Source organism: Myodes glareolus, chromosome 7, assembly GCF_982192425.1.
Source record: "Myodes glareolus chromosome 7, mMyoGla1.1, whole genome shotgun sequence".
Classification (NCBI taxonomy): domain Eukaryota; kingdom Metazoa; phylum Chordata; class Mammalia; order Rodentia; family Cricetidae; genus Myodes; species Myodes glareolus.
Genome location: NC_142032.1, coordinates 99871566 through 99943654, shown reverse-complemented (window position 1 = coordinate 99943654; position 72089 = coordinate 99871566). Strand labels below are relative to the sequence as shown.

The 72089-nt window shown below is 39.0% G+C and overlaps 5 protein-coding genes and 1 pseudogene across 5 annotated transcripts; 2 read left to right on the top strand and 4 right to left on the bottom strand.

Moving 5' to 3' along the window:
• Positions 1-2877: 2877 nt before the first annotated feature.
• LOC125395937 (olfactory receptor 52N2) lies at positions 2878-3834 on the bottom strand. Its single transcript, XM_048427693.3, has one exon. The coding sequence runs from the start codon at positions 3832-3834 to the stop codon at positions 2878-2880; it is 957 nt and encodes a 318-aa protein (XP_048283650.1).
• An 11936-nt stretch (positions 3835-15770) lies between these two features.
• LOC125395935 (olfactory receptor 52N2-like) lies at positions 15771-16751 on the bottom strand. The gene has a single exon (XM_048427691.3). The coding sequence runs from the start codon at positions 16749-16751 to the stop codon at positions 15771-15773; it is 981 nt and encodes a 326-aa protein (XP_048283648.2).
• Positions 16752-30249: 13498 nt separating this feature from the next.
• LOC125395938 (olfactory receptor 52N5) lies at positions 30250-31203 on the top strand. Its single transcript, XM_048427694.3, has one exon. The coding sequence runs from the start codon at positions 30250-30252 to the stop codon at positions 31201-31203; it is 954 nt and encodes a 317-aa protein (XP_048283651.3).
• Positions 31204-40516: 9313 nt separating this feature from the next.
• On the top strand, positions 40517-41455 carry LOC125395928 (olfactory receptor 52E4-like). Its single transcript, XM_048427685.3, has one exon. It carries the CDS (start codon positions 40517-40519, stop codon positions 41453-41455), a length of 939 nt encoding a protein of 312 aa, XP_048283642.1.
• Positions 41456-62007: 20552 nt separating this feature from the next.
• LOC125395949 (ubiquitin carboxyl-terminal hydrolase 17-like protein B) lies at positions 62008-63618 on the bottom strand. Its single transcript, XM_087908710.1, has one exon. It carries the CDS (start codon positions 63562-63564, stop codon positions 62008-62010), a length of 1557 nt encoding a protein of 518 aa, XP_087764836.1. The 5' UTR covers positions 63565-63618.
• A 3112-nt stretch (positions 63619-66730) lies between these two features.
• LOC148121545 (putative E3 ubiquitin-protein ligase IRF2BPL) lies at positions 66731-68158 on the bottom strand (annotated as a pseudogene).
• Positions 68159-72089: the final 3931 nt, after the last annotated feature.

The following is a 72089-nucleotide window of genomic DNA, read 5'->3' as shown; positions in this document are numbered from 1 at the left end:
AATGTGCTAATTTTACTCCTTTGTCATACATTGGCAACCTCTTTAACATCTAGAGATGAGAAGCTGAAAATTTTAGGCATGTGTCCATTATATACAGAATACACACAGTAAAACAAACACACTAGTGCATGACCACACTGCTTCCCATTACTTCCTCCAGACCACTGAGCAAGTACAGACCGTACGGCTCACAGGGGGCTCCAGAATTCTACTCCCAAAAGACAGCATTTCATGAATTTTAGCAAAAAGATAGTTACAAAGTGATATTTTACTACCTCTACATTTAACATACGCTGGGCACTTCTAAACATCTAGATAGACCAGATGTTTCAAGTAAGGACTTGTCCACTATGTACACAGCAGTCCAGTTAACGGCACACATAACAAGAGTAGTAATTAAAAAAATTTAACACAAAAAGAAAAAATTTTAACATAAAAAATACAAAATGTATTCTACTACCCCTACTTTGTCATACACTGGTGACCTCTTTGACATCTAGAGTGACTAGATGTCATAAATTAGGACTCCTTGTCCTTTATATATGCCATGTACACAGCAAAGCCAAACACAATGGGACAGGGGTCTCTTTTCCATCCACAGAGCCCAGTGGCTCAGAGCTCTGCATTTCCTTCCCCTGGGAACCAGGGCACAAACACAATGTGATCAACTCAGGAGGGGTTTGGCTATTCTTCCCCAAACAATATTTCAAATGAATCCTAACAAAAACGTATTTACATAATGTGTTGTTTATCTACCACTACTTATAAAATACGTCAGGCACTTTAGAGCACCTAGAAAGATAGTTCCAAAAAACACTTAGCATTGACACACACACACACACACACACACACACACACACACACACACACACAATGGAGGGGGGAGGAGAAATGAACAAAATATGTATACAATACAACAGAACACACACACACACACACACACACACACACACACACACTCTCACGCACACACAAAGACGTCTTCTTCACAGGACCAATCTGGCTCCGGACCTCTTCTTCCTCCTGCTGGGTCCTCTAACCTATTAAATAAACAAAGATGAGTGTCGCTCCTGGGGTCTTTCTAGAGGCGGCCTAAACAATCCCATTTCAAAGTCACCTCTAGAAGATACATCTACAATGCTTTTAAAGACTACTGGGTTTGCACATGTGATTTCCTACCTCTACCCTGCGTCGGCAATCTCTACAGCTGTATGTCCAGATTTAGCCAAGGTCTCTCTAAAAGGGTCGGGGGTGGGGAGGAAGGTTGAGAGCAGCTTTTTTATATTATATACAAGGTCAATCTTGGCCTTCAGGTGGCCGCCATTCTTTCCGCCTTGCCATGATTGCCGACACCTGGAGATATCCTCGAAGGCCTGTCTGGGGCTTCTCTATGGGCCCGGCCCTGGAGAGCAGGAGGCAGGTGGATGGAGAAGGCCGTGAGCAGAGGCTGCAGCCATGAAGGCCTTTTGTTGACAGGGGAAGGGTCACTGCAAGTGCTGTGAGGGCTCGGGCTCCTGGGGTCCACAGGATGGAGACCAAGGCTTCACCTAGCCAGAGGCCGTGGGGGCCCAGAGGAAGGAGGCCGCACACCCTAGTTTACCAGGCTCTCTCTTACATCTTGAACTAATCCATGTCTATTAATCTGTGTATTGCCACAAGGCTCGTTGTTTACCAGTAAGGTTCTCTGGAGTCTGTCTCCTTTGGTAGCTACATGGCTTCTCTCTGACTCTGCTTACTCTCTCTCTATATTTCTGTTCAGATTCTCTACCTGGCTATATTTTGCCCTACAATAGGCTCAAAGCAGATTCTTTATTAACCAATGGTAAAAAGCATATTCACATCATATAGAAGGGAATCCCACATCATAGTATATTCAGTTATTCAGATAAATTTTATTGGTGAGCTTTTGTCATATTTGAAAAAAGTGTAGGCAAGGAGGAATTCATTAAGATGGCAATGACTAATCCTTAAAAATCAAAGATTTTAATCCTCCGGCTAACCAAATCCAAAACCAATGAAATATTTTTTTCTTATAATTGTCCACTAAACTGTCCTTCTTCAAGCTTACATCTCTTCTTTTTTCATACATGTTTCATCTCGTGTTTCCCTGGCTGTACTCAATGTCCTGAAATTGGGGATTATCTGACATTCATCTGTGCATCCCTCAAATTAGATCCAGTTTACAACTGATAGTGTTAGTTAACAGTACTTAGGTCTCAAAAAATGAGTGAAAGAATGAAATAACATCAAATACGATAGCAATTTGATGATTTTACCTCCTTAATAACACAACTAAATCTCATATATACATTTTCCATGAAGCTTAAATAATGAATGTTCAGAGAAGAATAGAACTCTTGGTCATTCAAGAAAACTAGAGAGTATTTAAAAAATTAACAAATAATTAGAATTGGGCTACTCCACAAAAAATATCAAAATATAGTTTGTCTTATATACACTTCAACATTGACCCCATGTTTTCTACATCAGCAATGTACTTGATCTAACTAGAGCTTGCCCTTAGTGGAGAGGTCAAGATTTTCCCAAATTACTGCAAGCTTATATTTTAAATACAGAACATGAATTGATATTTAGCCTCTATCTATCATTTCATTATATTTCTATACATCATTTCTATTTATGTGGAATTTTGTAAACATAAAAAATATAATGAAAGAGTACATTGTGTGTTAATTTCTACATTCTATACTTTGGCAGAACTTTCCTTACAAAGAATATTTAATAATGTACAATTTCAAAGTCTTCAGAACATTTACATATTGGATGACTTAATACTATTTCATTCATCTTTTATGACCTTTTCTCACTATCTTCCTCATCACAAGCAGGCATAACTAGTCTTAAAATGCATTTGTTTTAGGTAGTGTCCATTTTGTCTCCGAGTAAAAATTTGATTACACTTTCCCGAATCTGCTTGGTCTTGACTCCATAAACAATTGGGTTCATTGTAGGGGGCAGTAGTAGGTAGAGGTTGGCCACTATGATGTGGATGTGGTGGGGAATAGTGTGTCCCCCAAAACGATGAGTGAAGAAAGTAAAAAAGGCAGGCACGTAAGTGATCACAATGGCACAGATGTGAGATGTGCAGGTGCTGAAGGCTTTGTGACGAGCATCTGCAGAGGACAGACTCACCACTGCTCGCAGGATCATAGTGTAAGACACAGAGATACAGCAAATGTCAAACACGCCAATCAGGAGAGCAACCATAAGGCCATAGATTGCATTGACCTTGGCATTGTCACAGGATACCTTGGCCACAGACATGTGGTCACAGTAGGTGTGGGGAATAAGTGTACCTCGGCAATAGGGCAAGCGCTTGGTGAGGACAGTGAAAGGAAAGATGAGCATCACACTCCTCAAGAAAGTAGCAAGACCAGCTTTGGCGATCACAGGGTTGGTAAGGATGGTGGTATAACGCAGAGGATAGCAAATGGCCACATATCGGTCCAGGGCCATGAGCATGAGCACCCCAGATTCCATTCCAGTCAACATGTGGACAAAGAACATCTGAACCAGGCAAGAATTAAAACCAATCTCTTTGAAGTTGAACCAGAATATACACAGCATATTGGGCACAGTGGTAGTGCACAAGGTGACATCAGTGAAGGAGAGTAAGGCCAGGAAGTAGTACATGGGCCGGTGCAGAGCCTCCTCATGGCCAATGAGGTAGATAAGCCCACAGTTCCCCACAACAGCAATCATGTACATGAAGCAGAATGGCAGAGATATCCAGACATGCGCATCTTCCAGCCCAGGAACACCATTCAGGATAAAGAAGTCTGGGGTCAGGCTGGAGCTGTTGGCTCCAGACATAATGGCTCGCAGGATGATCGCATTTTATACCCAATAATAATGTCAGTGCTCTGGGGGAAGTGTATAAATAAAAGGAAAGTGGACGGCTTAGAAAACAGACAGTAGCATTAACATGAGAAATACTTTAAAATGTTTGCAGCATTCTATGTAACTTCATAGTCTATTGCCACATTTCACTTGACATGGAATATGATGCTAAGTAGTTGATTAGCCAATTTATGATTCAGGTTTCATGCTCCATAACGATGTAGCAATGCATAAAGCTCAGAGTGTTGACAAGATTATGGAAAATGTTAATTTTATACAATGTGCTAAAACTATAAATTAGGAATATTCCATTAATATAAGCAGTAATTATTATTGTTATTATTGAGCACCCTATTACAAAAGGAAATGCTAGTTTCTATGGCCTCCAAGCAATTAAAATTTGTCCCCATGTGTCAGATAGGGAAGAAAAAAACATATCTTTAAATCTGGAGTGGAATCCAGGAAGTCTTATCAGATTTCCTGAAAGGCTGCTGTTGCTAAGAGGATGCTAAGATATTGGCCACTGAAAAGTCTGTAATAGGACTAGTCTTTGTGTTTGGAATATACCTTAAATACCTTTATCCTAACATATAGCCAGAGGCTACAGAAGCGACATCAGGAAAAAGGGGGGCAGGACATTTGGAGAGTTCTAAACTGTTGGGTCTGCAATCTGGTCACAATTTAAAGAACAAGCACAGCAACCCACAGTCCTTCAAGCATAATGAGTAACCAAAGTCTACCCACAATGCCCAGCACCTCCCAGACAGACAAATCAAACCCAACTCTTCCTTTGCCTTTCTCAGTACAGAGAATTTTGTCTTGAAATTCCCATGTCTGGTTTCTGGGTCCACAGTGCTCTTCAGTTAGTTTGCACTATTAATGCATTAAAATATATTCCAAAGAAGAAAGAAATAGTTTTCTGAAAGTCTATTCCCTAAAAATATGAACTTATTTTTATAACATACTTAAGTAGAGATGTAGGGGTCCTAACCTGGAATTAAAGCAACAAAAAATAACAGGATAGATCTGAATTTGAAGAAGCAAATGATTCTTTAAACAATTTTTAGAACCTTTAAAGGAAAGAACTCCATAGTACTACAAACCATAGATGTATTCATATAGCAAGATAAGAATTTACTCAGTGCCTGGAATTTAGTAATAGATGTATATTAGCTCTTACATTGATTTTAAGATATAGGATAAAACAGATACTATCCATTGATTGATATTTTGCCTTAGACATTCCTGACACCATTCTAATCTGTGGAAGCATATTAATTATCAAATAGGCAACATTCCATACATTTATGTTACTAATACTGCAGGGCAGGTTAATCCTTGTACTCAGATCTAAATAACACAGATATATGTCTTCATTGTGTAGATTAGAAAATATAGGTCAGGGTGACATCATTTAAAGTGGCAAGGCAATGATCAAACAGAAGCTTAGGTTCTCAGTCACAATTCGGTATTTGTGTCTGTGGTCTCGAGTGTCAGATCCTAACACTGATGGGCAGTTTAGTAAAGTATGAGAACATAAGAACATGATTTTTAAATTCAGGACAGAGGAACCCGGCCCTTGGCTGTAATTTAGGGCAGAGACAGAGCAGATATGAGGAGCCAAGGAGAGATGGTCTCTCACTGGGGAATCTCTCCACACATCAAATATCTCCAAGAAAGCTGCAGTCTTGTCTGGGGCTCCTTTTCAAAGATGATGTGGCCTCTGGTTGTGTGTGTGATTTTACTTAGGAGAATTTCTGCAGAGGAACCTCCTTCAGCCAAGTCCTCTCAGTATCTTTCAGTATTAAGTCTTGCTTTGTATTACTACCCTCTTCCCCTACAAAGGTTGTTTCTGCTGGAAGCAAATCTGAGCATAACTGTTCACTAGTCAAGGTACAGAAAATACATTTCCTTCCAGCTGCAGCCCATGACTGCCCAAATGTCACTGTTTCCAGTGAATTGTAAAGTCAAGTTTCCTATTGCTTCCCAGTTTTGGGAGCCTCTCTTCCCTTCTTTACTAGATGGATGGTTATGTACTCTAGGAGTAGGTAGAACTTTTGCTGTCTTACATCTCTTGGATTTCTTGAACTTAAAGTTTTAATTTTTTAATTTTATTTTCTGAGAGTAAGAGTTATTGGAAGTCACTCAGACTTACCTCAGTGCTAGGAAAGACCAGAACAGTGTACATGCCTGAGAGTTTGCACATAAACGGTTCTCCCCCTACATGGCATTGCTGTATCATTTTGAGTGTTCTCCAGTACGGAGAGTAAGCATTTGATTGGGTCTTTGTAGTTCAGTATCTCAGAAGACTGTGGTTGGAGAGATAAGGTCCTTTGGGATTTTTGAGATAATTTTAACATTTATTTCATCTTCAAGCACAAGTGAAACTAGGGAAAAATTATACCAAACTTGCATATCCTTTCCGAGGTGTAGATTCTGAAAACAATCTGAGAGACAACAATATTTGTCTTTCCTTTTATTGATGTTTTTTACAATTTGGTCTCATGACATCTCAGTACCTACTATATATGTGCATATGTGTATGTTTGTACATTTTTATTTATACATATATATTCACATGTATATAGTTTTATAGTTTTGAAAAAGAGAGATGTGATAAAGACATAATCTAAGAGTAATGTAGAAAGTTTTCAGTTTACTGATTAGATTAATGAATATGTGTATCTACATCTACATGAATAAACACACACAAATATTTGTTTTGTGTGTATTTGTATATCATACACCTATATGTTTTAGTGGTTGGGTTTCCCTCTTACTATTTTATTGTAAAGAAAATGCTTTGTGTCATGGTGAATTATAAATTCTTTTTAAAACTACTTTTGTTTGAGAGTTTCATGCATGCATATAATGTATTTTGATCAAATCACACCCCCACTTCCTTCTATATAGTTCTTCCCCATGTAGCTATACCAATTCCCTCCCAATTCATGTGCTCTTTTAAAAAACCCATTTAGACAATTTAGTTGTGCCAGTATGTACATGGATAGCCTGTCAGGGACTGCATTTCTGTTAAAAACAAAAACAAGAGAGAACAAAATACCAAACTCTTCTTTTCCCACATGCCATCAATTGTAAATGGCTCCTCAGTACTTTGTGACCTCCCCCACCTCCCCATCCCTGCCTCAATCTTACACAGGTCAAGAACTCACCAAAATACAGAACAATGTAAAAAGTCTTCTTTCAACCTGCACTGAGAGTGTATCAGCACCAATGCCTGCAATATTAAGCCTAACAAACCAACTGAGAAAGTGTAAAATGGCACAACTCACTAAGAAATTTCAGTAGTTCTGCACGTACCATATTTATGATCTGGCGTTATCATTTTCAGATTTTGTGAAAACCTTGGTCCACAGAGGGATATGTATGAATGTTTATTATTTTAATTTATTTTTAAAATTTCATTTACATTCCAATACTCCCCCCACCCCACCTCCTGTGTCCCTGCCTCCCCCGCACCAGCTCACGCCCCATTCAATCCTCCCAATGGCGTAAGGGCTCCCATGGGAAGTCAGAAAAGTCTTAAGTTGGGGTGGAATCAAGTCCCTTAACCCCTGCATTAAAGTTGAGCATATTTGAAACCTAAGTATAATGTATGGGTTATGAAAAACTACTGATATTTATTTATTTATTGAGCTATATTTTTTTTCTGCTCCACCCCCTTCTTTTCTTCTTCCCTTCAACCCTCTGCCTTGGTCCCATGTTCCAAATTTACTCAGGAGGTCTTGTCTTTTTCTACTTTCCATGTACATTAGATCCGTGTATGTCTCTCTTAGGTCTTCTTTGTTGTCTAGATTCTCTGGGATTGTGAATTGTAGGCTGATTTTTTTTTAACTTTATGTCTAAAAGCCACTTATGAGTGAGTAACTATTGCTTTTAGTACAATGACATGTCATTTAGAGATAGTGGATTTATTTTTGTTATAATGTATGTATTAGTGAGGTTTGGATATTGAAGACATCTATTACTTTGTGTTAAGATGGATCTTTGTCTTTAGTTTTATGACACTGATACACTCAGGAATATATTGCAATGTCTTCATGAGGAATTTCTCCTTTAATTGATATTGTTTGATTGAAAGTGAGACCCCAGGCCCCTGAGACCTCTATCAAGAAGACTGGGATGATTGGAAGCATCACCCCAGCCCCTGGCCTGGGAGTTGCCTTGGTCCAGACTCCATCTCCCAACCTGCCAAGCACTGATCCCTCCCCGGGGAGGGTCAGGACCACTTTCACAGGCTATTTAGGCTCCAGCCAGAAAAAGGAACATATGGTGTCCAGGGTTTGCGTGGGCTCCTCTCCCCACCATGTCCACCCAGGAGTGTGACATTCATTAAATGTGGGCATTTTTGATTCAGTCTAATCTGGTTTAATTGGAGTTATTTTGCGTCGGCAGAGAAGCTTTTCTTAACAGATACAATGTCAATTTCTTTATCTTTTCTAACTAGTTTTGGTTTGAAATCTATTTTTTAAAGTGATTTTAAAAAGTCCCAGTGCCAGGCACGAGAAAAGTTTCAAATAGTTGGTTCAGATACTTCAATTGCCTCCCCCAAACAATGTAAATTATTAATGTAACTCTTTGTAGCCTCTCAGTGGTTGATGGTGGGCCCCTATTGATACAGACACTATACACTCAGAGCACGGGACTCAGATGATTTGGAGTGAATATGACCTGAGAGACTCTTTCCTGTGATCTAGTTTCTATGGTTCCTTAAAATACTATGTAAGCTGCCAAGGAAGTGGAGCAATCAAAAGTCCTACCTAGCTACAACACCTATGAATCACAATTTACCAACATAGTAAGATATACATAAAAGTCAAATAAGTGACACTCACATGTCAGGGAAAACCAATGGCTGTCTAATTTGTTGGACTTAAGGCTCACTCAAGAGGAAGAAAATTGTGTTTGGTACTAACATCTAGCCAACTGCCTAGAATTAGCTAGGTAATGGGCTGTAGCAAAGACCTTAGTAAAGAAACAGTCACAACTTTGCCAGAACAGTATAATTCCTTATACTTTTTAAGTCATCCTTACACCAACAGAAAAGTGTAAGAATTTCTTCATAGCAAATGGAGACTACCACCAAAAACTACAACTGAACAAAATGCAGAGGTCGATGAATTATGGGGATTCTAGCTATAATAGATACATTTGCATCATAGCTCCTGCATCTATGGGGATTCTAGCTATAATAGATACATTTGCATCATAGCTCCTGCATCTTCTACATCCAGGAAGAAGAGACAGAAATTTTGTAAAAGCCAGAATGCCAGAAATACTCCTGTGAAATAGTTTTACCTAGAAATGGATGAAAAAACAAGGCCATATCAACAGACAAGTTAATTTGTAAATTTCACAGGGTCTCACCCCTAGACTAAGAACTACAGGCAACTAAAGGCTGCTGGGAGAATTACCCTCTTCCAGGATTAAGCCCCTCAACTCTTCATGCAATATAGAGTGGTCAGCTCTGAAACCAAATATACATAACCAACAAATAAATGCTCAGCAGATTCTGTGTGTTCAGACACACACATACATATGCACACACATATACGTAACAATAATAATCAAAGCAAGAGAGGCTATAAGCTTGAGAATGGAGCAAGGCTATGAAAAGGTGCTGCGACCGGACGCTTCAAGGAACTGGAGGGAGGGAGGAGTGGGGGAAGTAATGGAATGGAATTCTATTTCAATTAAAAACATACACTTCTATGACTTTAGCAAAACTATTTTTTATTGTTTTGTTTAAAATTCTAATTATACGTGTATAATTCATATATTTGATCTTTTTATACTGGTCCATAGATCTGCTATGCTCTAGTTCCATTTTATTTGTTATCTTGGTCATTATCATTCTGATTCATCTGTCTGGTCTTCAGTCAGTGATAATTTGTCCTCACTTTGGTTTATTTATTGATTTATGCAGATATTTTTATTTGACTTAGTGAACTTTTACAGTATTTCAGGTCATTTTTAGTACCAATAACTTGTTATTGAGTTCTACCTTCACATTTTATATTGACTGCCTCATTTCATCCTTCTCTCTTTTTCCTCTTTTTCCCCTTCTTTTTCCACTTCTTTGTAACTTTCCATTTGTTAGGATTTCCCCCAAAACACAGGCTAGCTATTGGTGTTTCCATGTTTCAACCTCCGGGAAGCTGCAATTGTTTTACCTTGTTCTTTCATTCCCCCTTGACCCACAGCTTCTCTTGCTGCCTTTGTCCCACTGTTCTCCCTCCTCCACTTTTTTCTATTGCATCAATACTAGCTACCAGTTTTATTTTGCTTTTTTTCTTCCTAGTAATGATAGATAAAAAATGAGAGTGAATAAAAAAGATGAGGGGGAAAGAAAGGGAGGGAGGGAGGGAGAAAGAGAGAGAGAGAGAGAGAGAGAGAGAGAGAGAGAGAGAGAAATTGAAGGAGACAGCTGGATGTGGTACAGACTCTGAAGTAGTCTCTCTGTCTCTCTCCTGCTTGCTGGCTCTTGTCTTAACTTGTGCTGTTCCTTCTTGGGTCCCAGATGCAGTCACACCCTGAGCTGAGCAGTCCTTTGGAAGGTTGCACCACAGGTTCTTGTTCCATTGGTTGGGCGGCTCCTTACATTTCTGGACAGTCCTCTCCAGTGTCTGTCATGCTCTTAGAAGCTGTATGTGTGTTCTACTGCAGCCTCTACCTTTCACCATGATAAATACTACATGGCTCTGATTCTGAGTGCCCTTGCATCCTAGAGGTATTCTGGTGTATAGCTCCATGACACAAATTCTGAGTTTTACCAAGAGCGAAGTTCATACAGTGTCCTAAGGTCGTCAAACCACCAGAACAGCAGGAACCTTTAATAAAAAGTACATTTGTTCTCTGCTCAGCAGAGTGCTGAGTAGAGAGGGTTTTCTCGGTGTTCCTCCCTCTGTCAGTGCTGTCCTGTGCTACTTTTGTCCCCTCCTCAATCACCTCTTTTTCCACTCTTTAAAATTTCTGTGATGAAAAGTACAGTGTAGAGTTTCCTAGGCTCTGTCTTAATTTGAGCAGTTGGCTCCTGTGCTTCCTTTCGCGAGGAGACAAAACGTGCCAATCCTTCCCTTTATAAAGTTTTCTATTTCATTTTACTATTGGAGCTTAATATTTTAGCAATCATCTACCTCTCCTGACAGCTATTATTCAACTTTTTCAAGTGTTTCCTGGAGATCATAGCAGAGATCGTGCCTAAGTGTCTTCTACCATTGTAGTTTCTTCTCTTTTGCTGAAATTTTAAAATACGTTTTTATTGAAATAAATTTACACAACTCTTTCTGTTTCCTCCGTTTAATCCCTCCATGTTCCTTCTCTCAGACTTTTCCTATATCCCCCCATTCTCAATTTGATAACCTCTATTTCTTTGATTATTATTGTCACACACATATGTATGCATGTACATACATTAATATATATAGATACAACCTTCTGAGTACATTTTTGTTAGTGGTGTGTATCAAAGTTGAGCACCTTGCCCTAGACAACCAATAAAGGGTCTCATAATGGGGAGGGGGTAATTCTTCCAGAAGTCAATAGTTGACTGTAGTTCTTGGTCTACGGGTAGGACTCCATGAAAATTTCCCTTTTTTAACAAAAGTCCATTGATAGCGTCATCGTTCTGATCGTGTTTATGCAGCCATTTTTAGACAAGACTGATTTCCTGTTATTCCTGTTTTTATGAACTTGCTGCCCCCTCTTCCATAGATGAAGGCTATGTGAAGTAGGTGCATCTTTTGAGATCGGACTCTCCATAATCTGTTAATTTCTGTGCAGTGCCCAGTTATTCCCCTCCTTTTACTCAGTTATTTTTAAAGGTATTTATTGTTGAGCATTCCATATATTTATGCAATGACATAGTTATCCTTCCCCAATATACCTACCTCTCAACTTGCTGTTTTTTATTTCTTTAACAAGCTAAGTCCATTTAATCTTTCCTGTGTGGCATGGACATAATATTCAGTCTTGTTCATGGCTCTGCAGTGAATCAAGTGCAGCCTTTTAATTCTTTAACACTTTTTCCATGGCATATGTCAGGTGGGTCCTGCATGTGCATGGTATGATCAGTATATACACTTGTTTCAGATGCCAATATCACTTTGTAGACTAACTTTATAAAAAAAATTTTCACTGTGTTGACTAGGGTTGGAAAAAAGGCATTGCTATAAAAATATCTTGGCATCAGCATCCCTTAGTTATTTAACCTTAATTTTTTAAAATGCCCAAATCAATTGATATGTATTTTTCTTAGGAGGGTGAGTGGGAGAGCCGGAGGGGAATGGGAGGAAGTGTAAATTCTTGAATGAAAAAATAAATAAATTTTAAAAAATCATTTGTTTTTTATGTTTTGCCTGCATACATAACTGTATAGCACATGTATGCATGTAATTCACCAGGAGGTCAGAAGAGGGTGACAGATCCTCTGGAACTGAAGATGCAGATAGTTGTGAGCCACCATGTGCATGGAATTGAACTCTGGTCCTCTGCAACAGTGGCCAGTGCTCTAAACCTCTGAGCCATTTCTCCAGACCCTGGTGTATATTTTCTGGATGTGTTAATAGTGAGTTTGTATTCAGTATGGTATCTGATAAGATGCTCGTGGCCTTCTAGTCACAAATAGAATCACATTTTCGCTCAAAAGACAAGAGCAGCATTCATTTGAAGAAACATTATTTTTCACAGCACCATTAAATCCCTGTAGTGTAAACTCAGAGAGTAACAATTACAGGAGTTTCCAGATTCCAGGGGGTAACTGTGGGAACTTAGCAGAAGGGGAGATGCAGAAGGCATGAAGGCTGGCACAGGATGGTTGTAACAACAAATCAAATGCTAAACAAGCAGGTAGAAATTCTGGCTCTCCTTTGTGCTCACTAGAATGATGCTACAGACTCTATGGTTTCCAGTGTGGAAAGCAGTGTGGTGCACTGTAGAAGTTACCCACAGAGCTTCCTGTAAATCTCAAATCTGCTGACTGATAGTCATTCACTTATCAACATTTCAGTGCGTCCCTCAGTTTGCCTAACGAAGTACATATTATTTAGAGCACCATCTTCATAGTTACTTTCAGAACTAATGAGTATGAAGTATCTATGGCTAATACAGTGTATGATTAATGGCTATTGTAGTTGATGTAATTGTTATATCCTTTTTTTAAAAAATGAGAATGGTGAAGACTTCAAAATAAGACAAGTACAGAAGAAGACATAAGAAAACACCATTCACACACAAGTACCTCAAGTCTGGAGAACCTGAGTTTGAATGCTGAACAACTGAGCAGAAAAGAGAAAAGAAAGCTGAGGAGGAAGTGAGAGAGGGAGTCAGAACTGAAGGCAGGCGGTTACCAACGGGCATCAGCTGTCTAGGGATCAGTTGTTCGGAGATGTTTGTTATCAAATGGCATAAGCACTGACCATCTGGCCAAGAACCACACCTGTTGTGATTTGAATGAAAGTAGCCCCCAAAGACTCATAATGAGGGAGTGGCATTAGTGAAGGTATGACCTTGTTGGAGTAGTTGTGGCCTTGTTGGGGGAAGTGTGTCACTCTTTAGGGTTTCAAAAGCTCAAGTCAGGCCCAGTGTTACTCTTTTCCTGCGGCCTGCCAATCTGAACTTAGAACTCTCAGCTACTCTCCAGCATCACGTCTGCCTGCATGCTGCCACGCTTCCTGCCATGATGACAATGAACTGAACCTCTGAACTGTAAGCCAGTCACTTTGATATCTGTTCACACTGTGAAACCTGAAATTGTATTATTTACTGGAAAAACTGGTTTCTAGTCGTGGTGTGGCTCATACCTTTAATCATAAGATGTAAACACATACCTTTAATCCAAGAGATTTCTGCTTAAATACTGTAAACAGGATTAAATAAAGTCAACCATAGGTCAAGAGACAAAACAAGAAACCAGTTGACAGGAAGTGAACATAGGATTATTAACAATAAAAAACAAAGTTAGAGAGAGACAGGAGGATGAATAAAGAAACTCACAGGAAGTAGAAGGGAGGGGCATTTTAGTTTGAGGGAGTTTTGAGATATCAGGGGAAAAGAGAGAGAGAGTCCTGGAGGCTTCAGGGATGTCAACAGAGAAGGAAGATCAGCTGGATTCTTACCCTGTCTCCCTGAGCTAGCAGGCTTTGATCCAGGCATCTTGTTCTCAAGTCTTTTTTGGTCAAATTGAACAATTGAGATTTTGCTACAAACAGCAAGCCCTGATTAAATATTTTCCTTCTTAAGAGTTGTTGTGGTCATGATGTCTCTTCACAGCAATAAAACCCTAAGACAATATTCAAGGCTCTTTCCTATTCAGTCTCTGACTACAATTCTGGCCACACCTTCTGTCCCTCCTCCTTTCTACACGTGGATGTGAAATCCTGATGCTCATTACTGAACCATTATCTTTGCTAGGATATTGTTTATTTTTCCAATTAATTCCCATCTGCTGCTCCTTAAGCATTTGCATACATCCATGATTTGCTTCATACATTTTTCCCCATCAAGTCTTTATTCACCTCTGAAATCAATAAATAATAGTCTTGAGTATTGCAATAATCTCTGAGGTACAGTTAGCATGTCTTGGCTTTACCATAGTCATTCATTTGCCTTTTCTATGCTCTACTAATTAGAAATTGACCATGATGTGTGAAATCACTTATTTTCTGTGTCTAACATGGAGTCAGTCACATGGAACATATTCAAAAAACATGGTGACCAATATCAATAACATGTGTGAGACCAGTTAAGACAAGTTTCTCCGTAGAAAACTAATCATCTACTCTTTGGTACATAGAATAATTTTTCCTTAGACTATCAGGTGCAGAATGAATCAGAATTGAAACTAGCTTCTCATAACAATAACACAGCTATTGAATTTGTTAGGGTCCATCAGAAGCCATACTATGTGCTGTGGAGGGTATCAGAATACATAGTTGCCAGGTTCCTCTTTGTGATAAGAATTATTGGCACAACTGAAAAACATGAGGATTAAATTTATAAAGAGTAACTGATTGGTCAAATTCTAGTCTCTAGATTAAAGGGCAGAGGAGGATTTTAAATTTAGAACCTACAGAAGCCAAAATTTTCAGAACCTTTCACCTTTCCTAGTAACACTTGGGTCCTCCATTTGTATTCATTTTCAACTCACTTTCTTGTCTTTCTTTTCTCTTCTTTTCTTTTGTATCATTTAAATACAAGCTTCTTCTCATATTTGCATGGTAAAGATATACACTGATGCCCTGAGACCCAAGGTTACAATGTTGGTTTCTCAAAAGGAATCAGTAAACAAATGAATGAACTTATAAATTAACATTTTTGCCTGATTAACCTATAACATAACAATGTATATTTTGGACCTATTTTAAATACAGGTTCCAGAGTGATACCACAGGGAAAAATAACTCATAAACATTTGTGTGTGTTTGAAATATAGGCTACATTTAATAAAATTAGCAATTCAAATGGGAAATGTCCATTGTACCAAAAATGTAAGTTGAAAAATATTCATGATGCTGGACAGTTATTTTCACTAGTGGACAGGGTGTATGACTCTACCATTCTATGATACTCTCTTCTTCAGAAACAATGCAAACATGAGATGATGAAATTATAAAAAATAAACTCTGCAATACATAAACACATTATCTGTTGAATTATGCTTTCTGCAATATTTTTCTTTCAGGGAAAACGTCATATCCTACAATTACAAAGATTTCAGAAAATTTACAAATGAGATTGACTGAAAACTATCTTATTCACATTCGTTATGAATTTCTTCTGCACTGTTTTCTATGTACCTTTGTCTATTGAAATGGACACACTAGATGAATTAATATCATTCACCTACCTATTTTATGAATTCATTCACTATTTTTCATACTCCAAGAAATTTACTTGTTTTTAAATCCTTTAATTTCAGTAATGTCACTCTTGTCTCCACTAAAAAGTTTTATTACACTTTCTCGAATCTGCTTGGTCTTGACTCCATAAACAATTGGGTTCATGGTAGCAGGCAGTAGCAGGTAGAGGTTGGCCACTATGATGTGGATGTGGTGGGGAATGGTGCGTCCCCCAAAACGATGAGTGAAGAAATTAAAAAAGGCAGGCACATAAGTGATCACAATGGCACAGATGTGAGATGTGCAGGTGCTGAAGGCTTTGTGACGAGCATCTGCAGAGGACAGGTTCATTACTGCTCTCAATATCATTGTGTATGACACGGTGATACAGCATATGTCAAATGCACAAACCACAAGAGCAACTAAGAGCCCATATACTGCATTGACCTTGACATTGCCACAGGATATTTTGGCCACAGACATGTGGTCACAATAGGCATGAGGGATGAGGTTGCCTCGGCAATAGGGCAGGCGCTTTGTGAGGAAAGTGAAAGGGAGGATGAACGCTACACTCCTCAAGAATGTAGCAAGACTAGCCTTGGCAATCACAGGGTTAGTCAGGATGGTTCCATAGCGTAAAGGGTAGCAGATGGCCACATAGCGATCCAGGGCCATAAGCATTAACATACCAGACTCTGTAGCTGTGAAGGTGTGCACAAAGAACATCTGAACCAGGCAGGCTTCAAACCCAATCTTTTTGAGGTTGAACCAGAATATGCACAGCATATTGGGCACAGTGGTAGTGCACAAGGTTATATCAGTGAAGGACAGCAGGGTTAGAAAGTAGTACATAGGTCGGTGTAAGATTTCCTCATGGCCAATGAGGTAGATAAGCCCACAGTTCCCCACAACAGCAATCATGTACATGAAGCAGAATGGCAGAGATATCCAGACATGCGCATCTTCCAGCCCAGGGATACCATTCAGGATAAAGAAGTCTGGGGTCAGGCTGGAGCTGTTGGCTCCAGACATAATGGCTGGCAAGATGAGCACATTCTTTTTTCTTTAACAGTGTCTGTGTCCTGGAACAGAATATACATCAAAGGTAAGTAGAGGATTAGGAAAATTAATGAAGAAAGCCACCTTTCCCCTTTTTAATTGATTTTTATTAAGCTCTACATTTTTCTCTGCTCCCCTTCCTGCCTCCCTCATTCCTGTCGATGCTTCCCTAAGGTTAAGGTCCCCATGCTCCCAGTTTACTCAGGAGATCTTCTCTTTTTCTACTTCCCATGTAGATTAGATCTATGTAAGTCTCTCTTAGTCTCCTCATTATTGTCTAAGTTCTCTAGGATTGTGATTTGTAGACTGATTGTCTTTGCTTTATGTTTAAAAACCACTTACGAGTGAGTACATGTGATAATTGTCTTTCTGTGTCTGGATTACCTCACTCAAAATGATGTTTTGTAGAATGGATAAGGAAAAACTACAAGATATGAAAGTAGAAGGAAATAGAATCGCTAAAGAAACCCAAACTAAAGTATAGCTGGACATGAAAATTCAGGATAAACAACCAAAACCTCAGAGATAAGCTTCACCAACATGATAAAAACATGGTTTAATTACAAAAACAAATAGTTTTTATGATTTCCTGCCATCATTATTTAGCATATATGAAACTAGTATCTCTTTGGATTATATTGTATTATAATACAATACTACTAAAATTATAATACAATACTACTAAATAGTATAATGCAATACTACTAAAATAGTAGTAATTTAAATACTACTATTTATGTTACTAACTTCAGTTTCATTAAGAGAATAGTTAATGAGAATTAAGAGAATAGTTTCTGTCCTGCCCAGTTCCCGCAGTTGTTAAGTCCCAAAGAAATCACACAGAGGTCTACATTAATTATAAACTGATTGGCCTAGTATCTCAGGCTTCTTATTAACTTGTATTAGTCCATAATGCTTGTCTGTGTTAGTCACGTGGCTTGGTACCTTTTTCAGCATGTCAGTCACATCTTGTGTCCTCTGCATCTAGGTCACAACTGCAGACTGAAACTTCTCTCTTCCCAGAATTCTTGTTGCCATGCCTCTATTTCCTGCCTGGTCACCCCACCTATACTTTTTGCCTGGCTACTGTCCAATTAGTGTTGTATTAAAAATAACACAAGGGATAGGATAAAAGACCATTGTCCCACAGTACTTCCCTCCTTTTTTCTCTTTTTTTTTTAAAAAAAAACAAGAACTCTGAATCTAATATCTTTTGTTTAGCTTTTCTCCTGACCATTATCCATAACAACTTGTAACCAACATTCTAAACAAAGGAAAATATCCATAGTCCATTTTTTGGAAATGTGGGTGTAGTGTTCCAGGCTACTCCTGTTGATTGGGTGGCATTGATAATCTTACAGGGACCTAAAGAAAATTTAGAATTATGATCAAGTTTTGACTGGAAAATTCTGTAAAGCTTGATCATCTCAGGCAGTAATCTTGAAATCTATTCTGGATGTAGAACTCTGACATCTGGGCCATCTGCTCCTATCAGAGATTTCTCAGGGGGTCTTCCTTGAGCAAACATGATATTTCTTAACCTGGAATGAATCCACAGCCTCTAATTTCTTGTGGAAACAAGCAAAACCTCTTCTCCAAAGTAACATACCTTTTGACTTCAATTTTGAAGTCAAGGTACTTTCAAAATACTTATCTTGGATTAATTCAGCAGCATTTATAAACAAATATCTTTTAGCAGCTGTTGCTCCATCCTCAGTATTCAAACAATTCAAAAAGATTGCAAAAGGAGACAGCTGCTTGATTATTCCTGGCCACTTAGCCCCAAAATAATCACACAGAAACTATATTATTTAAATCACTGCTTGGCCAATTAGCATAGCTTCTTAATGGCTAACTTTTACATATTAATTTAACCCATTTCTATTAATCTGTGTATCGCCATGTGGCTGTGGCTTACTGGCTAAAGTTCGGTGTCTGTCTCTGACGGGGCGACATGGCTTCTTTCTGACTCTGCCCTTCTTTCTCCCAGCTTTCAGTTTAGTTTGCTCCACCTAGCTTTGCTATAGGCCCAAAGCAGTTTCTTTATTCATTAACCAATAAAAGCCACACATTGACAGAAGGACCTCCCACACCATTCTAAGATCACCATAAACAACCCATTTCTATTTAGTTATATACAGGAGCCTTCTCGGTCTTATCAATCATAACAAAATATCCATGAACTCCAAAACATGCTGAAGATTCTCTGTGTCCCACAGTAAGAAATGTCCAGCCAAGTTTTAGATCATTTGAAAATAAATAAGCACTTTATATCATTAATAAAAATTTTCTTTTGTCTTTAATAAATGGCAAAATTATATGCATACCAAAGATCCAGTTTAAAATAAATTCCTTTCCGATGTATTTTCCAGTGTTTGATTTGTATTCTTATTTGATAACCTTATGTACTTGAGGTTATGTAAAAATTTCCCAGAAGAAAAGGAGTCATAAATGGGAAGTGTTCTAAGTTCTGCTCTGTGCCATAGACAAATTGCAATAGCTAGATGAGGAGTAGGCCTCCAATTAGTTCCTGGAATACAGCCATTAATGCAAATTATCTGTTAGAATAATCAACAGATTATAAGAGATGTTTTATCTTTTAACAATTTAACAATGTCTTCAACATTCTTCAAGGCATTCTATTTTCTCAGGTTATCCTAATCAGCCAAGTAGATAAATCTCTTATGTTGTGGGTTCTAGGATTCTAGTGCGGGCTGATTCCTTTATTCAGCTCTATACATTACAGATAACAGCCTCATTATATCATTGTATAAGTAAGAGAATGGAGGTGCAGAGTGACTCAAAAGTACCTCAGTTCACAAAAGCAAAGTGGTGTCAAAAGTATAAATTTCTACTTGAAAGTTCATGAATTTCCATCACCGTAGTGGATGTACCCTAATGCTGAAAAGCAGCTGCACAGGTTCATGAGATCAGAAGAACCCGATGCTCAGGTGCAAGAAAGAAAAAAAAATCTTATTTTTGGTTGTATCTTAAGGGAGAGAGACAGAACAAACACAAAAACAAACACAAAAAGTTAAAGATAGTTGGTTCTTCATTGAGGGAGCCCTTCATACAGAGCCTGCCTGTAAGACTGCCTGATTTTCAGGTCTGAACCAGTTCACACAGATGCCATGTGACACCTGGCTGAGTGAGAGATCGCACTGAGGACTTCCGTAGAAGTCTCCAAACAAATCCTCCCAACTCCTTCTACTCTCTGGTTTTCTAATCTTGGGCAAACTCCCATTTTCCTGCCCAGACCATTTCACTAGAAGCAATCTTGAACTTAATTAACTATTAGCTAAGGCAAAAATACTTTCCTCCTATAGGAACATAAAACTGCCCAAACTTTGTAAGCTCTGTGAAATTACAGATAGATTAAAATTTGTTTCACAGTGTAGGGAGGTCACATTTTCTTTTTATTCCCCAAATGAATAGTTATGTATCATTGCACTAATCAACAACCACACCCCAATCATTACATTTCTTTTAATTTTCAAAAGCAAGAGTCTTTGGAAGTCATCGCAGCTTACCTTAGAGTCAACAAAGACAAGACTTGAGTACATGACTGAGCATCAGAAACTCTCTGACAATCAGATTCGACCTGCAGGCTGTACAGCCTTTTGAGAAATTCATAACTTTGAGTTGGTGTACCTGATTGGGTCTTTTCAGTTCACTCTCCCAAGAGACCTAGAGAGAAGGATAGAACCTTTGGGACTCATGATAATTTTTGCACTTAATAGTTCTTTAAACACTGGTGAAACTAAAGAAAAATAGTATCATAATTCTTCAAAAGGACTTTAGGGACAGCACACACAAGACACACACAGGTTCAAGCAAAATCAAATTCCAACACCAAGAAGAGGAACCAGACTTTACTCCCCATCCCTAACCAAGATGCTATTGATACCTACTGGGATAGGGAAAATCAGTTTTCTCCAGTTAAGTGTTACTAGGTATATTAACTACACTCAAGAACAAGCAGGCACCATGTCCAGGAGTAGATACCAAACATAAACTGACTACATAATTTTTGGTTGTTTTGTTTTGTTTGTGTATTTTTGTCTTGTTGGGGTTTTGTTTATTTTGATTTTTGTCTTTTGTTTGTTTGTCGGTTGGGGAGGGGATGTGGTTAGGAGGGCCTGGGATGAGTTTCAGGAAGGAAAAAATATGACTAAAACATATTGTATAAAAAATGTAAATAAAAATGAGAAAATGATATTGATGTTATATGTGTTCTTATGTGTGTGTATAACTTTTGACCAATAGCTATGATAGACATAAAATTATTTTTCATTTCATTCACCACAGGTTAATTTTACCACATTTTATCACACATATGCATATGTATGTACATGAATATACATAAAACATATGTTAGCATAGTTTATGAGATTTTTGAAAAAGAAAAAGAGACAGAGAAGCTGATTCACAAAATCATATATTTTGTAAAAAGTTACACGGAAGTGTTTCCTACCTAGTTTATATTATTCTGAGTTTATCAATTATTTCATATAGATGTAAAATTTACATGTCTGCATAAACACACACATTTACTATCTTGGACTTGACAATGCCATATATCCTTCCATATAATGTGCTAGTCAAATTTTCTCTTAAATATTTCATTGTGCAAAGATTGATACTGAAGGGATTTGGAAAACTATTATAAATTATTTTTATCATCTCAGAGAATGAGTATGTAAAGATTTCTGCCAGACTCAGGGCAAATGCTTGAAGTCATTTTTTCAGGCTCTATGGAAGAAGAAGGAAGAGAAGCAGGAGGAGAAGCTGAGGAAGAGAGTGAGGAGGAGAAGGAGCAGCATGGGGGAGGTCACACTTCAGTGTTTATTGAAGCATGCCGGTCCCAGTCACTTTCAGCTACCACAACAAGTATAGACTGGCACAAACCATTGACCAAAGTAGCAGCAGCTTCTCATTGAGTTTTGTATCACTATCTCTGTCATCAGACAATATTATTTTCATGTTTTACTGAGGATAAATGAAAGCATACTCCCCAAATGTGACTATGAGTGTTCACATACCCACCCGAGCATTGATAAGCAGGCCACAGATGTGTAGCATGCCCATTCAATAGTATTTGTCTTCTCTAAACACGTTTGGCTTCATTGTCTTCCCCTCTCTATCACATATTTTTTATTTCTCAAGCTTGCTGTTACCACATAAATTTAAAAGCGTAAAAAGTTAAAATTTAAAAGAGTAAAAAGTTGCTCTTATAGGGTATTTTATCACGGTAACACAAAAAGTAAAAAATACACCATTTATTTCTAGAATGCCTTTACAGGGCACATGTCCAATAGAATTGAATAGTGTGTTTAAAAGACTTCTGAAACCTTCCATCCATTGCAGTTGCATTCACAAAACCTAGAAACAGAAGCAAGCTAAGTGTTCAACAATTGATCAATCAATAAAGAAAACAAGGTTCGTCTATATAAGAAAGTAGTATTTGTGCAGAAAAAGAATGAAATCCTACAATTCGCAACATAGATGAAAGTGGAACTCAAAGAACATATCATGTGAGTACCCCATGATTTCATTAATTTGTAAGACATAAAAAGAACACAGATAAACCTCCTTTTGTTTATTTCAGAGCAGTTGAGAGTGGTCCCCAGATCCTGGAAAAGTGCACTGTAGATGGGGCAAGACTGGTAGATAGGTACCAAGATACAATTAAATAAGAGTAAGAAGCTGTGGTACACTGTTGTAAAATGAGCTGTCTAGATAAGATGGTTGGACAGTTTTAAATGTCAGATGTACATGACTTCCCAGCCAGCAATCCTACTGAGGACAAAGTATGTTGGTATCAGGCTATAGCTGCTAGCCTTGTATTCAGTTGGAAACAGCTTAGTTTCTGTGCCAATAAAAGTGCCTTTTAGTAAAAACAGTAATTACAGCAATTTTTCCAGAGAGAGGACAGAAGTATTTTGCTCAATATAAATAAAGAGTATAGACATGCCTGCCGGAAGACCAGGTAAACCACACCAGTCCACAGAATTCCCCCACTCTCTTGGTTCCCTCACCCAAACCCTCCAGGATGCCAGTCAGAAGGCTGTAACTTGAGCAGAGACTCCCTGCTGGATCAAAAGTCAAACCAGCCACTGGAACCTCAGGCCTCAACTTAGATGATCAACCACAGGCCACACAAGCCAGAAGACCAGAGAGAAAACAGAAATCAAGGAATAAAATACCCATCCAACAAAGACAAATTCAGAAATTGGCACCTGAACCTATAATCAACCCAAACTCAGATGTCTCAAGGCCAGTCTAAGAACACAATCACCAACACTCGGGGAAATATTACACCACCAGAGAGCCCAGTGATCCTACTACAGCAAGCCCTGAAAACCCCAATACAGATGAAGCACAATAAAAAGACCTTAAAACCAACTTAATTAAGATGATAGAGGTCCTTAAAGAAGAAATGAATAAATCCCTTAAAGAAATTGAGGAAAAAACAAATCCGCCAAAATGGAGGAAATGAGTAAATTCCTTAAAGAAAGCAAAGAAAAAACAAACACTTGAAGGAAATGAATAAAACTGCTCAACACCTGAAAATGGAAATAGAAGCAATAAAGAAGACATAAACTGAAGGAATTCTGAAAACAGAAAATCTAGGTAAGCAAACAGAAACTACAGACATAAACATCACCAACAGAGATGGAAGAGATAACTGCAGCCATTAAAGAGAAAAGAGAAGAGATAGACACATGGGTCAAAGAAAATGTTAAATGTAAAAGATTCCTGACAGAAAACATCCAGGAAATCTGGGATACTATAAAAGGACCAAACTTAAGAATAAAAAGAATAGAAGGAGAAGAAAGAATCTCAGTACAAAGGCCCAAAAAATATTTTCAACAAAATCATAGAAAAAAATTTTCTAACCTAAAGAAGGAGATGTCTATAAAGGTACAAGAAACGTACAGAAAACCAAGTAGATTGGACCAGAAAAGCAAGTGCACTAACCACATAATAATCAAAACACTAAACCTACAGAACAAGGAGACAGTAGTAACGGTTGTAAGGGAAAAAGAGCAAGTTAACATATAAAAGTAGACCTATTAGAATTATACCTAACTTCTCAACTGAGACTCTAAAATCCAGAAGGGCCTGGGCAGATGTTCTGTGGAGTCTAAGCAACAATAGATGTCAGCCCAGACTACTATACTCAGCAAAACTTCTTCCATCGCCATAGATGGAGAAACTAAGACATGCCACAATAAAGTCGAATTTGGACAAGACCTATAAATCTAGACTTATAGACAACACTAGAAAGACAACTCCAACCCAAGGTAGTAAACTATACCCACAAAAATCCAGGAAATAATCTCATGCCAACAAAACCAAAAGAAGGAAAAATCTCTTTCTGTCTCTCTGTTTCCATCTCTGTCTCTGTCTCTCTCTCTGTCTCTCTCTCTCTCTCTCTCCCTCTCTCTCACACACACACCACCACTACCACCACTACTACCAACAACTACAACAGCAAAATAACAGGAATTGAAATCATTGGTCATTGATATCTCTTAATATCAATTGATTCAATTCCCCAATAAAAAGACAAAGACTAACAGAATAGATGTGAAAACAGAATCCATCCTTCTGCTGCATACAAGAAACACACCTCAACATCAAAGACAGGCATTGCCTCAGGGTAAAGGACTAGAAAAAGATTTTCCAAGCAAATTTACCTAAGGAACAAGCTGGTATAGCCATTCTAGTATCTAATAAAATAGACTCCACACCAAAATTAATCAAAAGAGACAGGGAAAGATGCTTAATACTCATCTAAGGAATAACCCACGAATATAATGTTTCAATTCTTAATATCTATGCCCTAGATACAAGGGCACCCACACTTGTATAAAAAAATATTGCTGAAACTTACATAACACATTAACCCTCACATATTGATAGTGGGAAACTTCAATACCCTGCTATTACCAATGGATGAATCATCTACACAAAAACTAAGTAGAGAAATACTGGACCTTGCAGACATTACAAACCAGATGGACTTAAAAGATATCTATAGAAAATTTCACCAAAACACAAATGAATATACTTACTCAACACTTCATGTAACTTTCTCCAAAATTAACCACATACTTGGTAATAAAACAAGTCTCAAAGACATAAGAAATTTGAAATAACTCCCTTCATCCTCTCAGACCACCACAGATAAAAGCTGGATTTCAACATCAGAAACAATAGAAGGTCTACAAACTCACAGAGACTGGACAATTCTCTACTGATGACTACTTGGTCAAGGCATTAATTAAAGAAGGAAATTAAAGACTTCCTAGAATTCAATAAAAATGAATGCACAACATACCCAAACTTACGAGATACAAATGAAAGCTGCAGTGAGGAAAACTTCTTAGTACCAAGTGCCTATATAAACTCTATTGACACAAGCCCTCTCACAGTCCTAAGCTAGTTATTAAAGCTCGATGTTTTTACCCTTCAATCAATCTACAATTGTGGACTCTTCACACAGTTTGCCTTCCCCTAAATTCTCTCATGTTTACTGGACTGCACCCCATTGAATCACTTGCATCTATTAAGAGACTCCCCTTGCTAAGTCTGGATGTTATACATCAGAATAATAAAAGGCAGAAAACATGGAAAATCAAAAGAGTTGAAGAGGGGATAAGGAGTTAAGAGGGTTTGCACATCTCACAGAAGCCCAAAGTTTGATTCCCAGCACCCATGTTGGGCACTACTGCCTGAAACTACAGCTCTAGGGAATCTTATACCCTTTTGTTGCCTCCACAGTTGCTGCAGACATACAGACACACAGACACACACACACACATACACACACACACATAGATAAAAATGAAAATAGTTTTAAAGTGAAATAATTAGTTAAAACTCACATCATAAGATAAACTTGCAATTCTCAACCATCCCTAGCCATCTTAGCACACTACCCCCTTCATAGCTTCTCTGTACTCTATGGCAATTAATATTATATGCTGACCCTCACTAAAAAGTTAAAAAAGAAAAAGAAAAAAGAAAAGAAACACAGAAAGAAAGAGGACAAGCATTTCTGTCTATTTTGTTCAGAGATATCCCTCCATGACAAAAAGAAACTCAAGAACTATAGTCACAATATTTAGGAAAAAATTAACCATTCATTGATATAAAGATATATAAATTCTCAAGAGCATATATAGAAATGTATGTTATTCTAAAATGTCTTTATTAATTTTTTTAGTTATTGACCACCTACTATTTTTGAACTCCCAGTAAGAGTAACTTTTATGAAATCACATACATTTATACCTTATTTAATTTTTTTATTTTAAAAAAATAATATAAAATATTTTGACCATGCTTCCCCCAGCTTCTCCCAGAATTTCCCTACCTCCATACCCACCCAATTTCGTGGACCTTCCCCCATCAAAATAAAAAGCAAACCAGTATCACAGAACAACAACAACAAAACCCAAAAAACAAAACAAATAACAAAACAAAAATTTCCAAAATGAAACAAAAGACATCCTTCCAGACACACACAAACAACAGAATTCATTTTGTTTCTAATTATTTTAACCAGGAATCTCTAGCTTCTAATCCCACCCTGGGATGAACGTTGCTTCCTGAACATCTCCCCTTTGGGGGAATTAAAGAAAGATTTTTTTTTTTAAAATTCCCCATATTTGCAGCAACTTGTATTACTATTTCCCTTTAGGCTGTGTGGTCTCTAGAGACTGCTAAGCCCTGATTTACATAGAGACTTGGTACTTCAGAGAGTAAAAGATCGTGTATGTTTCCTGTAGACTCTCAGCTGGGCAATACAGTCTTCAGGTGATGCCAGCTGCTGCCATCATACATAATCCTGAGTCCTTTCCTTGGCATGAGCAGGCCCCAGGCTCCTTCTCTGCAGCTTTAGTAAGGTAAACATTGATTTCTGCTCTCCGGATAATCTGATCCCCTGTTTATTGTGCAACAAAGCTGGGTGCCATTTCAATCTACCTGTGTCATCACAAGAAACAAATGGGTCAAGAACTGACCTGTTGAGGATACTGTCTGTGATTTGTTAGCCTGAGAAAATTAACAAGAAATGTTCATTCAAAGTAGATACAGTATTGTGCGAGATGGGGAGTCTCATCTCAAGGTGAGATGCTCTCAATATGTGTTTTAGAATATACCAAAGCCTCCATTTATTTATTTATTTATTTCAATTATTTGTTACCAGAGATAAACATGTAAGATTACACAATAAACTCACAAAGTCCCTTAAACCAACGTTAAGTAGATCAGCACTCCTCTCTAACTACTAGACTGTCTTTACTAGTTCCTTCCCTTTCTTCAATTCAGCTATGCAACTTGTAATCAATACAACTTTAACTGACCAGAGTATTTTTTTAAGTAGTACTTTCCTCATTCAAAAATGAAATTCGTAACAGATTTAACCAATACACTAAAACAATTCACAGAACAATGAAGGGGTAAAGTGACTATAAATTGTCCTAGTAGAAGTGTTTAGATTACTGACTCTATTGATATGAAGATGTGAGGGTGATAGAGAGAAAGAGGGGTTATGGGTACCATTTGCTTTGCTTCACCAGCACTTAATTCAAAAATCACAAAATTCTGTGTCCTTGGGAAAGCTGTTGGATATACTCTCTTTGTTAGTTAAAAGAATTGAGTTGTAGACTTATTATAAAAATGTATATTTTTATACATCAAGTTCACAAATAATTCAAATAACCAGAAATCACATCAGAGTCTAAGCATCCCCTTTCTGGACTTGCTTATTTCAGATGTTCTCCACTAGACTGGGAAAAGGAGCAGTCCGATAGATCATAAGATTATATTTTGTGGCTTTGTCCCTGAATTCCTAAGATAAAATGTTTCTGGCCTGAATCTCTGCTAGAGATGTTTGTAGTATGAGAGTGAAACCAAACAGAAAGGCCCATCTCTCTGTCTCTTTTGACTGGGACACTGGGACCAAGTGATAATGCAAGAGTCTGTCTTCTGTTCAACAGCCAAAGGCAAGCATGACAAGCCAAAGGCAGCAAACATTTTGCATCAAATGGCTGCCCGGGGGAGATGAGGACCCAGCAGAGGCACCAGTCATTGCATCGGTTACTGGGATTCCCAGGAGATCCTGGAACTCAGGTACCTTGATCAGGTAATGCACTTATTGTTACCAAAGGGGTGAAGAAAGCGGGAAGTCTGTGCAGAGCGCTGATGAACTGTGCTGTTTCATTTAAACAAATGAGAGAGTGAGTCACCAAGGCTGTTAGCCCACAAGTCTGACATTGGCTTAGTTTTGATTACTGTAACCAATAGGTTGTCTAAATGAGAAAAAAACCACAAGATTTGTCTACTAGCAGGCAAATCAAAGATTCTGTATCTAGTGAGAGTAGCCAACCTCGTGCTCTTGAAAGCACTTAGTTCTTTTTTAACGACTGGCACTTCTGTGTACTCAGAAATGGAACGACATGCATGCCTTCAGTACACTTGTATTTTATTTTGCATAAAGCAATAGATGTGGATATGATTTCAGTTTTCTGCATGTGGACAGAAGCCTATCCCAGTACCATTTTACTAAAGGGAATTTGCTTTGCTAGTTATATGTTGTTGCTATCCCTTTAAAAAGTAAATTTTGTGAAGTCTCATTCCTAGATAAAGGACTACAGGCAACTACTTAACCTCTCCCAGGGATGAGTTCCCTTAATGTTTGTTCAACGCAGAGTGGTCAGCTTTGAAACCAAAAACACATCAACAACAGAAATGGACTTATAAGATTGAATTCATATTTGTACCTTTAGATGAACACATACACACATCGCTTAGAAAGATTACATACTATCAAATTGATAGTGGGAGGACATTGTAGAGGATTAAGAATGTGTGTATTGGAGAGGTTGGGGGAAGAAAAGGGAAGGGAAAAGAGATGTAATTTTATTTCAGTTTCAATAAAAACATTAAAAATATTAATTTAGTTACTAATATATGAATATATTTCTGGGATTCCTATTCTGTTCCATTGGTGATGTGTCTGTTTTTATTCCAATACCATTTTGTTGAAGCTACTACATTTGGAATATATTGCATTTATTAATTTTTATGGTATGCTGAACCAAATTTTCATCTCTTATTCAGTCTGCTTGATCATAATAAATGACATTTTTAGTGTGCTTTTGTATTTGCTCGAATTTTGTTGAGGTTTTTACACTTAGCTTCATCAAAAATATAGACCATAGTTTTCTCTATCCTTTTCTTTCTTTTCTCTATTTCTTTCCTTCCTTCCTTTCTTTTTTCTTCTCTATTTTTCCTATAATGTTTATTCATCTTTGGTATCAGGATGATAATTATTTTTTTAAAAATGAATTTCAAAGTATTGTCTTCTCTTTATATTGTCCACCCTTTAAATTATTGGTAAGATTTATGAGTGAACATATCAGGTCCTAGGCTTTAATTTGCTAATTATCTAATCTCCTTATTGATTATTGATTTGCTAGCATAGTGTTGTGCATAATAAACTCTTCTTAGATTATATATGGCAAATCACACTGTTGTTATAGAATAAACTGAAATGCAAAGAAAAAGTTATTTAAGAGAAATAATGATAATCTTACCACTGCATGCTGACACACAAAATTAATTTAATATAAAAAATTTCTAGTGCTCTTCATATGTAATAATTTACCCCTGTAAGTTACGTCCTATTTCAAGGCACATTAAACAATAGAAGACTTTTAAGTATTGGTATCATACATGAATAACAATTTTATCTTATGTGAATAATGATTTTATTAGCATATACAAATTACCCATAACAAATTTCATTGCACTACTTAACATAGTCTTATTTTAACCACATTCCTCCACTACCCTCCCTTGTCTCCCTCCAATGTCTACTGATTCCTTTGGTTTTCTCATCTACTCATGTCTTAAAAAACAATTTGTGAATCACTTAGTTTAGTTAAAGCTAATTACAGGACTAGAGTGAGGAGTTATTTTAGGAGTATGGCATCTTGCCACTGGCTGGTTCTCTCTGTCTCTCTCTGTCTCTCTCTGTCTCTCTGTCTCTCTGTCTCTGTCTCTTTCTGTGTGTGTGTGTGTGTTTGAGAGAGAGAGAGAGAGACAGAGACAGAGAGAGACAGAGAAAGACAGAGAGAGCCCTATTAAACATCTCAGTCCCCGAGTTTGTGCTTTTATTTAATTGTAAAAATATTATACCTCCAAGACTTTAAAATCAAACTTAGATAGCTTCAAAAACTGTTATATTATTGCCTTGAATATTAGTATTATCCAATAATTGTGCCCTATAAATGTCACCAGAACTCAAAACAGCTGATACTACTTATAAATGTAATCTTACTGTAGTTTTATGTTTTCACCTGGAAATAAACTAATCAATCCTTTTTGTTTTGTTTTAATTCATTTCCTCAGGATAGAGATTCTGGAACAATAGAGTGTGTTCACTGAATTAGCTATGCTGGTTTCCAACAACTCATATGCAGTCCCACAGTCTTTCATTCTTAATGGAATTCCTGGTCTGGAAGCATTGCACACATGGATCTCCCTTCCATTCTGTACAATGTACATCATCTCCCTAGTGGGCAATTTTGGCCTTGTGTACCTCATCTACTATGAGGAATCCTTACATCGCCCAATGTATTTCTTTCTGGCTATGCTTTCCCTTGTTGATCTGTTTACCTGTACAACCACTCTTCCCAACGCCCTCTTCATCTTCTGGTTCAAACTCAAGGAAATTAGCTTCACTGCTTGCCTAGTTCAGATGTTCTTTGTGCATGGGTTCACAGGAGTGGAGTCTGGAGTGCTCATGCTCATGGCCCTGGACCGCTATGTGGCCATTTGCTACCCACTACGTTATGCTACCATACTTACCAACTCTGTCATTGCCAAAGTTGGGCTTGCCACCTTCTTGAGAGGTGTGTTGCTGATGATTCCTTTTCCATTCTTGGTTAAGCGTTTGCCCTTCTGCCAAAGCAATGTCATCTCCCACACCTATTGTGACCACATGTCTGTGGTGAAGTTATCCTGTGCTAGCATCAAAATCAATGTCATTTATGGTCTCATGGTTGCACTCCTGATTGGTGTGTTTGACATTTGCTGTATCTCTGTCTCCTACACTATGATCCTCCGGGCAGTGGTCAGCCTGTCCTCAGCAGATGCTCGGCAGAAGGCCTTCAGTACCTGCACTGCCCACATATCTGCCATCATCATCACTTATGTTCCAGCCTTCTTTACTTTCTTTACTCATCGTTTTGGGGGTCACACTGTCCCTCCTTCTCTTCACATCATTGTAGCTAATCTTTATCTTCTTCTTCCTCCAACTCTAAATCCCATTGTTTATGGAATGAAGACCAAACAAATCAGAGACAGCATCATTAAATTCTTTCATGGTGAAAAAGGTTCAAGGTGACTCAAGTAAATTTTTTTGACCTTTTAAAAGTAAGTAGAGGAATTGTCAATAAAACTCTAACAAGGAGGAAACCATGAGTGTTTTCCACTACCTCTTCAACAATGTTGAAGAAAATTTGTATATGAGTTCATATCTCAATGGTTTTCCTATCTTTTCTCTTCATTTTACTTTTAAAAAATAATTTATCTTTACTTGTCTGATAAGATTGTGTTTATCATGCACAATATAGTATTTTAAAGTAAAGAGATATATCTGTTATAATATCACAAATACAGTTAATCTCACAAATACAGAAGTAGAATGATACTTTTCACTTCCAGCCCTAATCAACTCACTGATATGGGATAACAATGATTTCCCTCCAACAGATCTGTTTCAGACATATTACATCTATTTTAGTGATTTCTTAAATCTTTTGTTCATATTGATTATCACCCTATACATAATATATTTAATAGCTTCTTTAATATCTTCTGACCTGGGAAATACTGAAGATAAAATAAATCATGAGAATTAATTGAATAAATATGTAACTTCTCTCTATATTAAGTTCAAAAGGTTTGCCCTATCATTAAAGTTCCTAGAATGGACACACACTTCTTACTCAAAAGCTTAAATGTTTTAAGAGTCATGGTGATTGAACCATCTGGTATAGGGTACACGTCTTCAAGTTTCAGACCAATTAATTGGTAAAATGAGTGGTAAATTTGTTCATTTACTTATACTTATTTTTCATTTTCCAAATTAAGGAGTATTTTCATTTGTTCATGTTGCAGGATATTTAATCACACTGTGAACCCCCAAATTGCATTGCTTATTGGAAAAATCTGTTTCTAGTGATGGTGTGGCTCAGCCCTGGGGCTTTCTGCTTGAATATTGTAAACAAGATTAAATAAAGTCAGCCATAGAAGCAAACAACCAGTTGACAGGAAGTGAACATAAGAAAAAAACCATAAAGAGTAAGAAGGAATCAGGAGGATGGATAGAGAGATACACAGAAAATAGAAGGAAGCAATGTTTAGTTTAACGAGTTTTGTTTGAGATAGTGTAGGAGAAAGCTCTTTTTCTGGGACAATGGCAGAGGAGGAAGTTCAGCTGGGTGCTTTCTTCTGCCTCTCTGAGCTAGCAGGTTTTCACACCAGCATTTGGTTTGCAGGGTCTTTATTTGTAAAATTGAATGATTGAGATTTAGTCAAAAACAACATGCTCAACTGAAGCCTACACTGGACTCTTCCATTTTTCTTTCTGGTCACCAATACTCCCATTAGAAGTTTTAATATAGACAAGATAAAAATATTTTTTGAACTATGTAGTTAAGCCACCAACATTTACAGAAGTCAGGGAAGAGACAAGTAGTCCAATCAAAGCAAAAACAGTGGAGGTCAATTACAGTTCCTTGGATATTTTAGTAGACGATGAGTAAAGAAAACTTGGTTATTCAAAGACATGGTGTGCTCACAATTCAACAACAGTCTATGGGAGGGATGCAACAGCTTTTAACAAATGCTAAGGCAGCACAGAAGGTGATCATCTATCCTTAAAAGAATAAAAAAGTCATAGAGAATGGTATTTCACACATAGTGTAATGCATAAGAAAATCAATTTATTGATAAGACAGAAGGTTTATTTTTTTCCCCTAAGGCTATGCTTTGACTAGCAACCTAATTGCTTCAGGTCAAGTGCATTTCATTCACAAATATGTTTCTTAATTGGTGATTTGTGTGCTGATTCTATAAAAAGTTTTATGTCTCTACAAATACAACAGGAGAGATACTGATGATTAAAGAATTGTGTCGATAACATACAGGTAAAAATAACAGTTACAGATTTTAAAAATGGCATTACTAAAGATTATACTTCAAAAACTTTGCAGAAAAAATTACTTAAGAAAGAAATGGTGACTATATTTAATGGAATCTGAGTATTGATTTTGTTCTCAACAGTTATGCACTCTCTTTTATACAGTAGAACTTGTTTTCTACTGAATTTATCTGGCACAATATGTCAACAATTCCCAATACTGTCAGCTGTGTGACAGCGTATTGGAGGTTTTGTTTCCAATGTAATCTAATTGTTCAGTCTTATCTCAATCTAGGATCATGTACCATCCCCAACTTTGAATCCCTCCCTTTTAGAGTAACTGTTGTGATACTTATTTGGGGTAGTTTATAAGAACCTCTGAGTATGTAGAGGGAATTTGAATTATCTATGAAGTCATGATACTTTTTTTCATTGTTATTTCTGTCCAACTTCAAAACAACAATTCCACAATTGAGAATCAAGTCTGTTTTATGCAACTTTTTTTCTTGCGAAAAAGTTAAATTGCATATATAATTCATCTCAGGAATATAAATGTCATATATTCCCTAAGTTATCTGTGTCAGAGGTAAACCAGTACTTTAGTCAAGATCCTAATTGAAAATCTGAGAGAACCATTATTGTCTTGGATAGATTAGATTAGCTAATGACTGTTCCTTCACAAAAGTTCAATAAAACCTTTTATTAAGTAGAAATAATTAGATTTTATGTAGGTATATTATATTGTGTTTACTTTAAGAAAGAGCTATATGTCTAAATTCTTGATCTAATTGCCTCTTTTATACATTTAAATAATAACATTGGGACTTTTTTGGCAAGAATGTTCTCAGCAATGGATCTATACTTCCTAAGAATGAGCAGTCAAATGTTGTTAGTAGAAGTCTAACTTTAAAAGCAAGGTTAAATTTTTATTTGACACACCAAAAATATCCTTATTAAAAGGGTTAATACAACATTCCCAGAGATTAACTACATTCCTTCATAAGTTATTCTAAAACTTAGTGGCTTAACAGAATGGTATTCAGTCATTCTCATGATTCTGTGGGTAACTGGCATGGGTGGTTTGCCTGCTTTCTGTGATACTCACAGAAGTCATAACACTGAGCATTATATGGCTTTTCCGATTTCATTCTCTTACCAATAATCAGCTTCTCTGCTCTTCATGTAATATGTAATACTGCGTGATAAGTGGCCCACAATCAGACATTTATACAACTCTAAGAATCAACATTTTCAACGACAAAGACATGACGCTACAAATGCTACAAAATTGAAATTAATTTAAATTCAAGATAGACGTATTCTTTTTAATGTAACAGTGTACCAAACTTCACTGATATGGGCACTAGAGAGATGGCTCAGTGGTTAAGAGCATTAGCTGTTCTTCCAGAGGACCCAGTTCAGTTCCCAGCACCATTAAGGTGTCTCATAACCTTCTGTAACGCCAGTTCTAAGGGATCTGATGCCTTCTTCTGGCCTCTGCAGACACCAGTTTGTGATATACAACCATGCTGAAAAAACACCAATATATTACATAAATCAATAAATATTTTAAGCTTATCAGCATAGCTTCATAGTTTACATTGCAACTGACCTTTGAGCTGTTATTTTCATTTATTGGGGATGTAATGTCAAAAAAAAAATCCCCAACTATTTGAAAAATTTACCAAAACTCAAGTCCTCCTTCTTCCAATTATGTATTTGTATGCAATCATATGTCTCAAAACAACATATTTTAAAAATTGTCTGCAGAAGTATATACAAAAATTAAGTTACTGTATTATGAAAGTATTAAAACACTTTGGGATATATAAAATCTTAGTTTTCTCTGATTTTTGTTTTGAAAATTTAGCTTATTTTCACATAAATATTTTTTGAGAACATTTAATAGCCATGTTATATCAAACAAATGATTTTCAGGGTTAATTTTGAATATAGTCACATACAGATATAGGTCATATAAAGAAAAGATTTCTAGAGCCTCAGTAAAGTTTAGTATAGTTAAGTGGTAGCAAAGCCAACAATCCTGAGACTTGCTGGTTAAATATATTAAGAGAAAATTTTCTATTTTCATTAGATATTCACTTAGTTGATTACTAACATGCTAGGGAGCTAACCTAAGCCCTTAGACATGCTGAGTGGACCCTGTAACACTGAACAACATTCTAAATTTTCCCTCCTCTTTAAATTAGAGTGGAACTTATGGGGAATAAGAGTATACAATCTTAAATATATAATATGATTGTTGCAAATGTATGTATCCGTTTTACAAATACCAAACCAAAATATGGTGTTCACATGGCATATAAAGGTAGCCACTTTTTTAGTTTAAATTGTTCATTATTTTGCTTAATTTTTTGGTGAATTTCATTTTCATTCCTCCTTCCTCCAACTCCTTTCATGCTACCCACTCCCTGTCAAATTTATGATCACTTCTTTATTATACACACACATACACACATATAAATTATTATATATTATATATATATATATATTGGTATATATATATATATATACCACAAATCTACTGAGACCATTTAGTATTACTCATATGTATGTCATTTCAGTATTGACAGCTCATTGCTTGAGATTAGAAAACTATATTGTTGACATTCCATGTGTGTAGTATCACTGTCATGTCTAGAAGACACTGTTATGAAGTTAGTATCCTAATCCTCTGACAACCTTTGTGTCCCTTCTTCTGTGTTCCCTGAGCATGTTTTAGACAGAGGAGACATGTTTTAGATGTACCTGCTGGGACTGGGTTCCTCACCATCATTTATGGTGGATCTTTATAGTAGAAGATGCCCACTTGTTAACCTCAGCTTCGTAAGTTATTTTTCAGTCATTTTTTTAACTATGATTAAGACAAGTTATACATATAATTTTGGATGTTTCTTCTGATTTTTTCTTTTGGATATATGTATAGAAATACAGTTTATGATCCATTAAATATGCAGATTTTATGTGAGATTTTGTCTTCTGGAAATGAGAGGGAAGCTTCACCTATGATAAATCAACACTAGGGCTATGTAAACAAGTCCTCAAAAAGGACACCACCAACAGAAATGCCAAGACAGAGGCAGTGATCTCTCCAGGCCCACCTTTAAACAAAGAAGCTGTAGGCAACAAGAAATGCTTGTGGGAGAAGTACTCTTCCCCCAGCAATGAGATCCCTAATTTCCCCTCCAATGCCAAGTAGTTAGCCCTGCTGTCATAAACATGTACAAGTAACACTGAATGAATTGAATAGGATGTATTTATATATTTATACATATATGGAAAAGGCATGAATTAGAGAAGGAGCAAGGTGGGACATTGAAAGGGTTGAGGAAGAAAATGGAAGGGAGAAAATGATGTAATTACACTTTTAAAAACTTTAAAATATGTACATTTACTATTAATTAGTTCTGGCAGTTTTACAGAATATTTTTTCTAGTTTTGTGCTTCCACCAGAAATATATGAAGGGTTTATTCATTCTACAAACTTCTAAGAGTTGGTATTTTCAGTTCTCTTAATTCTAAATATTCTGTATCATTGGTGTTTATCTTGTGTTTCACTTAGCTGACCCTGCAGATTGATATAATACAGCATTTTGTGTTAATATCATTCTTTATGTACTTTTCCCTAAAAGTATATTTGTTACAACCATAGCATACACTGTATTAATACCAATGCAAAATACCTTTCATGTCTTGATATCAGCCATAGTAAGCTTTTTCAAAATGATAAACTTTAATTAAGCTTTCATAAAATTTTACTTTTGTTATTATTTTCTTTTTATAGCTGAAATGAATAAAAGAGAATTTTAAGCCTATTTAAAATAATTTTTAAGAAAAATACAGTATGAACTTCTGATGTCAATATTTGAAATTAAATTATATTCTTGATTGTTATGTTCCTGTGCCTTGTTCCCACCAGGCTGTTTTCCTGTGTAGTAAACCTTTATGACAGCTTTTTGCCTGACACCCAGTGATACAAATGCAAAATACGTCTTTTTTCAAGGAGTTCTACTGTTGCTCTTTCCTTTGTATGCTGCAGGAAATGCAGTCCACTTTATCCCTGTTTATTGGTTCTTCCACCATCTACAGAACTGGAAAACACAAAGGGGTAAACATATAAAAAACAAAAGTGAACATCACCCAGTATCAGTTTCATTTTTTTGCTCACTCTTAGGACCATAAATCCTACCTGAGGATCTTGTCCTTGAGTCAATATGCCTTGGAGTTGACAGAGGAAATGACATTGTGAGGGATACTGAATGTGACTGAGATAAAAGAAATCGTCATTCCTATACTAACAGTTATGGAACTGGCAATGGCAGCTGTGCAGAAGGGACTTAAGATTTGGGAAGTACGGGCACTTAGTATCTCGGGCATACTTTCTGAGATTGGCTTTGGCAGAGAGATGAAGCAAAGGCGATGGTGAAATGTTCAAATCTAGATCACTTCCTCCTGATTGTCCAGGTAAGGATTAGATAGTAGGAACTCCTGTCTGTCTGTCTGTCTGTTTTCACAGGGTTGTAGTGACTACTAGTCTACAGCAAAGTTTTTCCTCAAGTGGTTTCTGGAAGCAGGCGTTTCTCTGAGTAGAAAACACATGTTGAGTTGGTCGTCAGGTCTTTCAGGAAAATCAGCTGAAGTTGTTGGTCAGTCAATCCAGCAATCATTGACTGATACTGTCTCACACACACAAGCATTCCTGGAGAGAACAACAGATGTCATATGTGTGAACAGAGCACCCAGATCAACTTACAACTGGGCGTCAAACTATAAGCTCTCCAGAGCTTTAGGCGTGATGATTATAAACAGGCCCACATCAACCACGGTCCAGATGTGCAGAAAATGCTGCATAGGCTGGTAGAGTGATGCCTCTCGTTAGATTGCTGAAATGTTCAAGTGGGTTGTGCTCTTTGTCTTCATCAGTGGTTGTGAATGTCTTAGCAGTCTTGCTCTCTCATTCCTGAGCTTCACATATCACATTGTCTAACCTGTGCTATTTATATGTGGAAGAATTTCCGAATCTCACAGAAGTCACTCTGTTATTCTGTATACCCAAACTCATCTATGCCATACACTAGATACTGGGGTCCTAATTTAGGTTACTATGAATGAATATGATAAGGAACTTTAATGCTCCAATAAAAAACGGCTAATCTCTGAATGCTGACATGGTAGAATAAGCGCTCTCAGTCTGGGGCTTGTTATTTCTGTAAGCCAGGGAAGGAATACTGGATTCATTTGCATGGATGCTTTATGAATGGGGGAACCTAAAAAATTGTTATTTCCATGTTGTCCATTATCTTGTAAAACAACAACAACAAACAAACAAACAAACTCTCATTCATACTCATATAAGTAGCCCTAATTTAAAGTTGTTAATTCGCCAGGAGTAAGACCCTAACTACTTTAGTTCTTTTTCCAGTTCCACCAGTTAATGTTGTCTTGGATGTGAGGTGTGTACTGTGTGACCATTTCCTCTTTGTTAATCCTCAGCAAAAAGATTACAGAAGAGCCAGGAGCCTTCCGTCTCACTCTGTGCTAAGACCCATGCTCCGTTCTGTAGCATAAGCCTTGTTTTATAATTTCTGCTTCTCTGCAGTATAATACGCATTTTCAATGACATAATCTTGCTCTGTGGTTGTAAATCCGAGTCATCTGTGATGGTTTAATGCTGCTTAGTGAGAGTCTGCAGGGATGGTTAGAGTGCAGACTAATAGTAGGGCGTGGTTGTCACCAATTCCAGGGCTCAGAAATACAGTCACAGGAGGATTAACTATTATCTTTCAAGAAGAGGAAAGTTTAAATCCTCAGAGAATTATGGTGTTTTCGGCTATGGGTTGGCTGTGAAAAGTCTGCTGCAAGAGAAGGATAAATTCTGCTTTCCAGGGGCAACACATGGAATGAAGTCAGAAGGGGAGGTCCTTCTCTGCCTTCCCTGAGAGGCCACAGACCATGCCCAGGGCAGTTGCTGCTGCTCAGGTCTGGGGTCTGGATTAAAGTACTGAAACAAAAAGAGATGAAGTCTGACAAACAGGGATAAACAACACCTCTGGCATGCTGTCAAACCTAAAAGAAAGAGGAATTTTTCAGACTATGAATACTGAGGTAAGTGTAATGTCTTTTATGCTGTTTCTTCTCAATTTCAGATTATCTAGAAGCATAGATTAAATTAAACAAAGTTTTAATATAAGGTGAATTATTTTATGTCATTGTAGATCTTTTTTCATTTGTACTTTGAGAATTTTACACAACATCTGCTCTTCTCAGGACCACAACCATTTTCTACCCACACAATATTGTGTCTTCTTTTGAAAAAAAAGTCAAAGTAGTTTCTGTAAAGAGTTAAATATCTATGCGCATATCAATAGGATGTTTGAAAATACTCTTGGAAATACACACACACACACACACATATATATATATATACATATATATATATATACATATATACATATATATTTCCCTCATCTGTTTATTTGAACCTGTGTGTCATTTATCTCAGAAAGAAAAGAAGAAAAAGAAAGAAAGAAAGAAAGAAAGAAAGAAAGAAAGAAAGAAAGAAAGAAAGAAAGATGGATGGAGGGAAAAGTGAAGAGGAGAGGAGGGGGGAGAAAGGGAGAGAGGGAGGGAAGGAGAGAGGGAGGGAGGGAAGGAAGGAAGAAAGAAAACTTCCCATAGCTTTCCTGCACCAAAGGAAAACAAAACTCCTTTATTCTTCCTCTTTCCACCCCGAAAGTCCCCATGCTCCCAATTTACTCAGGAGATCTTGTCTTTTTCTACTTCCCATGTAGATTAGATCTATGTAAGTCTCTCTTAGTGTTCTCATTGTTGTCTAAGTTCTCTGGGATTGTGGTTTGTAGGCTGGTTTTCTTCGCTTTACGTTTAAAAGCCACCTATGAGTAAGTACATGTGATAATTGTCTTTCTGTGTCTGGGTTACCTCACTCAAAATAATGTTTTCTAGCTCCATCCATTTTTAAATGTCAGTGTGGTGATTTTTCAGAAAATTAGAAAACAACCTTCCTCAAGACCCAGCAATACCACTTTTGGGTATATATCCAAAAGATGATCAATTATGCCACAAGAGCATGTGCTCAACTATGTTCGTAGTAGCATTGTTTGTCATAACCAGAACCTGAAAACAACCTAAATTCCCCTCGACTGAAGAATGGATAAGGAAAATGTGGTACATTTACACAAAGGAGTACTACACAGACATCCTTTTAAGAATGGAAATCATCATGCCAAGTCTTAAATGTTTAATGTTAATTACTAACTTAAGCCAAACCTTCCCCATTCTTATTCATGTATTTACATAACACCTTTGAAAGAAAGAGCCTTCAGTGTGTGTGTGTGTGTGTGTGTGTGTGTGTGTGTGCACGTATTTGTGTGTGTGTGTTCATACGTTCACGTGCATGGATAATATATGCGTATATACACACCAAAAGCTGAGTTTTTTTGTTTTTGTCTCAGATTTCAAAGAACGGAGAGGAATGTCCTGTTTAAATGGCACTGAGTTCCACCCCTCCTTTTTCCTCTTGCTGGGAGTTCCAGGTCTTGAGGAGATGCACGTGTGGATCGGTTTTCCTTTTGGCTTTGTGTATTTGGTAGCCCTTGTTGGTAACATCACTATCTTGTTTGTGATCAAGAGTGAACACAGTCTTCATCAGCCCATGTTTTACTTCCTGGCAATGCTGGGGTCCATTGACCTGGGCCTATCCACATCCACAATTCCAAAGATGCTGGGCATCTTCTGGTTTAACTTACGGGAGATTAGTTTTGAGGGATGTGTAACCCAGATGTTCTTCATCCACATGTTCACTGCAATGGAGACTGTTGTGCTGGTGGCTATGGCCTTTGACCGCCACGTCGCCATCTGCAATCCTCTGCGTTACAGCCTGGTTCTCACAAACAGAACAATTGGTCTCATCCTGGTGGTGGTGTTTGGAGTAAATTTCATGTTGGTCATCCCTCTGGTGTTTCTCATTTTGAGACTGCCTTTCTGTGGACACCATATAATCCCTCACACATACTGTGAACACATGGGGATTGCCCGTCTGGCCTGTGCCAACATAAAGGTAAACATGATATTTGGATTGATTCTTATATCAATGGTGCTTGTTGATGTGCTTCTAATTGCCATCTCCTACATGCGGATCCTACAAGCTGTCTTCTGCCTTCCTTCCCGGGATGCTAGGCTCAAGGCACTTAACACATGTGGCTCCCACATCTGTGTAATCCTGGTCTTCTTCACTCCAGCATTTTTCTCCTTCATGACCCACAGGTTTGGCAGGCATGTTCCTGCATACATTCATATTCTCCTAGCTAATCTCTATGTCGTTGTTCCCCCTGCCCTGAACCCTGTCATCTACGGGGTGAGAACTAAACAAATTCGGGAGCATGTCTTGAGCATCTTTTGGAAGAAAAGTTGACATAAGCCATCTCTGAGAGATGCATCTTCCTCTGGGGAAAAAGGATTATATTTGTGAGCTACAAAATATTGTAACAGGAAAAGCATAACCCATGGCATTAGCATTATTTCCTTTATTATTCATTATTTCTGCATACCTAGTACAGAACATACAGTATGATGATTATGAAGATGATCACTGTGAAAATGTATGGAATGCTGGCCAGCAGGATGGGTCAAAGTGTAAAGGCTTTGACCACCAAGCATGGCAGCCTGAGTTCAATGCCAGGAAACTGCTTTAATTAATTAATTAAAGGAGAACTTGTGGAATACCTAAGGCTTGACACAATTGATTTGAAGAGTTCACTCCTTTCAAGTTTAACCTTAACTGAGCTGGTGTGCAGGATACAGTCAGTTCTGTTGACATTATATATTATATATATATTATCACCTATTAATAGTTTTAATATTCTTTCAGTATTTCTTAATGCTTATCTTTAATTCATAATTTCACTGGTATTTTATCATATATCACAAACTAGGTTGTGAAAATATAAAGCCAACAACATACTTAACATTTTTAAGGGTTTCTATTTTCCATTTCTATACCATCTTTGAGTTCTTCCACAAAGTTAGCTACTGTTCAAAATGAACTGATTAGGTCTCTGTAGAAGTGAGTGTGTGTGTGTGTGTGTGTGTGTGTGTGTGTGTGTGTGTTTAGAAATAATAAAGGCACAAATAAAGAAATATAGAGGGTGGAGGAATGGAGAGATAATGGGGAAGGTTGAGTGGCAGAGGTGAAAGGGAGAGAGGAGAAAAGTTGGGAAGACTGACAACTTCATAGATGCATCAATGTGTTAACTTAATGTTCTCAGGAACAGATGCAGTCACATACATACAAATCATATTCCCAAAAGAAGAGTCAAACCTAAAAGTTCTTTAAAGCAATTACTTTGAGACTCATGAATTTAGTTCTTTGTTCATTGACCTTATGGTAAGCATCTTGTAATGCCCAATCTATTCTACCGTGTGTTTTTCTCCTGTGAATTATGAAAGAGAACTTCAGTAATAAGCTACTTTTCACATTTTTGATTTGTGTAGACATCATCTTATCTTCTTACTCACAGAGTATTTGCTTAGCAATGCACATTTTTGATTTCAAAATCTTAAGTACAAAATGCACACATAGTATAGCTATCTTAATAAACCTTTATAAACATAGACAAATACTGCTTCCTTTCAGTGACTTGAACTTAACAGACACCCTCAAGCCTAGCATAACCCCTCCTCATTCCCCACTGGGCTCTAAACCCTCCGTATTTGATTTCTGCACCATGATACTTTAGTGGCTGTATCCATTGTCTTATCATCTTACCAAAACCAATTTCTTTCAAAGCGGGAGTATTGTCTGTATTCTGTCAATCATGTTTTAAATAAACGCTGATTGGCCAGGCAGGAGGTGTAGGCGGAAAAACTAGACAGGAAGTGGAAATGATGCAAGGAGAGCAGGAGAATTTGGGGGAGGAGCAAGTTGATTCCTCCCACTCTTGCCCAGATTACTGAAGCAGCAGGATGTGAGCTGCCCCACTGAAAAAGGTATTGAGCCACATGGCTAACATAGATCAGAAAAATGGGTTAATCAAGATGTGAGAGTTAGTCAGTAAGAAGCCTGACCTAATGGGCCAATCAGCATTATAACTAACAGAGATCTGTGTGTGATTTTTCTCTGGGACTAAACAGCTGGGGGCCGGGCAGGACAGAAATCCTTTCATGCTACATTTCAATAATAATATGTTGCCCTCAATGCAAAGTCCAGGTTCTTCTATTCTGATTAAAAAATGATGAAACTTCCACTTCAATGTACAATCTTCTCAAGAAGTTTGACAAAACCATCATTTTATTAGACATTTCACACTTTCACTGTTGCTGGGATCCATTTGGTTGCTACAACTACTCTAAAAAAAATAGATGCTATTTTTTGTTCTTAAAACAACAATGGTATGACCCTTTCTAGAGCAAAAATCCCTGCAAACATATTTTGTAATGAATGAAGTACTACTGATAAGAACAATTTGGTCCAACTCTCTGATTCTTCTCCCACTTGAACTGTGGTTTGCTTAGATACTGTTATTCTAATTAATGCTTCAAAATCAGAATGTAGTTCTCCTTTATTAAATTCCAATTTTAATGAAACAGTTGTACAGGACACTACCTTGTCAGGGACCCTAGTGGGAAACTGAAGGGACTGTGGCCCCCCTAAAGCATGGCAAGCTCAGCTCTGTCAGGCCTTGCCCATCTTCCCCATTCACTCTACCTTTCTAAAAACCATTAGATTACATCCCTAAAGCTGGTCCACAAGGTCTATTCCTTTATTTGGCTGCTTCCTTGATGGATCCCAGGTTTTTCCCCTGCTCCTAAAGCACAGGATGCAAGAACTGTTTATGCTATACCAACCTAGCTTCCTCTGCTGGATTCTGCCAGCCTGGGGGATTAGCATAGAGCCTTGTTTCGTTTTTGGTATGGTAATTTCACCTGCTAAGGAGGGTTCCCATGGTGCCTAATTCTTCTCTTAACTGTCTGTCACAGTTCCCAGCCAGGTACCCCCTGTCTGGAAAGAACCTGCCACTTGGTGCCAGGCTCTCAACACTGTGATCTCACTCCTAGCTGGGAGGGGGTCCTTCTCCTCTGGGGAAAGAGTATTTAACCTGGCAGAAACTAAATAAACTTGGCATTTATCTTTTGGCAAATGACCTAGATCTGTGTGTGTGTGTGTGTGTGTGTGTGTGTGTGTGTGTGTGTGTGTCTTGTGTTTAATCCCCAGAACCTTGCCCCAAGCTCGTGGTAACGTGCAGAAGGTGCACGATCCGCATCAAGTGGGAGGGAGTACAGACCCAGGTGGAACACTTCCTCATCTTGAGACTGACTACTAAGTCCATCTATCAAAGCGTTAAAGCATAGCAATAAAAACTCCTTTTGTTTCACCTAATTAAGATGCCCAATCAAAATATATTACCACATCCTAGCCCATTCTAACACTGATGTCCCCTTTTTTCTCTTTTGAAAAATTATACCTGCAAGGTCATTAGTGCCTGTTTTTCTGCCTGAGTCAGGAAACACCCATTTTAACTTTTCTTTCCTGCTTAATAAACGATCTCTCAGTGAAAACAGGGATTTGGGGGTGGTTTGTGCCTAATCCAGGGTCCACGAAGGAGACCTCACTGTGCAAGGGTCTCCTTCATTGGTACCAAGACTTGGATAGGCCTCCAACCTTTTTCCACAGATTCCTGCCTTTCTGGCACCTTATTCTTTCATCCATCAGCAACTGATTGGTAAGTCTCCCACCCTGACTGTCCTAAATAGTCTCAAGGTTATTGGGTGACAGCCCTTGAGCACCCACTGTCCCTGCACTGCCCTGTGGAACTGGGGAGACTGCAATCCGCCATGACCTTCATTGGTTATGGTGGACTCACATGAACTAGCTGCTAGTTAGACATCGTCTATCTAGTCTGGTTGGGTAGGGGTCTTCTCCCTTTCATGCTTGGTGTTCTCATTGTCAGAATCCAGTGCCCTTTCCTCTCCAAAGTTACTGTAGAGGGCTCTCAAATTCATCCTCAAATCCACCAGGGTTCCTCGACTTGGTGACAGAGCATGGGTCAAGACCTACTTCTTTCCAAAGATCTCTGCTTAACCTCTTGAGATACAAAGGAACACTTGGTCTCTCTGGATTTTGGCCCACCTACCACCAAGGATGATGGACTTCACCCTGTTCTGACTGATTCACCTTTGGAATATTTCCTCCAGAATCTCACACAGCTAAACCTCTCAGGCATCAAATCCCCTTGGCTCATTCACTATGGTACCCAGACTTGGCCTCTATACCCACTAGGTAATCAATGTAAATGGCCATATATCTGCTCTCTGGATCCTAGCATTATTCAGGATTGTTTTTGTGAGTGCACAGGAAAATGAGAAGATAGTCTTTATGTCTCTGCTTTTTCCTTTCTCCACCCCAAGTCCTCCCTGTATATCTCCTGTTAACCACCCCATGCCCTCCTTGTTCTCCTTGCTCTCAAGTTCTCAGTTCTTCCCCCTGACTCTTCTGCTCCTGAGATGGAAACTCTGTCCTTTTAACTCAGACAAGAGAGCATCTATTGGGATTTTGCCCGGGTCAGACAGATCAAGCTCCATGTCCTTGACTCCCATCTGTCCACAAGGGCCGGAGTTCCGCAGGTGCACTTCCTTTTTTAGATTACCTGACCTCCCGGGATGTTCCAACAGCCCCATCCTTCTCCCTGACCTTCTGCCACCTGCCACAAGCACTCCCACATCAGCACCGCCCACTCTCTGATGCCCAGTCTGACTGGTGGGGAGGTGTCAATGCTCACACAGAGCACATTGGCCCCTCCTATGCGCCTTAAGAACAGGTCACTCCCATGTGCCTCCGGGAGCTGCAGCCTCTGCAGGCTCACACCTGGACAACACCAACTGTTTTTCTTATACCTGCTTCTGCTTCTGTGACTGAACCACCCTCCACCTTTCCCCCTTGCCACTTGTTGCATTTCTTCTGCTTCAAGATGCTTCCTTTTATCCTCACTGCCTTAGCTCCAAAATGCCCCCTCCTTTCAGCCCAATGCTGTTCCCTCTCCTTTTCTAAAACCAATTCTCCAGTAATGATAACCAAGGAAGCTACAATACAATTTATGACCTTGTGATGACACCTCCCTCTGCCAAGGCCCTTCCTACCTTAACCTGTTCTGACACTGCCTCCGGTTGAACTTCATCATATAAGAACTATAATATTCTGTAAGGACAAAAGCTTACTACATTTACAGTTTATGGTCTATTTTCATGCTGAAAGCTCTCCAATTATATCTCAAACTCTATCGCTATCAGGCTCAAACTTAACAGGGATAAATCTGTAAGTCCAAATCTTATAAAATTTGCTTTAACTTACTATAAACTGCTAAGGATAATACATACAGCTTAATTATCAGCTACTCATAGATGATCATATTCTTTAATATGTTCAGAACTATACTTATAGTAATGATTCATTACAAAAATAAGTTTTATTTAGCCTCCTGTGTCCATGTTTTCAAAGTTAAGCATCCCTTCAGAGTCCCATTTGCCCTGCTAGCACCTCAGTCTGGTACATATATAACCTCTGGGATGAGCTCTTATTGCTGTTACTCTGTTTTGAAAAACAGTTACAGAAAATTTACATCTGGTAATCTGGAGGTAATTTGGGGGAACTATATACACCCCTACAGGCCTAAATAACAATACTCCTCAACTGATATTTGACTGTAAATGAAGAGCTACACTAAATAAATGGCTGGTGAGATAGGGAAAAACAGTTTTCTATAGGTGCAAGCTCCCTGACAAGCTATCCAATCTCAAGTAGTCAGTCTTTAATACATATACATATGAGGCAAAATAAATAAATTCAATATTGGTACTTGTGTGTGCATGAACATGCATGTGTGAGTTTGTGTGTATGTATGTGTCTTCATTTGTGTAACAATTATAATTAAAGAAAAAGAGGTAATGAATTTAGAGGAAGTGCAGGCAACATGGAAAGAGTTAGAGGGTGTGAAGTATACCTTAAGGTTTATTGCAAGAGCTGATATAGCTAAGTCATATGGTAGATCTACTTTTAGTTTTTTGTGAATTCTCCACACTGATTTTTATAGTGAATGGACCAGCTTACAATTTCACCAAAAGTGAACAAGGGTTTCTTTTCTAGGTATTGTCTCCAGCAGTTGTTGTCTTTTTTATATTATTATTTAAACCTTGGCCATTATGGCCCGAGTGAGATGAAATCTCAGAGTAGTTTTATTTGGACTTTCCATAATTTCTAAGGATGTTAGACACTTTAAACATATTTATCACCCATTTTTACTTCTTTTTGAAAAGTGTTTTTTAGGCCTGTACCCATTCTAATAAAAGTGATTTACAGGTTTAATGTAATCTCATTCAACATTCCCGTGACTTCATGAAAATGAAAGAAACAGAAAACAAACAATGTTACAATTCTTATGGGAACACAGAAGATTCTTGATGCCAAAGAAAAAACTGAGTTAAAGAGCAATACCGGAGTGATTCTTACTCTAGATTCCAAGATATGTTACAAAGATATAGTAATAAAATGAGCATGATATACATAAAAACTAGACATGTTGATCAGTGGGAGAAAATAGATGCATCAGTCATGTAAATATAGTCATTTGACTAATGCCAAAGTGCATGTTGAAGAAATGATACCAGGAATCTTTAACAAATGGTGCTGAGAAAACTGGATGTTCATGTGTAAAAGAATAAAATTAGATTCATATCTATCATCATGCACAAAAAATTAACTCCAAATGGATCAAAGATATCAATGCAAAACATGAAATACTGAAATTTCTAGAAGAAAACATAAGCATTACCCTATATGCTAATCAGTACTAGTATGAACTTTCTGAAGGGACAGTGTGATTGGAAAATAAGTTCAACAATTGACAAATGTAGACTCCATAAAACTAAAATCTTTTGTACAGAAAGGAATCCGTCAGTCAAATAAAGAAGAAGCCCACAGGATAGGAAGAATCTTTGACAGCTTGACATCTGACAGAGGGTTAATAACACAGAGTACCCAGTAAAGTAAATACGTAAAAAGTTAAGATAACAAATGACTCAATTAGGACAATGGGCCAACTGCATTATGATGAGCCAGTAGGATTCTGAGTGAGACTGAGAGCTGTGTCCCAGTCCTATCTAGGTCTTGGCTCCGCTTCTTTCAGTTTTAATAGATTAATATCCATGGTACATGTAGAACTAAAATGAATGAGAGAAAGCTTACAATTGACTAAGTGCTTCAACAAGAGCTTCATGAAGGAGATAAAGAAATGGCAAGTGGCAAATAGACATTAAAAGCTGTGCAGCTTCACCAATCATAAAACCACACATTAAAACTACTATGGAGTAAACAGCCCCACCAGAATGTCTGAGATGAAAGATATATTTGTTAGGGAATTACTAAAACAAGTATAATACCATAAACAAATACAGAGTGCAAAACTTAAAGAAAGGTTTTCTTTTTTATTGTTTTTATTGAGGTATACATTTTTCTCTGCTCCCCTGCCTTCCTCTCTTTCTCTACCCAGTCCCATGACTCCCACAATCCCAATTTATTCAGGAGATTTTGTCTTTTTCACCTTTCTATGTAGATCCATGTGTCTCTCTTAGGGTCCTCTTTGTTGGCTAGGTTCTTTGGGATTGTGAATGGTAGGCTTGTTTTTCTTTCCTTTATATCTAAAATTTACTATGAGTAAATGTATGAGTGAGTACATATTACATTTGTCTTTCTGGGTCTGGCTTACCTCAGTCAATATGGTTTCTTTTTAGAACCATCCATTTGTCTGCAAATTCCAAGATATCATTGGTTTTTTTGTTTGTTTGTCTGTTTGTTTTTTACCTCTGTGTAGTACTCCATTGTGTAAATGTACCATATTTTCTTTATCCATTCTTCAGTTGAGGGGCATCTTGGTTGTTTCCAGGTTCTAGCTATTATGAATAATGCTGCTATGAACATAGTTGAGCACATGTTCCTGTGCTATGATTGAACATCCTTTGGGTATATACCCAACAGCGGTATTGCTGGATCTTGAGGAAGATTGCTTTATAATTCTCTGAGAAATAACTATATTGATTTCCAAAGGGGCTGTACAAGTTTGCACTATCACCAGCAATGGAGGAGCCATAATTATCTGAGAAATAACCGTATTGATTTCCAAAGGGGCTGTACAAGTTTGGACTATCACCAGCAATGGAGAAGCATTCCCATTACCCTACATCCTCTCCAGCAAAAGATTTCATCAGTGTTTTTTATCTTGGCCATTATGACAGGTGTAAGATAGAATCTCAGAGTTGTTTTGATTTGCATTTCTCTGATAGCTAAGGATGTTGAGCATTTCCTTAAGTGTCTTTCAGCCATTTTAGATTTCTCTGTTGAGAGTTCTCTGTTTAGGTTTATACCCCATTTTTATTGAATTATTTGTTCTTTTTATGACAAATTTATTGAGTTCTTTCTATATTTTGGAATCAGTCCTCTGTCCAAAATGAGGTTGGTGAAAATATTTTCCCATTCTCTAGGCTGCTGTTTTGTCTTGTTGACCATGTCCTATGCTTTACAGAAGCTTCTCAGTTTCAGGAGGTCCCATTTATTAATTGTTTCTCTTAATGTCTGTGCTACTGGGGTTATATTTAGTAAGTGGTCTCCTGTGCCAACATGTTTCAAGTGTACTTCCTACTTTCTCTTCTGTGAAGTTCAGAATAGTTGATTTTATATTGAGATCTTTGATACATTTGGACTTGAGTTTTGTGAATGGCAATCGGTATGGATCCCTTTGCACTTTTCTACACGTTGATATCCAGCTATCCCAGCACCATTTGTTGAATATGTTTTCTTTTTCATTTTATATTTTTAGCTTCTTTGTCAAAAATTAGGTGTGTGTAGGTGTGTGGATTGATATCCTGGTTTTCTAGTAGAGTCCATTGATCCTCCAGTCTGTTTTTAATGCCAATACCAGGTTATTTTCATTACTGTAGCTCTGTAATAGAGTTTGAAGTCAGGGATGGTGATATCTCCAGAAGTTCCTTTATTATATAAGATTGTTTTGGCTATCTTGGGTATTTTGTTTTTCCATATAAAGTTGAATTTTGTTCTTTTGAGGAATAGATCGCTGCTGCCAGGAGCAATCATGTCTCATATCAACAGAACCCTAATTTATTTAAATGCCATATTCTACAGTTGAAGTGGTTGAAGATTACCTATCTATGTGGAATACAATCTCTATGTATGTAAAGAACCCGATTAGTCTAATAAAAGTATGACAAACATGGATGACTATTGACCTATAATTCTTAATACCTATATAACTTAAAGACTAAGACTTCATATTAGAATATTAGACAATCTTTAAACAACTGTGTAGCAAATGTGGACAATGTCCTCAACATGTAAACAATGTATAAATAATATGATCAGAGGTAGAAATATATAAAGCAATATGATAAAAATATTCTAAAATTATATCAATATACAAAACATCTTAAGCAGAGATAGATGCAAGTGTGCACACAATATGACAAAATAAATTTACCTAGGTGCACAAATACTGAAGACATAAATAAGAACATATTCAATATAATTTGAATTTGTATAAATATGCAAGAATCTACACCAATGTAAATTTCCTGTAAATAATAACCCACAAGTATTCTATTACTCACCATTATTATTAGTGTGAATAAACCCCCAACCCTATACTAGTCATAATCAACCCCTAAATGATGTTACTAACCCTGAGGGCAAACTTGGTTGGAAGAGGGAACATCGTCTTCTAGAATTACTTACAACTCTCATGGGGGCAATGTTCTTTCTAATGGATCCTGTAAAAGTAAAATGATGGTTTTAATATTACTGTCTGGTATAATTTCAAATATTCTCTGAGTAGTCAACAGGATTTTTCTGAGGTTCTTATTGGAAGTTCTGGCCAGAACATTGTAAGAATGTGCACCATTTCAGCTAACCAAGTTGGAACCATCGTGATCAGTTGGTAAACAAAACTGGTCTTAAAGTAGCAATAGAACATGAGATTCTTAATCTCAGGATCATGGATTTGAGCCCCATGTTGGGTGCCAGACGAAGATGGACACTATAAAGTAATCTAACACTAGTTTAGAATTAAGTATAATATAAGGTTTTTTATTTATCAGTAGACTCACAGATCACAATCCTTTGCATGAATAGGGAACAGGAACCAAATCCAGCAGCTGAGAGAGAGAGAGCACATCTGCAAGCTTTATGGATTCATTTATAGTATAAGAGACCACGACCATATGGGCTGGTATCTTAAAGACTGAAGGAGTTTCCACAGCAGTTATTCTTCAAAAATCTTCTAGAATTGTGAACTGAAATCATCTGGTCCTAAAATTTTTTGGTTGGAAACTTTGATTATTATTTCTATTTCCCTAGTGATTATAAGTCTATTTAATTTGCTTCTCTGGTCTTGGTACGTGATACTTATCCAGAAAATTGTCCATTTCCCATTCTGTGGAGTACAGGTTTTTGAAGTACAACCTGATGATTCTCTGGATTTCCTCTGTGTCTGTTTTTTATTCCCATTTTCATTTCTAATTTTGTTTATTTGGATATTCTCTCTCTACCTTTTGGTTATTTTGGATAAAGGTTTGTCTATTTTGTTGATTTTCTCCAAGAACCAACTCTTTGTTCATTCATTCTTTGTATTTTGTTTTATTTATTTCTATTTTGTGGATTTCAACTCTCAATTTGATTATTTCCTGTCATCTAGTCCTCCTGGGTGAGTTTGCTTCTTTTTTTTTTTTCCTACAGCTTTCAGGTATTCCGTTAACTTGCTAGTGTGGAATTTTTACAGCTCATTTAGTGCTATGAACTTTCCTCTTAACACTGCTTTCATAGTGTCCCATAAATTTGGGTATGTTGTGCCATCATTTTCATTGAATTTTAGGAAGTTTAATTTCTTTCCTAATTTCTTCCTGACCCATTGGTGATTCACGTGAACATTGTTTCATTTCCATGTGTTTGTGGACTTTCTGAAATTAGTGTTAGTGTTGAATTCTAACTTTAGGTCATGATGATTCAATAAGATACATGGGACTCTTCCAATTTTTTTGTATCTGTAGAGATTTGTTTTGTGACTGAGTATGTGGTCAATTTTTGAGAAGGTTCCATGGGGTGTTGAAAGGAAAGCATATTCTGTTATGTTTGGACGGAATGTTCTATGTATGTCTGTTAAGTTCATTTGAGTCATGACATGTGTTAGTTCCCACATTTCTCTGCTAAGTTTCTCTCTAGAAGACCTGTACAGTGGTGAGGGTTGGGTACTGAGGTTTCCCACTATTAGTGTGTGAGGTTTAGTGTGTGATTTAAGCTTTAGTAATGTTTCTTTTACATATAGAGTATATTTGGGGCATACATGTTCAGTATTGAGATTCCCTCTTGATGTATTTTTTCTGTGACAAATATGTAATGTCCTTCTTTGTCTCTTTTGATTGATATTAGTTTCAAGTCTATTTTGTTATATATTAGGATAGCTACCTTGGCCTTTTTCTTAGGTCCATTTGATTAGAAAAAAATTTCCCAACCCTTTACTCTGATGTAATGTCTGTTTTTAAGGTTGAGGTATATTTCTTGTATGCAGTAGAAGGATGGATTCTTTCTTCAAATCCAGTCTGCTAAGCCTGTGTTTTTTGTAAGTGAGTCAAGTTCATATATATATATATATATATATATATATATATATATATATATATATCTTTGAAATTTCCTGCTACATGGAAAAGTCTGCTGGATACTATGGGCCTATAGGCTGAAGATGGATGCCCCAGTGGTACAGATGAACTTTGGGTGACTGTCCAGGCAGCGAGATGTTTCTGTCATTTCTAGAGCTTTGGAAGTTGCTTACTTCTCATTTACTTGGGTAATATTATATCCTTCTGGAGTCTTTGATAGAGCTGAAGAATAGATAAATAGTTATAGTTTTCCTTTGTTATGATAAAAGATAAAATTGATATAAATATTGTAACTGCAATTTTTGCTTGATAACTGTTTTGGTGTATGTAATTTTACTATGTTAAAGTAAAAGCCTTCTTCTTTTGTTTAAACAGAAAAAGGGGAAATAGTGTAAGAGGTCCTTCTATATTTATGTTACTTTCACTGGTTGAATTAAAAAAAACTGCCTTGGCTTTTTAATAGGGCAGAAACTTAGGTAGGCAGGAAAGAAAGAACTGGATGCTGGGAGGAAGAAAGCAGGCAGAGAGAGCTGCCATGGAGTCGCCAGGGCCAGACATGCTGAATCTTTCCTGGTAATCCACGACCTCATGGTGACATACAGATTAATAGAAATGGGTTAAATCAAGATGTGAAAGTTAACCAATAAGAGGCTAAAAATAATGGGCCACGCAGTGTTTAAATGAATACAGTTTCTGTGTAATTATTTTGGGTGTAAGCTAGCCGGGCAGGATGGAACAAAGGGCCTGTGCTCCTCTTGGGCTGTGGGACACAGCCCGCTCCTACTAATACAGAGTGGCCCTCAACGTGATGGATTAAATCCACTTAAAAACCTGAGAGGGCTTAAAAAGGAGAGAGAGAGAGTTTAACACAGCTTTTTGCTATTTGCTGGGGCATGCCTCAGTGAGATTTCCTGACTCTGCAATAGTAGCAGGAAAAAAAGCCACACCATTTTTGGCTTCCCAGTCTGTGCCGACAGTACAAATGCCAGCTATAAAGCATTTCAATGACATTTGTGGGCCCCAGGTGTTTCTGTGTGCATTAGGGTTGGGAGGAAAGTTTCTGAGACCATGCCTGTGACTCAGTGCTCCCTGCCTGGGCAGGCAGCAGAATCAGGTTTACTAGGCTTGCACAATGCAGGAGAGCATGGCAGATTTCTGCCGCCATACAGAAAGATGTTTCCAAACTGCACAGTGCTCTGCCTGGCAGATTTGGCTGTAACTCAAATAAAAAGCTCATTCTCAGAGTTAAAGTGCTGAGTGTGGCTCCTACCTGAAGGCTGGAAAAAAAAGCTGCGCAGTTTTAAATTGCTGACTTTCTAGGCTATGTTCCTAGTATGACCTCTTTCTCTTGTGGGAGCCAGAGAATTTGAATGGGGTTTTGTGACTCAAGTACTAAGGCTTGCTTGATGACAATGTGGACTGCTTTGTGCCTGGAATCATGTGTGGCTCAGGGGCACCAAATTGTTCTGAGGCAGGAACAGCTCTGCCACACTATACTATGCTGATCTCAGGCAGGAATTATCGTAATTATCAAAATAAAAGCCAGTTAAGATTTAGACTGGGCAGGAAACAGGTGATACTGTATTACCCCTACATGGCACAACTTAAGTTTTTAAGGAGTGCTTAGCATTTTAAGAAATGTTCCTGGATAGTAAGGGATTACAGATTCACAATAGGACAGATTTAGACATAAAAGGCCTCTAAATTGATCACACTGTTATAAAAGTACGTAGTGGGTTTAAAAAAAAAGGGTAAAGTCTTTAAAGAGACAGACTACAGACAAACATAGATTAAAAAAATAAAATAAACCACGTAAAAATGGAAAATTCACAGAGAACCTGGATTCTTTGTATTATTGTGTTTTCTTTAATTTTTTTGACTGTTAAGGAGCTAAATACTGAAAGACATTTCATTATGTGGTCTGCTAAGGTTGTATGTTCTAAAGATATCATGACTTCCAAATTTGGGTCTAAGAATATGGTGCTTTTGAAAAGAGGTTCTTCCATTGTTTTCACAGAGGGTAAGACCCTGTGGATTACTTCGAGACCAATATGGTATGAAAGACAACACCCACCTGAAAGGTTGCCATAAAAACCATCAAAAATTACTTCATTCAACTGCCCACTAAGATGAACCTGGCACATAGGCTACACCATGAAAGACCTTATTAACAACACCCCCATTCAGCATGAAGCAGTTTGGAGAGAAAAAACTATGCCCATATTTCCAAATATTGTTTATAAATGTTCTTTTACATTTAAAGGATGATATGATACAGATATGAATAATTTACATTGGTATAAATTTTGCTTTGTTGATATAAATTTAAGATCAATTTTGTTATATGTATATAACAAAATTATTTGGGAATATGGGCACAGTTTTTTTCTCCAAACTGCTTTGTGCTGTATGGGGGTGCTGTTAATCAGGTCTTTTAGGTATATCCTGTGTGCTAGGGTCATCTCAATTGGCAGTTGAGCAAAGTAAGTTTTTGAGGGTGTTTATGGCAACCTTTCAGGAGGGCATGGTCTGTCATACCATATTGGTCTAGAAGCAATCCACACGGTCTCATCTTCTGTGAAAACAAAAGAACCTCTTTTCCAAAGCATCATATCCTAAGACCCAGAATAAAGGTTGTGTGAATAATCCCATAGTCATTGGCAAATGAACACCAGAGCATAGCATAATTTCTAGAAAAATTTTATTTCTGAAAGGTTAAAATTTGAGACAACATGACAACTAGTTGATAGCTACGAACATCAAAATAACTGAAAAGACATATTACAGGTCACTAACAATGACAACTGAGAGGACTTTTCTTCAGAATGGTACACTTTAGAGTCCAGAGTCCATGCTGAGGTCCGGCTACTTGCACAGGCATGTTACTCCATCCATGATAGGAGTTTTCAGTGGTACAGTCATTTAGAGCTGAATGTGATAGTTTATAACCATCTCCTTAGTAATGTCAAAGAATATAAATGTCAACTGAGATTATTTTAACTCATGTGTCAGTCTGAGAGCATCCTGCAAGTCTGAGCATGGAGGTAATATTTTTTAATCATTTGGTGGCTCACTCCCAGTGACTGTCCTCTGAAGACAAGGAGACATAAAATTCCTCACAGAGGACACTCACTGGGACCAGGGGTATATTCTCTTCCCTTTCTCCAGGAAGGCAGGAGTCTCAGGAGGAGGTCCTTGATTCTCAGTGGGAAATGAGGAGGACACTGGCATGAACTTTGAGCTCCAACAATCACCTTTATGCCTAATAAAGATCATAGCTAGGGATTGGCCTTCAACATGGCTGTTCAATGCTATATGAGACTCAATATGGGTTCTGGCAGAGATCAGACAAGCTGTGCTACATGGCAGTGGTTGGGAAGTGTTAGCGCCTGTTAGCTCGGGGTTTTGGGGGACTCCTAACAGTGGGAGTGAGTTTGTCTCTGACTCTTTTGCCTGTTTTGGGGACTCATTTCTTCCTATTTGGTTGCCTTGTGCAGCCTTTAGTATGAGGGCTTTTGCCGTCTCCTATTGTATCTTGTTTTGTCATGGTTGGGTCGTGTCTCTTAGAGGCCTGTGCTTGTTTGAAGGAAGTAAACTCGGAAAGAGCAGAGGATAGGAAAGGGATCTGGGAGGTATGGTGGGAGAGGAAACAGTGGTCAGAATATTTTGTACAAGAGAAGAATTTATATTCTATTAAAAAAGAAAAGTTAAAAAATGACCTTTATATTTCCATAAAAAATATCAGAGCCAGGTGTGATGGTACACATCTTTCATCCCAGCACTCAGGAGGCAGAGGCAGGCAGTCTCTATTATTTTGAGACCATCCTGTGGGTCTACAGAGTGAGTTTCTGTACAGCCAGATATACACAGAGAAACCCAGTCTTGAAAAACCGAAATACACACACATACACACACACTTATGTATGTGTAGGTATATGAACACACACATATATATATATATATATATATATGTGTGTGTGTGTGTGTTTATATTATATATACACATACATGTGTATAATATAAATTATGTATATGTATAATATAATATAATATGTATATGTATAATAAATATAAATAGATTAATAAAATCTAGTATTTTCCCAACTTCACCAAGCATATTAATTAAGGAGCTATATGGCATGACTTCAGATGAGGGACTGTGGAACTCAACCCTGTTTTACCAGATATCAGAATGGGAAAGCAAAGTGCCCAGAGGCAACATTCCTTTCAGGAGGATATTTTTTTGTTGTTTCCAAGATTATTGGGTACATACTGGTTTAACCCCCTAGGATCATCTCTACACTCAAGACCACTTGAACTATGGCTACCATTTGCTAACATTTTGTAATTTAGATATATCTATATAATGATGAACACATACATTCTTAAAATAAATGCATGCTCACATCTATGATACACTGTAGTTACCCTATTTAGTTTATGGTCAAATGGGAAAATATTTGTCCATTTTGACTACAGTTTAAATCTACTGTCCATCCTAATATGCACTTAGGAAGCAGAGGCAGAAGGATTTCTGTCTGTTCTGGACCAGGCTGGCATGCATAAAGAGTTCAGGCCTAGCCAGGGATATCTGGTGAGACCCCATGTGTGAGAGAGAAGGGAGAGAAAGAAGGAGAGTTGGGTAAGGGTGTGGGTGAGTAGGAAGTGAAGATGGGCAGGGAAAAGAGAGGAAAAGAAAGATTGGGAAGAGTAGGGGAGGTGGAGGTAGAGATCAGGGGAGTAGGTATGGGAAAAGGATTGACATAAAAACGGAAGTGGAGAGGCAAGGTAGAGGAAAGGGGAGAGGGGAGAGGCAGGGTGAGTGGGAGGACAAGGTGATGGGGAATCTATGTCAGCCAATGTTCTTTAAGAGGTGGGACCAGGCTAGGGAGTGACCTTTTGTGTACCCAGAGAAAAACGCTGGGCCACCCAACGTTCACTCTATTACTCTCTCTCTCTGTGTGTGTGTGTGGTTCCCGTGCTACACAGCTGAGCTTGGACATCTCGTTTCTGTTTCATGAGTTTGTGCCTTATAATAAAGAAAAATATAATTGGTTTATCTTGGAGTTAGCTCCATATTATTTCAACAACGAGGATGTTGACAAAGAGGTAGAGGAGGAGGAAAAGAGAGAGAGATTCTGTTATTCTGTCTCTTTTTAAATGGTGGTTGTAGTCAGGCAGTGGTAGCCATGCCTTCTGTGCTCACACTCAGGAGGAGGAGGCAGTTGGATCTCTGTGACTTCAGGGCCAGCCTGGTCTTCAGAGTGAGTTCCAGGACAGCAAGGACTACAGAGAGAAAAATCTTTCTGGTAACAAATAGACCAACAGACAAAATAGTGGTTAGATTCCAAGGGGAAATGTGTGACACACCAAAGAGAGAGTTTTCATTTTGAAATTATATATAGATTCAATTAAAAAAATGTGATGTATGGAAAACATGACTTCAGAAAGAAAGAGATGTCTAGGAAATTATGACATTATGGATTGGACAATATGAATTACCTGGAAGCAACTTTGTAGTATAGATGGAATTGATTCCTTCATCAATCCTCCTGCTGTAGACTCCAAAGAGATAAGATTAATATTTAGGTGAACCACACCAGGGAAACTATTTTGTTTTGGTTTTTGAGATAAGATTTTTTGTGGCCCATACTGACCTTGAGCTTGTTCTATACATAGGCTGTCATCTATTCCTGACCATACTGTGGACTTCGATTTCCAGAATCAAAAGAAAACAAAATAACCAATGAAATTAAATTGAGTAACATGATAAGAATGTGTGGTCTACCAACACCTATTCAACGTTGTCCCTGTTTCCACTTTCAACCTGCCAAACATTTTTAAACCTAATACTTAAATCCTTGAAATTGGAACATTCTAGAAAATTTTCACTTAACAATGATTAATTAATGCTCTCAAGCTCTGTTCTAGAAAATGTGATTTGGAAGTGAGTATATACCATGTTTGTCTTTCTGTATCCAGGGTGCTCCACTCAGGATGATTTCTTGTTCTATTTGCCTGCAAATTTCTTGATGTCATTTTTTTTAACAGATGACTAACTCTCCATTGTATAAATGTACCACATTTTCTTTATCCATTCTTCATTTGAGGTACATCAAGGTTGTTTCAAGTTTCTGATTATTATGAATGAAGTCACTATGAACATATTTAGGGAATTAGCAGCTTAGTAAATGATGATCTTGCTACAATCCACAGACCCACTGAGGCAAAGTAAGAAGAGGAATTTATTGGGGACACATGGATCTCTACGGGAAGGTGAAATAGAAAAGGTTTTGTTGGTGGACAGGGGTCTGGTGGGGATGGAAACAAAAGCGATCAGGCAGGGGATGGGAGAGATGGAGGGTAAGAGTCCTGGGAGAGATGGCTGAAGTCGGGAGGCATTAGAGGGGTGATAAAGAAACCAGTGCAGTGAAAACTCCCTGGAATTTTTGGTAGTGACTCCAGCAGTTTCCTAGTAATGGATGGATATAGAGCCCAAACTGGTCATCTGCAAGAATGAGGCAAGACTCTTAACAGTGGGACAAAACCTTAGGATTAAATCTGTTCTGCCTTCCAGATCCGCTGGAAAAAATGGTTACTCAAAATTGTAGGAGTGGCCAACCAACAACTGATCTAACCTGTGGTCCATGCCATGAGGGGCCCATGATCAACACTGGATGGATAACCAGAAATGAGAGACTAGATAACTCGAGACCTAGGGTAGAATCAAACACAATTGGCAAAATAGACAAACAAATAAATAAATGGAGATTCAAATAAGTATACAAGTAGATAAATAAATGACTTCTATTCAATTTTTCTGCTATATTCATACATTAGTTCCTAGTCTTCATCATCATCAGAGTGGTTTTCTCCTGAAACTGAAGGGAGAAGACGCAGAGACCCATAGCCAGACATTAGATAGAGCGCAAGGAATCAAGAGCAGAAGGAATGATTGTAGGAGGAAGAGATTATGGCCCACAGAATCAACTAAGCAGGGCTCAAAGGGGCTCACAGAGACTGAAGAAGGAATCGAGAAGCCTGCATGGGTGTGAGCTGCATATATGTAACACCTGCATATATGTTATGATTTTTTAGCTTTGTGATTTTTGTGAGACTTCTAACAGTGGAAGTGGGGTATCTCTGACTCTTTTGCCTGATCTTGGGACCCTTCTCCTCCTACTGTGTTGCCTCATTCAGACTTAATATGAGGGTTTGTACTTGGTCTTACTGTGTCTTGTTATGCACTTTTAGGTTGATATCCTTGGAAGTCCTGTTCTTTTCTGAAGGGAAATGGAGGAGGAGTGGATCTGGGGGAGAAGTGATGTGTGAGAGTAACAGGGAACAAGAAAGGAGGAGAAACTTCAGTCTGAGTGTATTGTACGATAGAAGAAGAGATAAGAAGGAAGGAATGGAGGGAGGGAGAGAGGAAGGAAGGTAGGCAAGGAGGGAGGAAGGGAGGGAGAAGTGTGGGAGGAGGGAGGAAGGGAAGAAGCAACAAAGGGTAACAAGTGAAATGCTGTCACTCTCACACCGGAATTTAATTAGTGAACTGCTGATCCAACCTATTGAGAACAAAACATACCACCATAATTAAAGTCAATTAAGCAAGCTTTATTAACTATGCCTAGGACTGACTCTACAATATGAGATTTGAGAATACAGTGAGGGTTAACATTTCAGGTCTTTTCCTAGGGAAAAATATAAAATGGCAACTTTAAAAGATGAGAAATTTACAGGTTTTACAGAAGCAGATAGCAGATTTGACTATTTAACAAACCGTCTTGGCAGAACACCTAATGTTACTTGGTAGAACACTGTGAATTAAACTTCAGTTTTGTAGCAAAAGAAACAAACTATTCTGACCTTATAACAAAATGGCTTTTTGCACTAATATGGAATCAGGTTGGGCCATCAGGATGCATATTTATTCAAAAACAATCCTAAATTTATCTCTTCCTTCCTTTTTTCTTTCTTTCTGTTTTCTCTGTGTAACCTTGGCAGTCCTAGAACTAGCTATGTAGTCCAGGCTGGCCTGGAACTCACAGAGATCTTCCTGCCTCTGCCTCTTGAGTGCTGCTTGATTAAAGGTGTGTGCCACCTAAAGTCTCTAACCAAGATTTTTAAGCAAAATCTGATAAACGAATCACACCAGAGGTCTAGCTTTCTCACACTGCTCCATCAAGCAGGTTCTCTGAGCTGGAGAATCCAGTGCCTACATAGGACGGGATTCTATTTTCAGGAGACTAGCTGAAATCGTATAGTGACCGTAGTCTCTGTGTGGTGCAGTCTAGGTCACTTGATCAAAGATGTTATCTAATCCCCAAGGAGATTGTTGTTTGCTTTTAGAATGTCCACACTGAAAAAGAAAAATGATCCTGAACCTATAGTCTGTTTCCTGACTAAGGAAAAGACCTAGCATTTGAGAACTTTACCAGGCATATTAACATAGCAGTTATACCTTCATACCCTCAACAAATTCTTTAATGACTGACAAAAACATTTTAAGGTGCCCTGAGGCCCCTGCTATGTAAGTGCTGTACAGGTGATTCAGTCACCATCTAATCCCATCCTGTTGACACCATGACACTGGATTTCACCCCTGTGAAGCAATAAAACCAGATTTCTGTTTTTCTAGTCCTAAGCAGAGTAAATGCTTCAAAGACTCTTCAGTACAGATTTGCATTCAGGCCAAAAAGAAAAAACCAACAAACACTGTGAAGTAACAGGATTTATTTGCTCAAGTACAATGAATAAAAAAGTCCCTCCAGTGTGTTCTAAATAGCCAACCACAAAGAAAGGCCTTATAGGAAACCGCTACAAAAAATACATTGAATAAAAAAGCCCTACAGTGTCAGATACATAGCAAATCCCAGAGAAAGATTTTACAAGAAACAGTTAAAGAAGGCCATTTGGCCAGCACCTTGCAGGCTTAGCAGAAATCCTGCATCAAAGCCTGTAGGTGGTAACTTAGCTCTGCCCTGCTCAGAGTCCCTGAGTACTAGTAGAGGCCTCTGGAGATGTCCTCTAGGAACCCAGAAGCTTTCAGGAGTTTAATTCACACTAGGAACCTGGAAAGTTACTTCTACATCCAAACAGTCTTACTAGAGACTCAGCAAGGCCAGTCAAAGGCACAGAGGAAGGGTGATAAACCACACTTCCTGGGGGCACAGATGCAAGTCTCTTGTTTCCAGGGCCTCCAAAAGTTCACCGTGTGTCCACAGGAGCCAGGGTCAGCGGTTGGAGTGAGCACTTTTAAACAACCAGAGGCCTCCACCCCTGCTTGTTCTTCTTGACTCTGGATCTTCCTCCCTGACTGCCCATGGCTCTCTGAGAAGGCAGGAACCTGTCTGAGCTGTGAAGTGGGTAATTCTCCTTGTCGGGACCATTCGTGTCCCAGTGCCCTCTGTGTCTGGGCTGGTGAATAACAACCGCATCGACGGGCAGAGTGGACTCAGTTTTCCTGAGCTTCAGTGCGGGTTTCAGGCGGTTCTGTTCCTGAAACTCTTTCCACTGGTCTAAGGAGATTTCTTTGGGCTCTTTGGCTGCAGCGCCCTCCACGAGCCTGTGTAGGTCTTCAGCTCCCACAGGAGATCCTCTGTTGAGCTTTCTCTGTTGGCCTTGGCCAACTCCGCCTACTGGCCCAATGACACTGTCCTTTTTGAGATGAGTCTCCCGAACATAGAAGAGCACATAGGCTGGCTCACTCAAGACAGAAGTCACATCGCACCTGGCCACCTTAGAGTCGTCCATCTTATACCACTTCCCATTGCCAGCTCTGACATAACAGAAGTAATGTCCACTGTGACAAGTCAAACCGGCATGGACCAGCACAGCATAGAGTACATAGACTGACGGTCCTCTATTAGGCTGAGTCATGTATGGCTGCAGGTCTAAGGACTCAGGGTAGCTCACTTTTCTGTCCACTTTGTCCCCCGTGAAATCTGAGAAACGATTCAAGACCAACATGAGAACCTCCGGGGCAGTTTGAACTGCCAGGGTCTTCAAAGCTGTCGTCTTCCCCTGGCAATGGTCACAGTGGTAGGCATTGTCCCCACACAGCTCTTCGGCCTTCACTAAATCCCCCAAGGCTTGCTTCACACTCTGAACTGCGTGGATATTCAGGGAAATGTCCAGGAACGGGTTAAAGGAATCTGAGGTGTCCTGGCAGTGGAGACACTTGATCTGAGATCTCCATGAGCCTCCAAATATCGCATAAATAGGGGTGCTGGTCTCAAACAGGGCTTCCGAGTGCTTGCTCCCTCGAAGGCAGGATTCATGCATGGCGTTCAAGGTGAACATCAGAAACTCGTGAGCATCCTCCTGCTTGTGCTTGTGGAAGGCGCCAGTCAGCTTCTTTGAGGGCTGCATGACCTCCCCGGAGTGGCGGAAACTCCGGATCACATGAGCTTCCATGGCACACATTGGACAGCCTCCCTGGTGACTGCAGCTCTGAGAGTGCTCCCGGGAGAGCATGAAGTTGGCAAGAGGTGGTGTGTGCGTCAGACACTGCAAGGCTGCATTAAGGTAGCAACTGTTGCCAGTGTTCTGGAGACCCGCACCAACGCCACGGGACCTCTTCCAACTCACTCTGGGCTTGGCCCTGGCAGCCAGCTCTGCTGCCACTTGACCTTCATGTGGAAGCAGGTCTGGGGCGGCAGGAGTTGACACAGCTGAACCTGATGAAGGATAAGAACACCAAGAGAAGTCAAGGTCAACAGTGTTGGTCGAGGACTTGAAAGCTGGAGAGGCCTTGCAGTGAGATTCACCTTCTGAGAGCCTCTGAGTTGCCTCCATGTCTCCAGATGCCATTTCCAAACACCATGCTGGGGTCTTCTCAGGGAGCACAAAGGTGGTGGTGCATTTCCTTCTGAAAAGCACTCCAAGTGAGGAATGCACCCAAAGGCTCACCCTTTTATGTTTCAGTCCTCTGGCCACACCCACTAATCCCTGCTGGATCAACCAATCCCCTACAAGCCTCTTATTGCCTAGGGCAATCTAGGGTGTGGTTTATGCAAAGCAGTACTGAAATCTTATCTCTTTGGAGCCCATTTTCTTAGGTATCTTAAGCTTGGGTTTTTCTTATAACAAAACCTCTGTCAGATAAAGCAAGGATGGGTAGGCCTGCTGTCTCCTTCCTGGAGTCAGTCCCAGCAAATGACAGTGAAGACTACCACCCAGAATTGGCTCTGGACCAATTAAGCACAAAAGAGTAGGACCAGGGGTGGTGCCGCCCACCCCACCCACCATCCCAATCTGTGGGGGGGAGGGAAGGGCAGCAAATTATCTTTCCGGACTCCTTTTAGAGGGAAAAGTCTGTGGGTCTTCATGTAGCATGAATTCTAACTGTTTTAATAAAAACCAAAATCAGATATTATGGGGTGAAAGATGAGAGATAAGAGAAACATAGCGGCCAGACGCTAGAAAGACCTTTTATCTCTACTGATGCTCAGACCAAAGGGTGCAGTCCTGTCTTCAGACTGCACCTCTCACTCTATCTCCAGACAGGATCTGTCTCTACCAAACCTCAGACTGCACTGAGCTCCAGTGTCTTCCTGCCTTAGATTCCTCTCTCTGCCCAGCCCTATCACTCCTGTCTCCATCTCCCTAGTACTGGGAGTAAAGGTGTGGGATCCCAAGTCCTGGGATCACCTTTGTGTGAGCTCTGTTTTTCTTTCAGACAGAGTCAATCTCCTGTGAATCTGTCTAATTCAATCAAGGGTGGCCTTGATCCAAATGCCTCTGTTTGCCTAGTCCTGGGATTAAAGGTGTGCCACCTCTTCCTGGATTTAGTGGTTTAGATCTGCACTCAGATCTTCAGGCAAGCTTTATTCGTCAAAACACAAACAAAATATCACTACATCTTCAGAGGCTCAAGAGATCATCAGAAACTTAACTTTTTGTTTGTTTGTTTCTGCTTTTTAGGATTTTTGTTGTTGTTGTTTTTGTATTTTCAAGACATGGTTTCTCTGTATCTTTAGAGTCTATCTTGGAACTTGCTCTTGTTGACCAGGCTGGCCTCAAACTCACATAAATCCCCCTGTTTCTACCTCCCAAGTGCTGCGATTAAAGGCATGTGCCACCACCACCCAGTGCAAATTAATTTTCTAAACTCCTTTTTTTATGATTTTTTAAAAAATGCTGCAAGATTCCTGGGAGCAGTAGAAATACTGTAGGTCCCAAATGGTGGTAGTGGGCCATGTGGCAGCAGACAGCAGGCTCTGGGGGCAGCCAATCCCAGGCAGAGAGGGCTGCCAGTCCCGAGCAATGGTTGGTCCCAGGCTGGGAGACTCATGGCAGGCGGGCAGGAGACAGAGACATGGATAGACAAAACATGCAGAGTGAGTTTATGGAGGGGGAAGGGAGGAAGGGGGTCAGAGAGAGAGAGAGAGAAGAGGAGAAAGAGACAGAGAAGGGGGGAAGCCGAGAAGTGGGGAGAGAGGCAGAAGCGAAGCTGCCTCTCCGAGAAGAAGACAGAAAAGAGAGTGAGTTCAGGCCAGAAGCTGAAGATCAGCCTGCCTCAGCAGATGAGGGAGGGTGTGGGCATGGCTTGTCTCTTAAAGAGACAGAACAACATTACACCTTTTATAAGGCAAAGTCTGGGGGTCACCAGAAGGAAATTTGCCAGCATAGGAACTTGGCAGGTAAAAGAAAAAGAGTTAGTATTATGAGACTATTTAACATGAACCCTTGTAAGGGTTTTGTAATTTAAATTGGGAGAATCAACTTCTGATCTGATTCTGTGGGGTATGAAGACATATCTTAAAAACATGGGACCTTGGGAGAGGGTTGAAAGGGAGAGGAAAGGCAGGGAGAGGAGCAGAGAAAAATGTAGAGCTCAAAATAATTCAACAATAAAAAATCCAGGTCTTTCATTCAGACCTAATCTGGGCAAAAACTTCTGCTGGCAGCCTATCTCAGGACAGGGAAGAAGGCAGCTCTTGCTTTTCGCCTGATTGTTCTTGACTTCATAGGAAGTTCATTTATTCAGTGGCAGTAGAGCCTACTTCTTAGAGATTCCAGCATATGTTGAAAACCAGCTAAGAAATTCAGCCTTCTGGCCTGGGCATCTACCGCATTTTGGACTTCCCATGTGTGGTCAGCCATTGCTGGCTAAGTCATTAGTCAGAGTATCCTGTAAAGTCCGTCACTCTAGAGAACCCTGACTAAAACTGTTGCACACTGCTCCCCCTTTTACTCAATCACCCAGAATCTGACCCTCTACACTCAAGGTCTTTTGACCTACTGGCTTCATTTGTTAACATTCTGTAATTTAGATATACACAGACAATGGTGAACACACAGTTTTTAAAGTAAAAACATACTTTAGTGTATCTGGATTTATGTTAAAACTTTGATTCACTTGGACTTGAGTGTTGTACATGGTGAAAATTATGAATCATTCTTCTATGTCCTATACCCAGTTATACCAGCACTATCTGTTGAAGATGCTTTATTTTTTCCATTGTATTATTTCTGCCTTTCTTGTTGAAAATCAGGTGTCCTTAGGTATGTAGATTTACGTTTGTGTCTTTGATCTGAATTTATTATTCCACTTGTTTATTTTCTACCAGTATCATGTGGTTTTTATTACTATGGCTCTGGAGTAGATTTTGAAATTGAAATTGAAAGACCCAGAGCTCTCAGCATCCTGGCCCAAAACAGGATACAAAGATATAAGACCTAGGCTATTAATGCTGTACCTAGGCAAACATTCTGAAACCAAATAAATGTTAACGAGTATGATGCAAATGACTCAATCAACATTATACTGCTTAACACAACCAGCTTATCCTTCCAATGAAGAAGTTACATACCTGTTTCAAAATATAGACACATACGATGAAAATAATGTCTATACATAAGACTAACTTTTTGCAGTTATATTCACAATTCTATATCTTGGTGGGAAGGGAAATGGAGGCAGATGCAGGGGAGGGCCCTCCAGACTGAAGAGGAGGTGGTCTAGGGCAAAAGAGGTCACTGCCCTGAGGTTCAGGGGTCTCTCTCTTTTTTCACTTTAACATCCCCAGCTAAGATAGTTGCGATTTCACCCTGCATGAAGGCCCAAGGTACATTAGACCCGACTAGGGGGCATTTCTCTCCGCTGGGGCAATACACCTCACCTGTAGCCCCCTGGGCTTTGATATTCTCTCTATAACAAGGGAAACAAAATTTGTAGCTAGGGACAGACGGGCACTGAACGAAATGAGTGTCCTCCAAACTTTCATGGCAAATGGCACAGCAGAGGGGTCCGCTGTTGGCCATAGGGGAATCTGGAATATTTTGGGGGTGCACTTGGTCCATGCCTGAGTGGGCGCTAGGCAGCGGGGGTGCTACCTGTAAATTCAGGTCCCCATTGCATGATACCAGGCGACGATTCCCTGGCACAGAGGTGGGTGACACAGGGATGCTGCTGTTTCGCCTAGTGGATGCAGTGATAGAATGCACTGAACTGCCGACCTTGGGCGAATGAGCTGTGCCCAGAATGTCTGCCACTGACTTGAGCGCGGCCATGGGGGAATGGACCATTCTGGGGGCTGACTCTGGCAGGGTGGTCCGATTGGAATGAGGTCCCAGAGATGGGGGGGGGTGTTCCCCTGCTGCGTGCGCTGGCGTGGCAAAGCCCCCTGTGGACATAGTGAGTTTCAGCGCCTTGCTCTGATTTGCCATCCATTGCTGCCTCTGCTGCTCCTCGCCGAGCTTCAGTGCACCTTCAGCTGAGTCCGAAGGCTCCGGGAATGCCTTCCTTTTGCGCAGGCTGGAGGCTGTACCCCAAACCGTGGGCGCCGCTGGTGGCAAGACTCCGGTTCCTGGAGATGCACTGAGGGTGCGGCTGAGACTCACCAGCACAGTGGGTAACATGGGACAGCTGGCATCTAGATAGAGCTGGGGCAGCACATCCGCGCCGGGCACGCCCTCATTGAAGAAGTGTACAGCCTCGGGAAACAGGTCCCCATGTAGGCGCCAGTCACACCAGTCACTTGAACCATGCTTCTTCTCGTACTCCAGGTATTTGAAGCCAGAGGACAGACCACGGCCAAAGTCTTTCATGTAGTCCTGGTACATCTGTTTGGCCACCCCGGACACCCTGGAGTACATGTTGCTGGAGCCCGTGGGATACTCAATGAACAGCTTCAGCTCGTAGTCCATGCTGGGCTTGGAGACTGCGTTGAAGGCCAAGACTGTGACCCAGCAACGAGTGGTCCTTCTTGAAGCGCACCTCATAGGGCATGCAGCCAGTCAGCATGAGCAGTGTGTCGCAGACCATCTTGGGCTTGTGGGCCCACTCCTCCGCATGGTTTCACAGGCTCTCGCTCAGCCAAGGCTGAGCTGAGCGAGACATATACTGGCCAGCTGGCTTACCTCCCGATTGGCACTGTGGGTTACCGAGTAGGGGGTCCATCTCAGTGGAACCTCCAAAATTAAAGACCCTAATTTCTAGGGTTCAGGAAGGATCCCCCTGACTCAATAAGCCGTGCCAATGGATGCAAACAGCAAGAGGATTCTTTACTGTCAAAGGCGCCAATGGGTGCCTCAGTACTCCAGTGAGACTGAGCCCCCAGTGTATTTTTCCCGCAAGCATTTATAGGGTCTCAGGGTTACATAACGGGGAAGCATAGCAACAGCAACATCATTGGTCAATTCAAATTAACATGGGGTGGGTCAACATCAGGACAAAACAAGTCTAGTTTCAGCCAGTTTTTGCCCCCTCAGTTTCAATACACAAAGGACTTGGTGTTTTTCTCAAGACTGCTCCTGCCACCCACAGATATTCTGTTTAGCCCTGACCTAGTTGATCATTAAAACATCTTAAGTTGGGGACTAGGGTTGAGGTCTTTCAAAATCAGGGATGGTGATACCTCCAGGAGTTCCTTTATTGTACAGGATAGCTATCTTGGATTTTTGTTTTTCCGTATTTAGTTGAGTATTGTTTTTTCAAGTTCTACAAAGAATCATATTGTATTTTAATGCATAGAATCTTTAGATTGATTTTGGTTAGATGGTCATTTTTACTACGTTAAGCCTACCAATTTATGAGCACAGAAGATCTCCCCATCTTCTGATAACTTCTTCAATTTCTTTTTTAAAGACATGAAGTGTTGTGATCTAGCTGTCCTCAGTCCCCCAGATGGACAGCAAAACTTCCTTGTGGTCTGTAATTGACAAGAATGTTTGTGTTCGTTCTGGCTGGTGGGTTTCCACAGAAGCAGTAGAGGTATAAAAGGCTTTAGCAGGGCAAACTAAAGCTTGCTGTTCTTCCACCTGAAAAGATGCCTCTATGTCTCAATCCCAGCGGCCACCACCACCCCCCCTACCGCCAGTCGCGGCTATCCAGGCTGCGCTGATGCAGCAAGTGGAGATCCCACCGAGATCTGGAAAGTGGGGATTTGTGAACGGGTTGCTCCATCCAAGGAGTGTATTGGGAAAGGTAATGTGTTATTTTTCATCTCCAGAGATACTCTGAGGGACATCCTCCAAAAGACGAGTAAGTATAAAAAAGTGGTGGGTAGGTGATGGAGGAGGGTCATCTGTCTATGTGTTACTTTCATTGGTTAAAAAAGAGACTGCCTTGGCCCTTCGATAGGACAGAAAATTAGGTAGGTGAAGTCAACAGAACAGAATGCTGGGAGGAAGAAGGCAGTGAGGCAGTTGCCATGACTCTCCTCTCTGAGACAAATGCAGGTTAGGATCTTTCCCGGTAAGACACCACCTCATGGTGCTACACAGATTACTAAATATGGGTTAAAGCAAGATGTGAGAATTAGCCAATAAGAGACTGAAACTAATGGGCCAGTCAGTGTTGAAATGAACACAGTTTGTGTGTTGTTATTTCTGGGTGCAAAGCTAGCCATGTGGGAGACAGGAGGGAATGCAGCACGCTGTGTCTTTTACAGAGTGGCGCAGCTAGCCAGGCAGCCAGGAGCTGGGCAGGACAGAAAGGAGTCCACTGCTCCTTCTACAGGTAACACCCTACCTGTAGAATTGAAGACTTCAAAAAGTAACTGAAACTCTTAAAGCAACAAGGCACAGAAGTAACAAGGAAGACAGCCAAAGATTTCGTACAGGAGGGGGTTTAAATGTTCCAGACTGGGAACAAGCCAAGTCAGATTAAAAGGAGTATGTGCTTCTTCATCCCCAGAGATGCTCTGTGAGGCACCCTCTGGAAGACTGGCCAGTAGGGAAGTAATAAAGTGGAGGCAGGAGGGTGAATTGAGGGCCTCAAAAAGATAGAATGTGTACAGATGTATGTTATTGTGTTGACTGTGTTGTCTTTTACGTTCTGAACTGGAGAAAAACATTTGATTCTGGGAACTGCTAAGAAAGGTATTTTGACTTTAAAATACAGGCCAAAGGATTTGATGCTTTGGAAAAGAGGTTCTGCTTTTGTCTCCATAGAGGATGAGAACCTGTGGATTCATTGCAAATTTATGTGGTTTGAATCCCCGAGACCTCCTGAAATGTTGATGTAAAATAACTCCCCAAGAATGTAGCACCCCCACTCAGCAGGAAGTAGCCAGACAGGTTGATGATGCCCAAATTTCCTAAAAGATTGTTAAAAGGGGCCCCTTCAATGGTTCTGGAGCAGGAGCAGCGAGCCTGCTTTCCTGAGTTCTGCTTCACTTCATGCTTCAGTTTGGACCCAGAGAGAGTATGTCTGGGGCCAGAAGGCATCTGGAGCAGAGCTATGGTGGCTGGAGTTGCTCTCTCACAGACTGTGCAGATGACTGAGACTGTCAACCAGATGGCTGAAAGAGTCAGCAATTCTTTGGACATTCAAAATAATCTTAATGGACAACCAATAAGTGGCTCTGGTTCAGGAGCAAGCATCTTTGGACTTTACAACAGTTAATCATGTTATATGTATTACTCATTGCACTGTATTACATGCTTCTACTACTGTTACGGAATTCAACCATCATATGAGAGGGGTTTGGAATACTGCTTTTGTTAATTTTACCACCTAGTTAGTGCATGCTAGATGGTTGCAGTGCTGATCTGGTTCATTGGCGCTGTCTGTCTTGGGGATACATGGTTTAGGGCTATGTGTCTGAGCAGCCACAGACAGGCAATACTTTGGGGTCAGGATGCCACCTAAGACAGAATATTAGAGGGCTATAAAATAAAATGGGGGGAATTGTTGTGATCTGGCTGCCCTCATTCCCCCAGACAGACAGTGGAACTTCCTGTGGTCTGTAATTGATGAGAATGTTTGTGTTCTTTCTGGCCAGTGGGTTTCCACAGAAGCAGTAGAGGTATAAAAGGCTTTAGCAGGGCAAAATAAAGCTTGCTATACTTCCACCTGAAAAGAAGCCTCCCTGTCTCAATCCCGGTACCCCCACCAGTCTCAGCTATCCAGGCTGTGTTGGTGCAGCAATGAAGTTCTTGTCATACAGGTGTTTTCCTTGCTTGGTTAGAGTTACATTGAGATATTTTATATTATTTAAGGCAATTGTAAGTGGTATTGATGTTTTTATTTTTTTCTCAACTCATCTATCATTTGTATTTAGAAGGGTACTATTTTTTTTTAAAATAAATCTGTATCCACACATGTGACTAAAGGTGTTTATCAGCTGTAGGAATTCCCTAGAAGAGATTTTGGGGTCCCTTATGTATAATATATCATCTGCAAATAATTATATTTTGAATTTTTTCTTTACAGTTTATATCTCCTATAGTTGTCTTATTGGACTAGCTAGAACTTCAAGCATATATTAAATAGGTATGGAGATAGTGGGCAACACTTGCTTCTTCCTGATTTTAGTAGAATTGCTTTGAGTCTCTCTCCATTTAATTTGATGTTGGCAATCTACTTCCTGTATATAGCATTTATTATGTTGAGATATATTCCTTGTATCCCTGATGTCTCTAAGACTTTTATCATGAAGGGTTGTTGGATTTTGTCAAAGGCATTTTCAGCATCTAAGAAGATTATTGTCTGTTTTTTCCTTTTAATTTGTTTATATGATGGATTGCATTGACAAATTTTCATATGTTGATACATCCCTGAATCTCTGGAACAAAGCCTGCTTGGTCATGGTTGATTACCTTTGTAATGTGTTCTTGGATTTGGGCTGCCAGTACTATATTGAGTATTTTTGTATTTATGTTGATGAGCAAAATTGATCTGTAATTCTCTCTCTCTCTCTCTTTGTTGGGTTTTGTGTGGATTGCGTATCAGGGTGACTGGGGACTCTTCAAAAGAATTTGGCAATGTTACTTCTGTTTTTATTTTGTGGAATAATTTGAAGAATATTGGTGTTAGTTCACCTTTAAATGCCTGGTAGAATTCTGCACTAAATTGGTCTGGCCATGAGGTTTCTTTGTTTGTTTTG

Bases quoted from the DNA above. Each gene is read 5' to 3' on its own strand.
- LOC125395937 (XM_048427693.3), bottom strand. From the start codon at position 3,834: ATGTCTGGAGCCAACAGCTCCAGCCTGACCCCAGACTTCTTTATCCTG.
- LOC125395935 (XM_048427691.3), bottom strand. From the start codon at position 16,751: ATGTCTGGAGCCAACAGCTCCAGCCTGACCCCAGACTTCTTTATCCTG.
- LOC125395938 (XM_048427694.3), top strand. From the start codon at position 30,250: ATGCTGGTTTCCAACAACTCATATGCAGTCCCACAGTCTTTCATTCTT.
- LOC125395928 (XM_048427685.3), top strand. From the start codon at position 40,517: ATGTCCTGTTTAAATGGCACTGAGTTCCACCCCTCCTTTTTCCTCTTG.
- LOC125395949 (XM_087908710.1), bottom strand. From the start codon at position 63,564: ATGGCATCTGGAGACATGGAGGCAACTCAGAGGCTCTCAGAAGGTGAA.